A 72089-nucleotide genomic window follows, 5' to 3' on the forward strand; every position below is an offset into this window, starting at 1 on the left:
AGAATCTTTGAACCTTCAGCAGCTCTCGAGGTACGAGTCTTGGTGGCTAGATCGGCACGGTGTGTCATTGTATTTTGCTGGTCTTCTGTTCGAATCTCGAGATCGACAAATAATTTATAATTTTTCTTTTTTTTAAATAAATTTTATCTTTATTTCTCCATTATTCATAGAGTTACTATGAATCATTCCAAATCATATATTTCAAAACAATATTATAAATTTAAAATATTTCTATACTTTATCGGAATTTTAAGAATCAAGTTCCCGCACATCCGCAGAATCTATTAATATTCTTAGCATTGTGCTTTTAAAACCAGATTTACACAATACTTAAAACTTATTGCCGAGGCGTAATAAGAGTATTTGACCATTCAGAAACTCTCGAGGTACGAGTCTTGGTGGCTAGATCGGCAGGGTGTGTCATTGTATTTTGCTGGTATTCTGTTCGAATCTCGAGATCGACAAATAATTTATAATTTTTCTTTTTTTTAAATAAATTTTATCTTTATTTCTCCATTATTCATAGAGTTACTATGAATCATTCCAAATCATATATATCAAAACAATATTATAAATTTAATATATTTCTATATTTTATCGGAATTTTAAGAGTCAAGTTCCCGCACATGCGCAGAATCTATTAATTATCTTAGCATTGTGCTTTTAAAACCAGATTTACACAATACTTAATACTTATTGCCGAGTCGTAATGAGAATCTTTGACCCTTCAGAAGCTCTCGAGGTACGAGTCTTGGTGGCTAGATCGGCACGGTGTGTCATTGTGTTTTGCTGTTCTTCTGTTCGAATCTCGAGATTGACAAATAATTTATAATTTTTCTTTTTTTTTAAATAAATTTTATCTTTATTTCTCCATTATTCATAGGGTTACTATGAATCATTCCAAATCATATATTTCAAAACAATATTATAAATTTAAAATATTTCTATATTTTATCGGAATTTTAAGAGTCAAGTTCCTGCACATGCGCAAAATCTATTAATATTCTTAGCAGTGTGCTTTTAAAACCAGATTTACACAATACTTAAAACTTATTGTCGAGTCGTAATGAGAATCTTTGACCCTTCAGAAGCTCTCGAGGTACGAGTCTTGGTGGCTAGATCGGCAGGGTGTGTCATTGTATTTTGCTGGTCTTCTGTTCGAATCTCGAGATCGACAAATAATTTATAATTTTTCTTTTTTTTTTAAATAAATTTTATCTTTATTTCTCCCTTATTCATAGAGTTACTATGAATCATTCCGAATCATATATTTCAAAACAATATTATAAATTTAAAATATTTCTATATTTTATCGGAATTTTAAGAGTCAAGTTCCCGCACATGCGCAGAATCTATTAATATTCTTAGCATTGTGCTTTTAAAACCAGATTTACACAATACTTAATACTTATTGCCGAGTCGTAATGAGAATCTTTGACCCTTCAGAAGCTCTCGAGGTACGAGTCTTGGTGGCTAGATCGGCACGGTGTGTCATTGTGTTTTGCTGTTCTTCTGTTCGAATCTCGAGATTGACAAATAATTTATAATTTTTCTTTTTTTTAAATAAATTTTATCTTTATTTCTCCATTATTCATAGAGTTACTATGAATCATTCCAAATCATATATTTCAAAACAATATTATAAATTTAAAATATTTCTATATTTTATCGGAATTTTAAGAGTCAAGTTCCCGCACATGCGCAAAATCTATTAATATTCTTAGCAGTGTGCTTTTAAAACCAGATTTACACAATACTTAAAACTTATTGTCGAGTCGTAATAAGAGTCTTTGAACCTTCAGCAGCTCTCGAGGTACGAGTCTTGGTGGCTAGATCGGCACGGTGTGTCATTGTATTTTGCTGGTCTTCTGTTCGAATCTCGAGATCGACAAATAATTTAATATTTTTCTTTTTTTTAAATAAATTTTATCTATATTTCTCCATTATTCATAGCGTTACTATGAATCATTCCAAATCATATATTTCAAAACAATATTATAAATTTAAAATATTTCTATATTTTATACTAATTTTAAGAATCAAGTTCCCGCACATGCGCAGAATCTATTAATCTTCTTAGCATTGTGCTTTGAAAACCAGATTTACACAATACTTAAAACTTATTGCCGAGTCGTAATAAGAGTCTTTGACCATTCATCAGCTCTCGAGGTACGAGTCTTGGTGGCTAGATCGGCAGGGTGTGTCATTGTATTTTGCTGTTCTTCTGTTCGAATCTCGAGATCGACAAATAATTTATAATTTTTCTTTTTTTTAAATAAATTTTGTCTTTATTTCTCCATTATTCATAGATTTACCATGAATCATTCCAAATCATATATTTCAAAACAATATTATAAATTTAAAATATTTCTATACTTTATCGGAATTTTAAGAGTCAAGTTCCCGCACATGCGCAGAATCTATTAATATTCTTAGCATTGTGCTTTTAAAACCAGATTTACACAATACTTAAAACTTATTGCCGAGTCGTAATGAGAATCTTTGACCCTTCAGAAGCCCTCGAGGTACGAGTCTTGGTGGCTAGATCGGCAGGGTGTGTCATTGTATTTTGCTGGTCTTCTGTTCGAATCTCGAGATCGACAAATAATTTATAATTTTTCTTTTTTTTAAATAAATTTTATCTATATTTCTCCATTATTCATAGCGTTACTATGAATCATTCCAAATCATATATTTCAAAACAATATTATAAATTTAAAATATTTCTATATTTTATCGGAATTTTAAGAATCAAGTTCCCGCACATGCGCAGAATCTATTAATATTCTTAGCATTGTGCTTTTAAAACCAGATTTACACAATACTTAAAACTTATTGCCGAGGCGTAATAAGAGTCTTTGACCATTCAGAAACTCTCGAGGTACGAGTCTTGGTGGCTAGATCGGCAGGGTGTGTCATTGTATTTTGCTGGTATTCTGTTCGAATCTCGAGATCGACAAATAATTTATAATTTTTCTTTTTTTTAAATAAATTTTATCTATATTTCTCCATTATTCATAGCGTTACTATGAATCATTCCAAATCATATATTTCAAAACAATATTATAAATTTAAAATATTTCTATATTTTATAGGAATTTTAAGAATCAAGTTCCCGCACATGCGCAGAATCTATTAATCTTCTTAGCATTGTGCTTTGAAAACCAGATTTACACAATATTTAAAACTTATTGCCGAGTCGTAATAAGAGTCTTTGACCATTCAGAAACTGTCGAGGTACAAGTCTTGTTGGCTAGATCGGCAGGGTGTGTCATTGTATTTTGCTGGTATTCTGTTCGAATCTCGAGATCGACAAATAATTTATAATTTTTCTTTTTTTTAAATAAATTTTATCTTTATTTCTCCATTATTCATAGAGTTACTATTAATCATTCCAAATCTTATATTTCAAAACAATATTATAAATTTAAAATATTTCTATATTTTATCGGAATTTTAAGAGTCAAGTTCCCGCACATACGCAGAATCTATTAATATTCTTAACATTGTGCTTTTAAAACCAGATTTACACAATACTTAAAACTTATTGCCGAGTCGTAATGAGAATCTTTGACCCTTCATCAGCTCTCGAGGTACGAGTCTTGGTGGCTAGATCGGCAGGGTGTGTCATTGTATTTTGCTGTTCTTCTGTTCGAATCTCGAGATCGACAAATAATTTATAATTTTTCTTTTTTTTAAATAAATTTTGTCTTTATTTCTCCATTATTCATAGATTTACCATGAATCATTCCAAATCATATATTTCAAAACAATATTATAAATTTAAAATATTTCTATACTTTATCGGAATTTTAAGAGTCAAGTTCCCGCACATGCGCAGAATCTATTAATATTCTTAGCATTGTGCTTTTAAAACCAGATTTACACAATACTTAAAACTTATTGCCGAGTCGTAATGAGAATCTTTGACCCTTCAGAAGCCCTCGAGGTACGAGTCTTGGTGGCTAGATCGGCAGGGTGTGTCATTGTATTTTGCTGGTCTTCTGTTCGAATCTCGAGATCGACAAATAATTTATAATTTTTCTTTTTTTTAAATAAATTTTATCTTTATTTCTCCATTATTCATAGAGTTACTATGAATCATTCCAAATCATATATTTCAAAACAATATTATAAATTTAATATATTTCTTTATTTTATCGGAATTTTAAGAGTCAAGTTCCCGCACATGCGCAGAATCTATTAATTATCTTAGCATTGTGCTTTTAAAACCAGATTTACACAATACTTAAAACTTATTGCCGAGTCGTAATGAGAATCTTTGACCCTTCAGAAGCTCTCAAGGTACGAGTCTATGTGGCTAGATCGGCAGGGTGTGTCATTGTATTTTGCTGGTCTTCTGTTCGAATCTCGAGATCGACAAATAATTTATAATTTTTCTTTTTTTAAATTAATTTTATCTTTATTTCTCCATTATTCATAGAGTTACTATGAATCATTCCAAATCATATATTTCAAAACAATATCATAAATTTAAAATATTTCTATATTTTATCGGAATTTTAAGAGTCAAGTTCCCGCACATGCGCAGAATCTATTAATTATCTTAGCATTGTGCTTTTAAAACCAGATTTACACAATACTTAAAACTTATTGCCGAGTCGTAATGAGAATCTTTGACCCTTCAGAAGCTCTCGAGGTACGAGTCTTGGTGGCTAGATCGGCAGGGTGTATCATTGTATTTTGCTGGTCTTCTGTTCGAATCTCGAGATCGACAAATTATTTATAATTTTTCTTTTTTTTAAATAAATTTTATCTTTATTTCTCCATTATTCATAGAGTTACTATGAATCATTCCAAATCATATATTTCAAAATAATATCATAAATTTAAAATATTTCTATATTTTATCTTAATTTTAAGAGTCAAGTTCCCGCACATGCGCAGAATCTATTAATTATCTTAGCATTGTGCTTTTAAAACCAGATTTACACAATACTTAAAACTTATTGCCGAGTCGTAATGAGAATCTTTGACCCTTCAGAAGCTCTCAAGGTACGAGTCTATGTGGCTAGATCGGCAGGGTGTGTCATTGTATTTTGCTGGTCTTCTGTTCGAATCTCGAGATCGACAAATTATTTATAATTTTTCTTTTTTTTAAATAAATTTTATCTTTATTTCTCCATTATTCATAGAGTTACTATGAATCATTCCAAATCATATATTTCAAAATAATATCATAAATTTAAAATATTTCTATATTTTATCTTAATTTTAAGAGTCAAGTTCCCGCACATGCGCAGAATCTATTAATTATCTTAGCATTGTGCTTTTAAAACCAGATTTACACAATACTTAAAACTTATTGCCGAGTCGTAATGAGAATCTTTGACCCTTCAGAAGCTCTCAAGGTACGAGTCTATGTGGCTAGATCGGCAGGGTGTGTCATTGTATTTTGCTGGTCTTCTGTTCGAATCTCGAGATCGACAAATAATTTATAATTTTTCTTTTTTTAAATTAATTTTATCTTTATTTCTCCATTATTCATAGAGTTACTATGAATCATTCCAAATCATATATTTCAAAACAATATCATAAATTTAAAATATTTCTATATTTTATCGGAATTTTAAGAATCAAGTTCCCGCACATGCGCCGAATCTATTAATCTTCTTAGCATTGTGCTTTTAAAACCAGGTTTGGTTTGATTTTTTTTTGGCACAAAAGCCATTTTTGACCATGCTGCGCCAAGCAAATGGTAAGATGATAGGACAGACAGTAAAAGCACACATGTTAAAATATAAATCGAAAGGTATCCAAATACACATGCAGAAAATTAATGTGCAAGAATGGTAATAGTTCTATATGGAACACTGTTTCGATAAAAACGCTACAATTTATCGATGAAAAAAAAAATCAAGCGTTAGCATTAGTTAAAAAGCACTAGATACAAATATAAAAACCGATAGTTTTTAAAAATTTAAAAATGTTTGGGTGGAATTTCTCTCCCACCAGGTCCTGCAAAGTCAATGACGAAGACTTAAAAAAGTGTAGACGGAAGGAATTAAAACATGGGCATTCAATTAAAATGTGATTTATTGTAAAATCTACACCACACGTGAGACACTTTGGAGCCGTCTCGCCAAAAATGAGGTGCCTGTGTGTGTAACGAATATGTCCTATACGGAGGCGAGTCAATTTGACATCAGCCTCTCGTATAGTGTTAACTGGCCACAAATTAATTTTCGGTTAGATGAAATGTAATTTATTATGGATCTGCAGATCCCATGACTTTTGCCAGGTAGATAAAATGCTGCAGTTAAGAGACAGTTTAACGTCGCAAAACGGAAGTCCTTTGATCATAAATGTCGAAGCAGATTTTGCAGCTGAATCTGCTTTCTCATTCCCTAAAATGCCCACGTGACTAGGAACCCAACAAAATAAGATGCTTAGACCAGCTTGTTCTAATACACGCAACATAAACAAAATTCGAATAGCAATTGGATTCATTCTGTTGTGATAATTAGAAAGTGCTTTCAGAGCACTCATGCTATCAGAATAAATAATGATATTATGCTGAGTAGCAGCCGAAATTTTCTGAAGAGCACAGAAAATTGCCATTAACTCAGCAGTATAAACGGAACAACAATTATGAAGACGGTGACTCAATGTCTCAGATGGAAACACAATGCCACATCCAACATGTCCATCTGTTTTCGAGCCGTCCGTGAAAATAGGTACAAAAGATGAATACTGATGGCGGTGATATAAAAACAGCTGCTGAAAAACAACATGTGCAGTTAAAGATTTATCGAATCCTGTAAAGGGGTTCAAAAAGGAAAAACGCGGGATATCCCAGGGAGGGAAGCAAAAGGAATCAACTGCTTTAATATGAACGTCTTTGAGATCCGAGTCATGCAGCAGCAATTTGACTCTATCATAAAAGGGAAGTATGTGCGAAGGACGGGCATTATACAATCGACGCAGACCTACTGGTAGTGCCATATTGCTTAAGGGGTGTTTTGAAACAGATTTAGTTCTGAAATAAAACTGAGCAGATAATTTCTGCCTCCTTAAGCAAAGGGGTAGCTGATGACATATGACATAGAGGCTTTCAACCGGAGAGGTACGAAATGCACCAGAACAGATACGCAAAGCTGAATGGTGGACTGGATCTAGACGCCTCAGAACAGATGAACGGGCGGAACCATATACCATGCACCCGTAATCTATTCGGGAGAGGACTATTGCCTCATAAATACGGAGAAGGGAGGTTCGATCGGCACCCCAAGATGTTCTGGAGAGTACTTTCAAAATGTTTAACGCCTTCTCACACTTTCTTCGCAGGTGTAAGATATGCGATAGAAAGGTGAGCTTTCGATCGAAAATTACTCCCAAGAATCGTACTTCATTCACTACAGGAATCGGTGAATCATTTATTTGAATATTGGGATCCTGATGAATGCCTCTTTTCCTACAGAAGTGTACACAGCTACTCTTCTCTGGGGAGATGGTGTGACCATTGTTATTGCACCATGCTACCAATTTATTTACTGCGTGTTGTAATTGTCTCTCTAATAAATCCATATTACTGCCTTGGCATGAGATCTGCAGATCATCAACATATAGTGTTCCCTGAACAGATGAAGGCAACTTATTTAAAATTTGGCTTAGATGAACAATAAAAAGCGTGACACTGAGGACACTTCCTTGCGGAACACCCTCAGCTTGAATAAAATAATTAGAATAAACATTACCAATTCGAACACGAAAGGTACGTTGTGTCAAAAAATTTTGTAAAAATATGGGTAAATTTCCTCTAAATCCAAAGTTAAAAATGGTAGAAAGTATACCATAGCGCCATGCTCGGTCATACGCTTTTTCTATATCAAAGAATATAGAGACAAGGTGGTTTCTCCTGACATATGCATTGCGAATTTCGGTTTCCAGTAATACGAGGTTGTCAAGAGTTGAGCGACCTCTACGGAAACCACTCTGCAATGGGGAGATGCAACCATGTTTCTCTAATTCGAAAATTAGTCGAGCATTGACCATGCGCTCGAAGGTCTTACAAAGGCAATTTGTAAGAGCAATCGGCCTGTAGTTCAGAGGGACAGATGGTTCTTTGCCAGGTTTTAAGATAGGAATCACAATAGCTTCTCGCCATTGTGAAGGGTATTTCTGCTCAGTCCATATTCTGTTAAAAAGCATTAACAGATTGGAAAGGGAAATGGTATTCAAATGGCGAAGCATGTTATATGTGATTCCATCTGGCCCAGGACTGGTATCATGGACTTGAGACAGCGCCGTTTCCAATTCAAACATCCTGAATTCACAATTATATGGAATGACATCTCGGGTTTTAAAGCTCAAAGGCAACCGTTCCGCGCGATTCTTAATTGCCAGAAACTCAGGGCTGTAAGAATCAGTTGCGGAAACTTGTGCAAACGATTGGCCAAGAATGTTAGCAATGTCTAATGGGTCCGAATACATCATATTACCAGTTTTTAAAACTGGAATAAAAGTTTCATTATAGATCCCATTAGCAGCCTTTACCTTTTTCCATAAAAGTTTACTGGTAGTAGAGGACGTGATGGATGAAACAAATTTAGTCCATGATTCTCTCTGACTGCGGCGGCGAATGCGACGTGCAAGCGCTTTGGCTTTCTTAAAAGCGACCAAGTTCTCAGTCGTCGGGTACCTTCTAAATAGATTCCATGATTTTTTCTGTTTCTTATGGCTGTCGCGACAGGCTTTATTCCACCACGGTCTACGAAATTTTCTTAAACGTGGGGATGTTTTCGGAATGGTGGTGTTTGCGGCATTTATTATCGTATCAATCACATTTTGTATTGCTTTTGAAATATCTGTATCACTGACCATAGCCTCATTGATAACCGCTAGTTGTGAAAATGTATTCCAGTCTGCCCGCTGGAATAGAAAACGCGGGGGACAAATAGTCGCACTACCGCTATCAGTGTGGGAGAGTATTAGGGGAAAGTGATCGCTATTGTGCAGATCCTCTCCAACTGTCAAATTCAACATCGGTAGCAGTTCAGGAGAGCATATGGCCAGGTTAAGACAGTGGAAGCTACGTGTGGGGGCATGGAAGTACGTTTGCTCGTCATTATTGAGCAGACAGAGACAGTTGTTAGCAATAAACTGTTCAATCTGCTGCCCACGAGAGTTTGTACTAACCGAGCCCCACAAAGTACTATGTCCGTTGAAATCGCCGATTATAATAAAAGGCGAAGGAAGTTGATCCACTAATGTGTCAAGGTCTTGTTGACGTATTATATCATGTGGCGGAAGATAAATACAGCAGACTGTGACCAAAGATCGTATATGGACCTGCACAGCCACAGCCTGAAGAGATGTATGCAACATAAGAGGAGTGCTCGGATAAAGGTTTGAAGTAAAGATGCAGACACCTCCAGAACCATGAGATTCAGTGCCTGCATCTTTCCGAACACAGTTATATCCGCGTAATTTTAGTGGAACGTTGGGTGTCAAGAAGGTCTCCTGAACACCGAAACAGACAGGATGAAAATTGTTAATAATGGACTTGATATCCTGCAATTTGGACCGGATGCCGCGACAATTCCAAGAAACGAAGGTACCCATTAAGATATATGTTTGGCTGGAGAAAGAACAGAGGCATTAGTCTGAGTGTCCGGATCATCGCAACTCATATCAAGCTCATCTTCATCCTCAGAGGGATGTAATTTTATATCAGGGCTATGCAACTTATCCCCAAAGATCGTTGTTAAATCCTTGTGGACATTACCCTGCATCGCCATTCCCAAAGCGACGGAATTTTTGGAGGTTGATTTTTTTAATTTCAGAGGTAAATCTTTTTGCGAAAGACCGCGTTTTGCAAGTTTTAATGTTAGTGAGCTTTGTTTTTTGCGTTTAGACTTTGTTTTTACAACCTTAGGAGTGTCAGAAGTATCATTAATTGATTTTTCAGAATCGGAATCTGTAAGTTTTTCAGGTGGTTTGTATTTTTTAGAGTTTTTCACACAATTTGCACAGGAGCAGTTTGAACAATAGGTGCTTTGAAGTACAGAAGCATAACTCTTACCAGGAGTAGGCGTTTGCGCTTGAACCTTACGCCAGGCTTCGGGATACGTAATATCTTCTTTGAACTTAACAGTAGTGATTTGTTTCTCTAGTATCCAGCGCGGGCATGATCGAGAATAAGAAGGGTGATTGCCACTGCAGTTCACACACTTTTCCTGTGCGGAACATTGCTGGCTGTCATGCCCTTTACCTGCACAACGGGCACATGTTAATGACCCGCGGCAATTCATTTTAGAATGTCCAAAGCGCTGGCAATGGAAACATCTCAGAGGGTTTGGTATATATGGACGGACTGGTAGTCTGATGTAGCCGGCATAAGCAAATTCTGACAGTTTAGGTGTATTGAACGTTAAAATGTGATGTTTTGCCTCCAGAAGTTCTCCATCACGCCGAAGAGTGATGCGGCGAACATTCGTGACACCCTGCGGTTTCATTTCTGCAATAATTACCTCCAAGGAAACATTTAGCAATTCCCCACAGGTAATCACACCTTTAGAGGTGTTCAAAGATTGATGTGGATTAACAGTAACCGGTATTGTAGCTAAATTTTTAATTTTTTGTATCTGCTGGGCTTGCTTCCGAGAATTAACCTCAACAAGCAAGTCCCCAGAGCGCATTTTTTTTATTGATGTTACACCGCCAACTGTTCCAGTTACAGCCTTCTGAACAAGAAATGGTGATACATTATCGAATGATTCGTTAGCATTAGAGATCCGCTTTACAACAAAAAAACTATCAAAATGGTAAGAATTTGAAGAAACTGGTGCTTTATGACGCCCACTGAAGGGACCCTTTTTGGGAGGAGCCATGCGATATGGTGAATGATTCGGGCCCGACGGCACCGCCCACCACGGAGCCCAACAAGGAAAGGCAGCCACCGGCTCTGGCCATTCCCAGCCTCGGCACTTACCTTGGTGCTAGCCGGAACCTATACGCTCGGAGTTACCCCCGGGGACAGTGACCACCCTTAACGCCAAGCCCAAGCAGTAACCCCTTTGCTTGATCCCTAGCAGACTAGCCACTCAGGTGACTAGGTACCAGCCGATTGATACACCGGGGACCACAGTGCACCACCCGTCTTTCAAATGGGTCGCCACGCACGGCCAACACGTGGGACATTGGCTGTCCATGAGAAGCAAGAAGCAAACAGTGCGGCGACAGCTTCTCATGGAGAGCTCCCTCGCTTGCCGTCGAGGGAAGGAAAGACATAGCAGACAGCAGAAGGCGAAGAGGAGTATAAACATAAAGGGAGTATAGATCCCTGGGTACCTCGGGATTGGGACACCCGTACTCACCTATAGTAGGTGAGCCCCTGAGGGGGCTTTTAAAACCAGATTTACACAATACTTAAAACTTATCGCCGAGTCATAATAAGAGTCTTTGACCATTCAGAAACTCTCGAGGTACGAGTCTTGGTGGCTAGATCGACAGGGTGTGTCATTGTATTTTGCTGGTATTCTGTTCGAATCTCGAGATCGACAAATAATTTATAATTTTTCTTTTTTTTAAATAAATTTTATCTTTATTTCTCAATTATTCATAAAGTTACTATGAATCATTCCAAATCATATATTTCAAAAGAATATTATAAATTTAATATATTTCTATATTTTATCGGAATTTTACGAGTCAAGTTCCCGCACATGCGCAGAATCTATTAATTATCTTAGCATTGCGCTTTTAAAACCAGATTTACACAATACTTAAAACTTATTGCCGAGTCGTAATGAGAATCTTTGACCCTTCAGAAGCTCTCGAGGTACGAGTCTTGGTGGCTAGATCGGCAGAGTGTGTCATTGTATTTTGCTGGTCTTCTGTTCGAATCTCGAGATCGGCAAATAATTTATAATTTTTCTTTTTTAAAAAATAAATTTTATCTTTATTTCTCCATTATTCATAGAGTTACTATGAATCATTCCAAATCATATATTTCAAAACAATATTATAAATTTAAAATATTTCTATATTTTATAGGAATTTTAAGAGTGAAGTTGACGCACATGCGTAGAATCTATTAATATTCTTAGCATTGTGCTTTTAAAACCAGATTTACACAATACTTAATACTTATTGCCGAGTCGTAATGAGAATCTTTGACCCTTCAGAAGCTCTCGAGGTACGAGTGTTGGTGGCTAGATCGGCACGGTGTGTCATTGTATTTTGCTGTTCTTCTGTTCGAATCTCGATATCGACAAATAATTTATAATTTGTCTTTTTTTTAAATAAATTTTATCTTTATTTCTCCATTATTCATAGAGTTACTATGAATCATTCCAAATCATATATTTCAAAACAATATTATAAATTTAATATATTTCTATATTTTATCGGAATTTTAAGAGTCAAGTTCCCGCACATTCGCAGAATCTATTAATTATCTCAGCATTGTGCTTTTAAAACCAGATTTACACAATACTTAAAACTTATTGCCGAGTCGTAATGAGAATCTTTGACCCTTCAGAAGCTCTCGAGGTACGAGTCTTGGTTGTTAGATCGGCAGGGTGTGTCATTGTATTTTGCTGGTCTTCTGTTCGAGTCTCGAGATCGACAAATAATTTATTTATTATTTTTTTTTTTAAGTAAATTTTATCTTTATTTCTCCATTATTCATAGAGTTACTATGAATCATTCCAAATCATATATTTCAAAACAATATTATAAATTTAAAATATTTCTATATTTTATCGGAATTTTAAGAATCAAGTTCCCGCACATGCGTAGAATCTATTAATATTCTTAGCATTGTGCTTTTAAAACCAGATTTACACAATACTTAATACTTATTGCCGAGTCGTAATGAGAATCTTTGACCCTTCAGAAGCTCTCGAGGTACGAGTCTTGGTGGCTAGATCGGCACGGTGTGTCATTGTATTTTGCTGTTCTTCTGTTCGAATCTCGAGATCGACAAATAATTTATAATTTTTCTTTTTTTAAAATAAATTTTATCTTTATTTCTCCATTATACATAGAGTTACTATGAATCATTCCAAATCATATATTTCAAAACAATATTATAAATTTAAAATATTTCTATATTTTATCGGAATTTTAAGAGTCAAGTTCCCGCACATGCGCAGAATCTATTAATATTCTTAGCAGTGTGCTTTTAAAAACAGATTTACACAATACTTAAAACTTATTGCCGAGTCGTAATGAGAATCTTTGACCCTTCAGCAGCTCTCGAGGTACGAGTCTTGGTGGCTAGATCGGCAGGGTGTGTCATTTAATTTGCTGGTCTTTTGTTCGAATCTCGAGATCGACAAATAATTTATAATTTTTCTTTTTTTTAAATAAATTTTATCTATATTTCTCCATTATTCATAGCGTTACTATGAATCATTCCAAATCATATATTTCAAAACAATATTATAAATTTAAAATATTTCTATATTTTATCGGAATTTTAAGAATCAAGTTCCCGCACATGCGCAGAATCTATTAATCTTCTTAGCATTGTGCTTTTAAAACCAGATTTACACAATACTTAAAACTTATTGCCGAGTCGTAATAAGAGTCTTTGACCGTTCAGAAACTCTCGAGGTCTGAGTCTTGGTGGCTAGATCGGCAGGGTGTGTCATTGTATTTTGCTGGTATTCTGTTCGAATCTCGAGATCGACAAATAATTTATAATTTTTCTTTTTTTTTAAATAAATTTTATCTTTATTTCTCCATTATTCATAGAGTTACTATGAATCATTCCAAATCATATATTTCAAAACAATATTATAAATTTAAAATATTTCTATATTTTATCGGAATTTTAAGAATCAAGTTCCCGCACATGCGCAGAATCTATTAATATTCTTAGCATTGTGCTTTTAAAACCAGATTTACACAATACTTAAAACTTATTGCCGAGTCGTAATAAGAGTCTTTGACCGTTCAGAAACTCTCGAGGTATGAGTCTTGGTGGCTAGATCGGCAGGGTGTGTCATTGTATTTTGCTGGTATTCTGTTCGAATCTCGAGATCGACAAATAATTTATAATTTTTCTTTTTTTTAAATAAATTTTATCTTTATTTCTCCATTATTCATAGAGTTACTATGAATTATTCCAAATCATATATTTCAAAACAATATTATAAATTTAAAATATTTCTATATTTTATCGGAATTTTAAGAATCAAGTTCCCGCACATGCGCAGAATCTATTAATGTTCTTAGCATTGTGCTTTTAAAACCAGATTTACACAATACTTAAAACTTATTGCCGAGGCGTAATAAGAGTCTTTGACCATTCAGAAACTCTCGAGGTACGAGTCTTGGTGGCTAGATCGGCAGGGTGTGTCATTGTATTTTGCTGGTATTCTGTTCGAATCTCGAGATCGACAAATTATTTATAATTTTTCTTTTTTTTAAATAAATTTTATCTTTATTTCTCCATTATTCATAGAGTTACTATGAATCATTCCAAATCATATATATCAAAACAATATTATAAATTTAATATATTTCTATATTTTATAGGAATTTTAAGAGTCAAGTTCCCGCACATGCGCAGAATCTATTAATCTTCTTAGCATTGTGCTTTTAAAACCAGATTTACACAATACTTAAAACTTATTGCCGAGTCGTAAAAAGAGTCTTTGACCATTCAGAAACTCTCGAGGTACGAGTCTTGGTGGCTAGATCGGCAGGGTGTGTCATTGTATTTTGCTGGTCTTCTGTTCGAATCTCGAGATCGACAAATAATTTATAATTTTTCTTTTTTTTTAAATAAATTTTATCTTTATTTCTCCATTATTCATAGAGTTACTATGAATCATTCCGAATCATATATTTCAAAACAATATTACAAATTTAAAATATTTCTATATTTTATCGGAATTTTAAGAGTCAAGTTCCCGCACATGCGCAGAATCTATTAATATTCTTAGCATTGTGCTTTTAAAACCAGATTTACACAATACTTAATACTTATTGCCGAGTCGTAATGAGAATGTTTGACCCTTCAGAAGCTCTCGAGGTACGAGTCTTGGTGGCTAGATAGGCACGGTGTGTCATTGTGTTTTGCTGTTCTTCTGTTCGAATCTCGAGATTGACAAATAATTTATAATTTTTCTTTTTTTTAAATAAATTTTATCTTTATTTCTCCATTATTCATAGAGTTACTATGAATCATTCCAAATCATATATTTCAAAACAATATTATAAATTTAAAATATTTCTATATTTTATCGGAATTTTAAGAGTCAAGTTCCCGCACATGCGCAAAATCTATTAATATTCTTAGCAGTGTGCTTTTAAAACCAGATTTACACAATACTTAAAACTTATTGTCGAGTCGTAATGAGAATCTTTGAACCTTCAGCAGCTCTCGAGGTACGAGTCTTGGTGGCTAGATCGGCACGGTGTGTCATTGTATTTTGCTGGTCTTCTGTTCGAATCTCGAGATCGACAAATAATTTATAATTTTTCTTTTTTTTAAATAAATTTTATCTTTATTTCTCCATTATTCATAGAGTTACTATAAATCATTCCAAATCATATATTTCAAAACAATATTATAAATTTAAAATATTTCTATACTTTATCGGAATTTTAAGAATCAAGTTCCCGCACATGCGCAGAATCTATTAATATTCTTAGCATTGTGCTTTTAAAACCAGATTTACACAATACTTAAAACTTATTGCCGAGGCGTAATAAGAGTATTTGACCATTCAGAAACTCTCGAGGTACGAGTCTTGGTGGCTAGATCGGCAGGGTGTGTCATTGTATTTTGCTGGTATTCTGTTCGAATCTCGAGATCGACAAATAATTTATAATTTTTCTTTTTTTTAAATAAATTTTATCTTTATTTCTCCATTATTCATAGAGTTACTATGAATCATTCCAAATCATATATATCAAAACAATATTATAAATTTAATATATTTCTATATTTTATCGGAATTTTAAGAGTCAAGTTCCCGCACATGCGCAGAATCTATTAATTATCTTAGCATTGTGCTTTTAAAACCAGATTTACACAATACTTAATACTTATTGCCGAGTCGTAATGAGAATCTTTGACCCTTCAGAAGCTCTCGAGGTACGAGTCTTGGTGGCTAGATCGGCACGGTGTGTCATTGTGTTTTGCTGTTCTTCTGTTCGAATCTCGAGATTGACAAATAATTTATAATTTTTCTTTTTTTTTAAATAAATTTTATCTTTATTTCTCCATTATTCATAGGGTTACTATGAATCATTCCAAATCATATATTTCAAAACAATATTATAAATTTAAAATATTTCTATATTTTATCGGAATTTTAAGAGTCAAGTTCCTGCACATGCGCAAAATCTATTAATATTCTTAGCAGTGTGCTTTTAAAACCAGATTTACACAATACTTAAAACTTATTGTCGAGTCGTAATGAGAATCTTTGACCCTTCAGCAGCTCTCGAGGTACGAGTCTTGGTGGCTAGATCGGTAGGGTGTGTCATTGTATTTTGCTGGTCTTCTGTTCGAATCTCGAGATCGACAAATAATTTATAATTTTTCTTTTTTTTAAATAAATTTTATCTATATTTCTCCATTATTCATAGAGTTACTATGAATCATTCCAAATCATATATTTCAAAACAATATTATAAATTTAAAATATTTCTATATTTTATCGGAATTTTAAGAATCAAGTTCCCGCACATGCGCAGAATCTATTAATCTTCTTAGCATTGTGCTTTTAAAACCAGATTTACACAATACTTAAAACTTATTGCCGAGTCGTAATAAGAGTCTTTGACCATTCAGAAACTCTCGAGGTACGAGTCTTGGTGGCTAGATCGGCAGGGTGTGTCATTGTATTTTGCTGGTATTCTGTTCGAATCTCGAGATCGACAAATAATTTATAATTTTTCTTTTTTTTAAATAAATTTTATCTTTATTTCTCCATTATTCATAGAGTTACTATGAATCATTCCAAATCATATATTTCAAAACAATATTATAAATTTAATATATTTCTATATTTTATCGGAATTTTAAGAGTCAAGTTCCCGCACATGCGCAGAATCTATTAATTATCTTAGCATTGTGCTTTTAAAACCAGATTTACACAATACTTAAAACTTATTGCCGAGTCGTAATGAGAATCTTTGACCCTTCAGAAGCTCTCGAGGTACGAGTCTTGGTGGCTAGATCGGCAGGGTGTGTCATTGTATTTTGCTGGTCTTCTGTTCGAATCTCGAGATCGACAAATAATTTATAATTTTTCTTTTTTTTTAAATAAATTTTATCTTTATTTCTCCCTTATTCATAGAGTTACTATGAATCATTCCGAATCATATATTTCAAAACAATATTATAAATTTAAAATATTTCTATATTTTATCGGAATTTTAAGAGTCAAGTTCCCGCACATGCGCAGAATCTATTAATATTCTTAGCATTGTGCTTTTAAAACCAGATTTACACAATACTTAATACTTATTGCCGAGTCGTAATGAGAATCTTTGACCCTTCAGAAGCTCTCGAGGTACGAGTCTTGGTGGCTAGATCGGCACGGTGTGTCATTGTGTTTTGCTGTTCTTCTGTTCGAATCTCGAGATTGACAAATAATTTATAATTTTTCTTTTTTTTAAATAAATTTTATCTTTATTTCTCCATTATTCATAGAGTTACTATGAATCATTCCAAATCATATATTTCAAAACAATATTATAAATTTAAAATATTTCTATATTTTATCGGAATTTTAAGAGTCAAGTTCCCGCACATGCGCAAAATCTATTAATATTCTTAGCAGTGTGCTTTTAAAACCAGATTTACACAATACTTAAAACTTATTGTCGAGTCGTAATAAGAGTCTTTGAACCTTCAGCAGCTCTCGAGGTACGAGTCTTGGTGGCTAGATCGGCACGGTGTGTCATTGTATTTTGCTGGTCTTCTGTTCGAATCTCGAGATCGACAAATAATTTAATATTTTTCTTTTTTTTAAATAAATTTTATCTATATTTCTCCATTATTCATAGCGTTACTATGAATCATTCCAAATCATATATTTCAAAACAATATTATAAATTTAAAATATTTCTATATTTTATACTAATTTTAAGAATCAAGTTCCCGCACATGCGCAGAATCTATTAATCTTCTTAGCATTGTGCTTTGAAAACCAGATTTACACAATACTTAAAACTTATTGCCGAGTCGTAATAAGAGTCTTTGACCATTCATCAGCTCTCGAGGTACGAGTCTTGGTGGCTAGATCGGCAGGGTGTGTCATTGTATTTTGCTGTTCTTCTGTTCGAATCTCGAGATCGACAAATAATTTATAATTTTTCTTTTTTTTAAATAAATTTTGTCTTTATTTCTCCATTATTCATAGATTTACCATGAATCATTCCAAATCATATATTTCAAAACAATATTATAAATTTAAAATATTTCTATACTTTATCGGAATTTTAAGAGTCAAGTTCCCGCACATGCGCAGAATCTATTAATATTCTTAGCATTGTGCTTTTAAAACCAGATTTACACAATACTTAAAACTTATTGCCGAGTCGTAATGAGAATCTTTGACCCTTCAGAAGCCCTCGAGGTACGAGTCTTGGTGGCTAGATCGGCAGGGTGTGTCATTGTATTTTGCTGGTCTTCTGTTCGAATCTCGAGATCGACAAATAATTTATAATTTTTCTTTTTTTTAAATAAATTTTATCTATATTTCTCCATTATTCATAGCGTTACTATGAATCATTCCAAATCATATATTTCAAAACAATATTATAAATTTAAAATATTTCTATATTTTATCGGAATTTTAAGAATCAAGTTCCCGCACATGCGCAGAATCTATTAATATTCTTAGCATTGTGCTTTTAAAACCAGATTTACACAATACTTAAAACTTATTGCCGAGGCGTAATAAGAGTCTTTGACCATTCAGAAACTCTCGAGGTACGAGTCTTGGTGGCTAGATCGGCAGGGTGTGTCATTGTATTTTGCTGGTATTCTGTTCGAATCTCGAGATCGACAAATAATTTATAATTTTTCTTTTTTTTAAATAAATTTTATCTATATTTCTCCATTATTCATAGCGTTACTATGAATCATTCCAAATCATATATTTCAAAACAATATTATAAATTTAAAATATTTCTATATTTTATAGGAATTTTAAGAATCAAGTTCCCGCACATGCGCAGAATCTATTAATCTTCTTAGCATTGTGCTTTGAAAACCAGATTTACACAATATTTAAAACTTATTGCCGAGTCGTAATAAGAGTCTTTGACCATTCAGAAACTGTCGAGGTACAAGTCTTGTTGGCTAGATCGGCAGGGTGTGTCATTGTATTTTGCTGGTATTCTGTTCGAATCTCGAGATCGACAAATAATTTATAATTTTTCTTTTTTTTAAATAAATTTTATCTTTATTTCTCCATTATTCATAGAGTTACTATTAATCATTCCAAATCTTATATTTCAAAACAATATTATAAATTTAAAATATTTCTATATTTTATCGGAATTTTAAGAGTCAAGTTCCCGCACATACGCAGAATCTATTAATATTCTTAACATTGTGCTTTTAAAACCAGATTTACACAATACTTAAAACTTATTGCCGAGTCGTAATGAGAATCTTTGACCCTTCATCAGCTCTCGAGGTACGAGTCTTGGTGGCTAGATCGGCAGGGTGTGTCATTGTATTTTGCTGTTCTTCTGTTCGAATCTCGAGATCGACAAATAATTTATAATTTTTCTTTTTTTTAAATAAATTTTGTCTTTATTTCTCCATTATTCATAGATTTACCATGAATCATTCCAAATCATATATTTCAAAACAATATTATAAATTTAAAATATTTCTATACTTTATCGGAATTTTAAGAGTCAAGTTCCCGCACATGCGCAGAATCTATTAATATTCTTAGCATTGTGCTTTTAAAACCAGATTTACACAATACTTAAAACTTATTGCCGAGTCGTAATGAGAATCTTTGACCCTTCAGAAGCCCTCGAGGTACGAGTCTTGGTGGCTAGATCGGCAGGGTGTGTCATTGTATTTTGCTGGTCTTCTGTTCGAATCTCGAGATCGACAAATAATTTATAATTTTTCTTTTTTTTAAATAAATTTTATCTTTATTTCTCCATTATTCATAGAGTTACTATGAATCATTCCAAATCATATATTTCAAAACAATATTATAAATTTAATATATTTCTTTATTTTATCGGAATTTTAAGAGTCAAGTTCCCGCACATGCGCAGAATCTATTAATTATCTTAGCATTGTGCTTTTAAAACCAGATTTACACAATACTTAAAACTTATTGCCGAGTCGTAATGAGAATCTTTGACCCTTCAGAAGCTCTCAAGGTACGAGTCTATGTGGCTAGATCGGCAGGGTGTGTCATTGTATTTTGCTGGTCTTCTGTTCGAATCTCGAGATCGACAAATAATTTATAATTTTTCTTTTTTTAAATTAATTTTATCTTTATTTCTCCATTATTCATAGAGTTACTATGAATCATTCCAAATCATATATTTCAAAACAATATTATAAATTTAATATATTTCTATATTTTATCGGAATTTTAAGAGTCAAGTTCCCGCACATGCGCAGAATCTATTAATTATCTTAGCATTGTGCTTTTAAAACCAGATTTACACAATACTTAAAACTTATTGCCGAGTCGTAATGAGAATCTTTGACCCTTCAGAAGCTCTCGAGGTACGAGTCTTGGTGGCTAGATCGGCAGGGTGTGTCATTGTATTTTGCTGGTCTTCTGTTCGAATCTCGAGATCGACAAATAATTTATAATTTTTCTTTTTTTTTAAATAAATTTTATCTTTATTTCTCCATTATTCATAGATTTACCATGAATCATTCCAAATCATATATTTCAAAACAATATTATAAATTTAAAATATTTCTATACTTTATCGGAATTTTAAGAGTCAAATTCCCGCACATGCGCAGAATCTATTAATATTCTTAGCATTGTGCTTGTAAAACCAGATTTACACAATACTTAAAACTTATTGCCGAGTCGTAATGAGAATCTTTGACCATTCAGAAACTCTCGAGGTACGAGTCTTGGTGGCTAGATCGGCAGGGTGTGTCATTGTATTTTGCTGGTATTCTGTTCGAATCTCGAGATCGACAAATAATTTATAATTTTTCTTTTTTTTAAATTAATTTTATCTTTATTTCTCCATTATTCATAGAGTTACTATGAATCATTCCAAATCATACATTTCAAAACAATATCATAAATTTAAAATATTTCTATATTTTATCGGAATTTTAAGAATCAAGTTCCCGCACATGCGCCGAATCTATTAATCTTCTTAGCATTGTGCTTTTAAAACCAGGTTTGGTTTGATTTTTTTTTGGCACAAAAGCCATTTTTGACCATGCTGCGCCAAGCAAATGGTAAGATGATAGGACAGACAGTAAAAGCACACATGTTAAAATATAAATCGAAAGGTATCCAAATACACATGCAGAAAATTAATGTGCAAGAATGGTAATAGTTCTATATGGAACACTGTTTCGATAAAAACGCTACAATTTATCGATGAAAAAAAAAAATCAAGCGTTAGCATTAGTTAAAAAGCACTAGATACAAATATAAAAACCGATAGTTTTTAAAAATTTAAAAATGTTTGGGTGGAATTTCTCTCCCACCAGGTCCTGCAAAGTCAATGACGAAGACTTAAAAAAGTGTAGACGGAAGGAATTAAAACATGGGCATTCAATTAAAATGTGATTTATTGTAAAATCTACACAACACGTGAGACACTTTGGAGCCGTCTCGCCAAAAATGAGGTGCCTGTGTGTGTAACGAGTATGTCCTATACGGAGGCGAGTCAATTTGACATCAGCCTCTCGTATAGTGTTAACTGGCCACAAATTAATTTTCGGTTAGATGAAATGTAATTTATTATGGATCTGCAGATCCCATGACTTTTGCCAGGTAGATAAAATGCTGCAGTTAAGAGACAGTTTAACGTCGCAAAACGGAAGTCCTTTGATCATAAATGTCGAAGCAGATTTTGCAGCTGAATCTGCTTTCTCATTCCCTAAAATGCCCACGTGACTAGGAACCCAACAAAATAAGATGCTTAGACCAGCTTGTTCTAATACACGCAACATAAACAAAATTCGAATAGCAATTGGATTCATTCTGTTGTGATAATTAGAAAGTGCTTTCAGAGCACTCATGCTATCAGAATAAATAATGATATTATGCTGAGTAGCAGCCGAAATTTTCTGAAGAGCACAGAAAATTGCCATTAACTCAGCAGTATAAACGGAACAACAATTATGAAGACGGTGACTCAATGTCTCAGATGGAAACACAATGCCACATCCAACATGTCCATCTGTTTTCGAGCCGTCCGTGAAAATAGGTACAAAAGATGAATACTGATGGCGGTGATATAAAAACAGCTGCTGAAAAACAACATGTGCAGTTAAAGATTTATCGAATCCTGTAAAGGGGTTCAAAAAGGAAAAACGCGGGATATCCCAGGGAGGGAAGCAAAAGGAATCAACTGCTTTAATATGAACGTCTTTGAGATCCGAGTCATGCAGCAGCAATTTGACTCTATCATAAAAGGGAAGTATGTGCGAAGGACGGGCATTATACAATCGACGCAGACCTACTGGTAGTGCCATATTGCTTAAGGGGTGTTTTGAAACAGATTTAGTTCTGAAATAAAACTGAGCAGATAATTTCTGCCTCCTTAAGCAAAGGGGTAGCTGATGACATATGACATAGAGGCTTTCAACCGGAGAGGTACGAAATGCACCAGAACAGATACGCAAAGCTGAATGGTGGACTGGATCTAGACGCCTCAGAACAGATGAACGGGCGGAACCATATACCATGCACCCGTAATCTATTCGGGAGAGGACTATTGCCTCATAAATACGGAGAAGGGAGGTTCGATCGGCACCCCAAGATGTTCTGGAGAGTACTTTCAAAATGTTTAACGCCTTCTCACACTTTCTTCGCAGGTGTAAGATATGCGATAGAAAGGTGAGCTTTCGATCGAAAATTACTCCCAAGAATCGTACTTCATTCACTACAGGAATCGGTGAATCATTTATTTGAATATTGGGATCCTGATGAATGCCTCTTTTCCTACAGAAGTGTACACAGCTACTCTTCTCTGGGGAGATGGTGTGACCATTGTTATTGCACCATGCTACCAATTTATTTACTGCGTGTTGTAATTGTCTCTCTAATAAATCCATATTACTGCCTTGGCATGAGATCTGCAGATCATCAACATATAGTGTTCCCTGAACAGATGAAGGCAACTTATTTAAAATTTGGCTTAGATGAACAATAAAAAGCGTGACACTGAGGACACTTCCTTGCGGAACACCCTCAGCTTGAATAAAATAATTAGAATAAACATTACCAATTCGAACACGAAAGGTACGTTGTGTCAAAAAATTTTGTAAAAATATGGGTAAATTTCCTCTAAATCCAAAGTTAAAAATGGTAGAAAGTATACCATAGCGCCATGCTCGGTCATACGCTTTTTCTATATCAAAGAATATAGAGACAAGGTGGTTTCTCCTGACATATGCATTGCGAATTTCGGTTTCCAGTAATACGAGGTTGTCAAGAGTTGAGCGACCTCTACGGAAACCACTCTGCAATGGGGAGATGCAACCATGTTTCTCTAATTCGAAAATTAGTCGAGCATTGACCATGCGCTCGAAGGTCTTACAAAGGCAATTTGTAAGAGCAATCGGCCTGTAGTTCAGAGGGACAGATGGTTCTTTGCCAGGTTTTAAGATAGGAATCACAATAGCTTCTCGCCATTGTGAAGGGTATTTCTGCTCAGTCCATATTCTGTTAAAAAGCATTAACAGATTGGAAAGGGAAATGGTATTCAAATGGCGAAGCATGTTATATGTGATTCCATCTGGCCCAGGACTGGTATCATGGACTTGAGACAGCGCCGTTTCCAATTCAAACATCCTGAATTCACAATTATATGGAATGACATCTCGGGTTTTAAAGCTCAAAGGCAACCGTTCCGCGCGATTCTTAATTGCCAGAAACTCAGGGCTGTAAGAATCAGTTGCGGAAACTTGTGCAAACGATTGGCCAAGAATGTTAGCAACGTCTAATGGGTCCGAATACATCATATTACCAGTTTTTAAAACTGGAATAGAAGTTTCATTATAGATCCCATTAGCAGCCTTTACCTTTTTCCATAAAAGTTTACTGGTAGTAGAGGACGTGATGGATGAAACAAATTTAGTCCATGATTCTCTCTGACTGCGGCGGCGAATGCGACGTGCAAGCGCTTTGGCTTTCTTAAAAGCGACCAAGTTCTCAGTCGTCGGGTACCTTCTAAATAGATTCCATGATTTTTTCTGTTTCTTATGGCTGTCGCGACAGGCTTTATTCCACCACGGTCTACGAAATTTTCTTAAACGTGGGGATGTTTTCGGAATGGTGGTGTTTGCGGCATTTATTATCGTATCAATCACATTTTGTATTGCTTTTGAAATATCTGTATCACTGACCATAGCCTCATTGATAACCGCTAGTTGTGAAAATGTATTCCAGTCTGCCCGCTGGAATAGAAAACGCGGGGGACAAATAGTCGCACTACCGCTATCAGTGTGGGAGAGTATTAGGGGAAAGTGATCGCTATTGTGCAGATCCTCTCCAACTGTCAAATTCAACATCGGTAGCAGTTCAGGAGAGCATATGGCCAGGTTAAGACAGTGGAAGCTACGTGTGGGGGCATGGAAGTACGTTTGCTCGTCATTATTGAGCAGACAGAGACAGTTGTTAGCAATAAACTGTTCAATCTGCTGCCCACGAGAGTTTGTACTAACCGAGCCCCACAAAGTACTATGTCCGTTGAAATCGCCGATTATAATAAAAGGCGAAGGAAGTTGATCCACTAATGTGTCAAGGTCTTGTTGACGTATTATATCATGTGGCGGAAGATAAATACAGCAGACTGTGACCAAAGATCGTATATGGACCTGCACAGCCACAGCCTGAAGAGATGTATGCAACATAAGAGGAGTGCTCGGATAAAGGTTTGAAGTAAAGATGCAGACACCTCCAGAACCATGAGATTCAGTGCCTGCATCTTTCCGAACACAGTTATATCCGCGTAATTTTAGTGGAACGTTGGGTGTCAAGAAGGTCTCCTGAACACCGAAACAGACAGGATGAAAATTGTTAATAATGGACTTGATATCCTGCAATTTGGACCGGATGCCGCGACAATTCCAAGAAACGAAGGTACCCATTAAGATATATGTTTGGCTGGAGAAAGAACAGAGGCATTAGTCTGAGTGTCCGGATCATCGCAACTCATATCAAGCTCATCTTCATCCTCAGAGGGATGTAATTTTATATCAGGGCTATGCAACTTATCCCCAAAGATCGTTGTTAAATCCTTGTGGACATTACCCTGCATCGCCATTCCCAAAGCGACGGAATTTTTGGAGGTTGATTTTTTTAATTTCAGAGGTAAATCTTTTTGCGAAAGACCGCGTTTTGCAAGTTTTAATGTTAGTGAGCTTTGTTTTTTGCGTTTAGACTTTGTTTTTACAACCTTAGGAGTGTCAGAAGTATCATTAATTGATTTTTCAGAATCGGAATCTGTAAGTTTTTCAGGTGGTTTGTATTTTTTAGAGTTTTTCACACAATTTGCACAGGAGCAGTTTGAACAATAGGTGCTTTGAAGTACAGAAGCATAACTCTTACCAGGAGTAGGCGTTTGCGCTTGAACCTTACGCCAGGCTTCGGGATACGTAATATCTTCTTTGAACTTAACAGTAGTGATTTGTTTCTCTAGTATCCAGCGCGGGCATGATCGAGAATAAGAAGGGTGATTGCCACTGCAGTTCACACACTTTTCCTGTGCGGAACATTGCTGGCTGTCATGCCCTTTACCTGCACAACGGGCACATGTTAATGACCCGCGGCAATTCATTTTAGAATGTCCAAAGCGCTGGCAATGGAAACATCTCAGAGGGTTTGGTATATATGGACGGACTGGTAGTCTGATGTAGCCGGCATAAGCAAATTCTGACAGTTTAGGTGTATTGAACGTTAAAATGTGATGTTTTGCCTCCAGAAGTTCTCCATCACGCCGAAGAGTGATGCGGCGAACATTCGTGACACCCTGCGGTTTCATTTCTGCAATAATTACCTCCAAGGAAACATTTAGCAATTCCCCACAGGTAATCACACCTTTAGAGGTGTTCAAAGATTGATGTGGATTAACAGTAACCGGTATTGTAGCTAAATTTTTAATTTTTTGTATCTGCTGGGCTTGCTTCCGAGAATTAACCTCAACAAGCAAGTCCCCAGAGCGCATTTTTTTTATTGATGTTACACCGCCAACTGTTCCAGTTACAGCCTTCTGAACAAGAAATGGTGATACATTATCGAATGATTCGTTAGCATTAGAGATCCGCTTTACAACAAAAAAACTATCAAAATGGTAAGAATTTGAAGAAACTGGTGCTTTATGACGCCCACTGAAGGGACCCTTTTTGGGAGGAGCCATGCGATATGGTGAATGATTCGGGCCCGACGGCACCGCCCACCACGGAGCCCAACAAGGAAAGGCAGCCACCGGCTCTGGCCATTCCCAGCCTCGGCACTTACCTTGGTGCTAGCCGGAACCTATACGCTCGGAGTTACCCCCGGGGACAGTGACCACCCTTAACGCCAAGCCCAAGCAGTAACCCCTTTGCTTGATCCCTAGCAGACTAGCCACTCAGGTGACTAGGTACCAGCCGATTGATACACCGGGGACCACAGTGCACCACCCGTCTTTCAAATGGGTCGCCACGCACGGCCAACACGTGGGACATTGGCTGTCCATGAGAAGCAAGAAGCAAACAGTGCGGCGACAGCTTCTCATGGAGAGCTCCCTCGCTTGCCGTCGAGGGAAGGAAAGACATAGCAGACAGCAGAAGGCGAAGAGGAGTATAAACATAAAGGGAGTATAGATCCCTGGGTACCTCGGGATTGGGACACCCGTACTCACCTATAGTAGGTGAGCCCCTGAGGGGGCTTTTAAAACCAGATTTACACAATACTTAAAACTTATCGCCGAGTCATAATAAGAGTCTTTGACCATTCAGAAATTCTCGAGGTACGAGTCTTGGTGGCTAGATCGGCAGGGTGTGTCATTGTATTTTGCTGGTATTCTGTTCGAATCTCGAGATCGACAAATAATTTATAATTTTTCTTTTTTTAAATAAATTTTATCTTTATTTCTCCATTATTCATAGAGTTACTATGAATCATTCCAAATCATATATTTCAAAACAATATTATAAATTTAATATATTTCTATATTTTATCGGAATTTTAAGAGTCAAGTTCCCGCACATGCGCAGAATCTATTAATTATCTTAGCATTGTGCTTTTAAAACCAGATTTACACAATACTTAAAACTTATTGCCGAGTCGTAATGAGAATCTTTGACCCTTCAGAAGCTCTCGAGGTACGAGTCTTGGTGGCTAGATCGGCAGGGTGTGTCATTGTATTTTGCTGGTCTTCTGTTCGAATCTCGAGATCGACAAATAATTTATAATTTTTCTTTTTTTTAAATAAATTTTATCTTTATTTCTCCATTATTCATAGAGTTACTATGAATCATTCCAAATCATATATTTCAAAATAATATCATAAATTTAAAATATTTCTATATTTTATCTTAATTTTAAGAGTCAAGTTCCCGCACATGCGCAGAATCTATTAATTATCTTAGCATTGTGCTTTTAAAACCAGATTTACACAATACTTAAAACTTATTGCCGAGTCGTAATGAGAATCTTTGACCCTTCAGAAGCTCTCAAGGTACGAGTCTTGGTGGCTAGATCGGCAGGGTGTGTCATTGTATTTTGCTGGTCTTCTGTTCGAATCTCGAGATCGACAAATAATTTATAATTTTTCTTTTTTTTAAATAAATTTTATCTATATTTCTCCATTATTCATAGCGTTACTATGAATCATTCCAAATCATATATTTCAAAACAATATTATAAATTTAAAATATTTCTATATTTTATAGGAATTTTAAGAATCAAGTTCCCGCACATGCGCAGAATCTATTAATCTTCTTAGCATTGTGCTTTGAAAACCAGATTTACACAATACTTAAAACTTATTGCCGAGTCGTAATAAGAGTCTTTGACCATTCAGAAACTGTCGAGGTACAAGTCTTGTTGGCTAGATCGGCAGGGTGTGTCATTGTATTTTGCTGGTATTCTGTTCGAATCTCGAGATCGACAAATAATTTATAATTTTTCTTTTTTTTAAATAAATTTTATCTTTATTTCTCCATTATTCATAGAGTTACTATTAATCATTCCAAATCTTATATTTCAAAACAATATTATAAATTTAAAATATTTCTATATTTTATCGGAATTTTAAGAGTCAAGTTCCCGCACATACGCAGAATCTATTAATATTCTTAACATTGTGCTTTTAAAACCAGATTTACACAATACTTAAAACTTATTGCCGAGTCGTAATGAGAATCTTTGACCCTTCATCAGCTCTCGAGGTACGAGTCTTGGTGGCTAGATCGGCAGGGTGTGTCATTGTATTTTGCTGTTCTTCTGTTCGAATCTCGAGATCGACAAATAATTTATAATTTTTCTTTTTTTTAAATAAATTTTGTCTTTATTTCTCCATTATTCATAGATTTACCATGAATCATTCCAAATCATATATTTCAAAACAATATTATAAATTTAAAATATTTCTATACTTTATCGGAATTTTAAGAGTCAAGTTCCCGCACATGCGCAGAATCTATTAATATTCTTAGCATTGTGCTTTTAAAACCAGATTTACACAATACTTAAAACTTATTGCCGAGTCGTAATGAGAATCTTTGACCCTTCAGAAGCCCTCGAGGTACGAGTCTTGGTGGCTAGATCGGCAGGGTGTGTCATTGTATTTTGCTGGTCTTCTGTTCGAATCTCGAGATCGACAAATAATTTATAATTTTTCTTTTTTTTAAATAAATTTTATCTTTATTTCTCCATTATTCATAGAGTTACTATGAATCATTCCAAATCATATATTTCAAAACAATATTATAAATTTAATATATTTCTTTATTTTATCGGAATTTTAAGAGTCAAGTTCCCGCACATGCGCAGAATCTATTAATTATCTTAGCATTGTGCTTTTAAAACCAGATTTACACAATACTTAAAACTTATTGCCGAGTCGTAATGAGAATCTTTGACCCTTCAGAAGCTCTCGAGGTACGAGTCTTGGTGGCTAGATCGGCAGGGTGTATCATTGTATTTTGCTGGTCTTCTGTTCGAATCTCGAGATCGACAAATTATTTATAATTTTTCTTTTTTTTAAATAAATTTTATCTTTATTTCTCCATTATTCATAGAGTTACTATGAATCATTCCAAATCATATATTTCAAAATAATATCATAAATTTAAAATATTTCTATATTTTATCTTAATTTTAAGAGTCAAGTTCCCGCACATGCGCAGAATCTATTAATTATCTTAGCATTGTGCTTTTAAAACCAGATTTACACAATACTTAAAACTTATTGCCGAGTCGTAATGAGAATCTTTGACCCTTCAGAAGCTCTCAAGGTACGAGTCTTGGTGGCTAGATCGGCAGGGTGTGTCATTGTATTTTGCTGGTCTTCTGTTCGAATCTCGAGATCGACAAATAATTTATAATTTTTCTTTTTTTTAAATAAATTTTATCTTTATTTCTCCATTATTCATAGAGTTACTATGAATCATTCCAAATCATATATTTCAAAATAATATCATAAATTTAAAATATTTCTATATTTTATCGGAATTTTAAGAGTCAAGTTCCCGCACATGCGCAGAATCTATTAATTATCTTAGCATTGTGCTTTTAAAATCAGATTTACAAAATACTTAAAACTTATTGCCGAGTCGTAATGAGAATCTTTGACCCTTCAGAAGCTCTCGAGGAACGAGTCTTGGTGGCTAGATCGGCAGGGTGTGTCATTGTATTTTGCTGGTCTTCTGTTCGAATCTCGATATCGACCAATAATTTATAATTTTTCTTTTTTTTAAATAAATTTTATCTTTATTTCTCCATTATTCATAGAGTTACTATGAATAATTCCAAATAATATATTTCAAAACTATATTATAAATTTAAAATATTTCTATATTTTATCGGAATTTTAAGAATCAAGTTCCCGCACATGCGCAGAATCTATTAATCTTCTTAGCATTGTGCTTTTAAAACCAGGTTTGGTTTGATTTTTTTTTGGCGCAAAAGCCATTTTTGACCATGCTGCGCCAAGCAAATGGTAAGATGATAGGACAGACAGTAAAAGCACACATGTTAAAATATAAATCGAAAGGTATCCAAATACACATGCAGAAAATTAATGTGCAAGAATGGTTATAGTTCTATATGGAACACTGTTTCGATAAAAACGCTACAATTTATCGATGTAAAAAAAAAAAAAATCAAGCGTTAGCATTAGTTAAAAAGCACTAGATACAAATATAAAAACCGATAGTTTTTAAAAATTTAAAAATGTTTGGGTGGAATTTCTCTCCCACCAGGTCCTGCAAAGTCAATGACGAAGACTTAAAAAAGTGTAGACGGAAGGAATTAAAACATGGGCATTCAATTAAAATGTGATTTATTGTAAAATCTACACAACACGTGAGACACTTTGGAGCCGTCTCGCCAAAAATGAGGTGCCTGTGTGTGTAACGAGTATGTCCTATACGGAGGCGAGTCAATTTGACATCAGCCTCTCGTATAGTGTTAACTGGCCACAAATTAATTTTCGGTTAGATGAAATGTAATTTATTATGGATCTGCAGATCCCATGACTTTTGCCAGGTAGATAAAATGCTGCAGTTAAGAGACAGTTTAACGTCGCAAAACGGAAGTCCTTTGATCATAAATGTCGAAGCAGATTTTGCAGCTGAATCTGCTTTCTCATTCCCTAAAATGCCCACGTGACTAGGAACCCAACAAAATAAGATGCTTAGACCAGCTTGTTCTAATACACGCAACATAAACAAAATTCGAATAGCAATTGGATTCATTCTGTTGTGATAATTAGAAAGTGCTTTCAGAGCACTCATGCTATCAGAATAAATAATGATATTATGCTGAGTAGCAGCCGAAATTTTCTGAAGAGCACAGAAAATTGCCATTAACTCAGCAGTATAAACGGAACAACAATTATGAAGACGGTGACTCAATGTCTCAGATGGAAACACAATGCCACATCCAACATGTCCATCTGTTTTCGAGCCGTCCGTGAAAATAGGTACAAAAGATGAATACTGATGGCGGTGATATAAAAACAGCTGCTGAAAAACAACATGTGCAGTTAAAGATTTATCGAATCCTGTAAAGGGGTTCAAAAAGGAAAAACGCGGGATATCCCAGGGAGGGAAGCAAAAGGAATCAACTGCTTTAATATGAACGTCTTTGAGATCCGAGTCATGCAGCAGCAATTTGACTCTATCATAAAAGGGAAGTATGTGCGAAGGACGGGCATTATACAATCGACGCAGACCTACTGGTAGTGCCATATTGCTTAAGGGGTGTTTTGAAACAGATTTAGTTCTGAAATAAAACTGAGCAGATAATTTCTGCCTCCTTAAGCAAAGGGGTAGCTGATGACATATGACATAGAGGCTTTCAACCGGAGAGGTACGAAATGCACCAGAACAGATACGCAAAGCTGAATGGTGGACTGGATCTAGACGCCTCAGAACAGATGAACGGGCGGAACCATATACCATGCACCCGTAATCTATTCGGGAGAGGACTATTGCCTCATAAATACGGAGAAGGGAGGTTCGATCGGCACCCCAAGATGTTCTGGAGAGTACTTTCAAAATGTTTAACGCCTTCTCACACTTTCTTCGCAGGTGTAAGATATGCGATAGAAAGGTGAGCTTTCGATCGAAAATTACTCCCAAGAATCGTACTTCATTCACTACAGGAATCGGTGAATCATTTATTTGAATATTGGGATCCTGATGAATGCCTCTTTTCCTACAGAAGTGTACACAGCTACTCTTCTCTGGGGAGATGGTGTGACCATTGTTATTGCACCATGCTACCAATTTATTTACTGCGTGTTGTAATTGTCTCTCTAATAAATCCATATTACTGCCTTGGCATGAGATCTGCAGATCATCAACATATAGTGTTCCCTGAACAGATGAAGGCAACTTATTTAAAATTTGGCTTAGATGAACAATAAAAAGCGTGACACTGAGGACACTTCCTTGCGGAACACCCTCAGCTTGAATAAAATAATTAGAATAAACATTACCAATTCGAACACGAAAGGTACGTTGTGTCAAAAAATTTTGTAAAAATATGGGTAAATTTCCTCTAAATCCAAAGTTAAAAATGGTAGAAAGTATACCATAGCGCCATGCTCGGTCATACGCTTTTTCTATATCAAAGAATATAGAGACAAGGTGGTTTCTCCTGACATATGCATTGCGAATTTCGGTTTCCAGTAATACGAGGTTGTCAAGAGTTGAGCGACCTCTACGGAAACCACTCTGCAATGGGGAGATGCAACCATGTTTCTCTAATTCGAAAATTAGTCGAGCATTGACCATGCGCTCGAAGGTCTTACAAAGGCAATTTGTAAGAGCAATCGGCCTGTAGTTCAGAGGGACAGATGGTTCTTTGCCAGGTTTTAAGATAGGAATCACAATAGCTTCTCGCCATTGTGAAGGGTATTTCTGCTCAGTCCATATTCTGTTAAAAAGCATTAACAGATTGGAAAGGGAAATGGTATTCAAATGGCGAAGCATGTTATATGTGATTCCATCTGGCCCAGGACTGGTATCATGGACTTGAGACAGCGCCGTTTCCAATTCAAACATCCTGAATTCACAATTATATGGAATGACATCTCGGGTTTTAAAGCTCAAAGGCAACCGTTCCGCGCGATTCTTAATTGCCAGAAACTCAGGGCTGTAAGAATCAGTTGCGGAAACTTGTGCAAACGATTGGCCAAGAATGTTAGCAACGTCTAATGGGTCCGAATACATCATATTACCAGTTTTTAAAACTGGAATAGAAGTTTCATTATAGATCCCATTAGCAGCCTTTAACTTTTTCCATAAAAGTTTACTGGTAGTAGAGGACGTGATGGATGAAACAAATTTAGTCCATGATTCTCTCTGACTGCGGCGGCGAATGCGACGTGCAAGCGCTTTGGCTTTCTTAAAAGCGACCAAGTTCTCAGTCGTCGGGTACCTTCTAAATAGATTCCATGATTTTTTCTGTTTCTTATGGCTGTCGCGACAGGCTTTATTCCACCACGGTCTACGAAATTTTCTTAAACGTGGGGATGTTTTCGGAATGGTGGTGTTTGCGGCATTTATTATCGTATCAATCACATTTTGTATTGCTTTTGAAATATCTGTATCACTGACCATAGCCTCATTGATAACCGCTAGTTGTGAAAATGTATTCCAGTCTGCCCGCTGGAATAGAAAACGCGGGGGACAAATAGTCGCACTACCGCTATCAGTGTGGGAGAGTATTAGGGGAAAGTGATCGCTATTGTGCAGATCCTCTCCAACTGTCAAATTCAACATCGGTAGCAGTTCAGGAGAGCATATGGCCAGGTTAAGACAGTGGAAGCTACGTGTGGGGGCATGGAAGTACGTTTGCTCGTCATTATTGAGCAGACAGAGACAGTTGTTAGCAATAAACTGTTCAATCTGCTGCCCACGAGAGTTTGTACTAACCGAGCCCCACAAAGTACTATGTCCGTTGAAATCGCCGATTATAATAAAAGGCGAAGGAAGTTGATCCACTAATGTGTCAAGGTCTTGTTGACGTATTATATCATGTGGCGGAAGATAAATACAGCAGACTGTGACCAAAGATCGTATATGGACCTGCACAGCCACAGCCTGAAGAGATGTATGCAACATAAGAGGAGTGCTCGGATAAAGGTTTGAAGTAAAGATGCAGACACCTCCAGAACCATGAGATTCAGTGCCTGCATCTTTCCGAACACAGTTATATCCGCGTAATTTTAGTGGAACGTTGGGTGTCAAGAAGGTCTCCTGAACACCGAAACAGACAGGATGAAAATTGTTAATAATGGACTTGATATCCTGCAATTTGGACCGGATGCCGCGACAATTCCAAGAAACGAAGGTACCCATTAAGATATATGTTTGGCTGGAGAAAGAACAGAGGCATTAGTCTGAGTGTCCGGATCATCGCAACTCATATCAAGCTCATCTTCATCCTCAGAGGGATGTAATTTTATATCAGGGCTATGCAACTTATCCCCAAAGATCGTTGTTAAATCCTTGTGGACATTACCCTGCATCGCCATTCCCAAAGCGACGGAATTTTTGGAGGTTGATTTTTTTAATTTCAGAGGTAAATCTTTTTGCGAAAGACCGCGTTTTGCAAGTTTTAATGTTAGTGAGCTTTGTTTTTTGCGTTTAGACTTTGTTTTTACAACCTTAGGAGTGTCAGAAGTATCATTAATTGATTTTTCAGAAGTATCATTAATTGATTTTTCAGAATCGGAATCTGTAAGTTTTTCAGGTGGTTTGTATTTTTTAGAGTTTTTCACACAATTTGCACAGGAGCAGTTTGAACAATAGGTGCTTTGAAGTACAGAAGCATAACTCTTATCAGGAGTAGGCGTTTGCGCTTGAACCTTACGCCAGGCTTCGGGATACGTAATATCTTCTTTGAACTTAACAGTAGTGATTTGTTTCTCTAGTATCCAGCGCGGGCATGATCGAGAATAAGAAGGGTGATTGCCACTGCAGTTCACACACTTTTCCTGTGCGGAACATTGCTGGCTGTCATGCCCTTTACCTGCACAACGGGCACATGTTAATGACCCGCGGCAATTCATTTTAGAATGTCCAAAGCGCTGGCAATGGAAACATCTCAGAGGGTTTGGTATATATGGACGGACTGGTAGTCTGATGTAGCCGGCATAAGCAAATTCTGGCAGTTTAGGTGTATTGAACGTTAAAATGTGATGTTTTGCCTCCAGAAGTTCTCCATCACGCCGAAGAGTGATGCGGCGAACATTCGTGACACCCTGCGGTTTCATTTCTGCAATAATTACCTCCAAGGAAACATTTAGCAATTCCCCACAGGTAATCACACCTTTAGAGGTGTTCAAAGATTGATGTGGATTAACAGTAACCGGTATTGTAGCTAAATTTTTAATTTTTTGTATCTGCTGGGCTTGCTTCCGAGAATTAACCTCAACAAGCAAGTCCCCAGAGCGCATTTTTTTTATTGATGTTACACCGCCAACTGTTCCAGTTACAGCCTTCTGAACAAGAAATGGTGATACATTATCGAATGATTCGTTAGCATTAGAGATCCGCTTTACAACAAAAAAACTATCAAAATGGTAAGAATTTGAAGAAACTGGTGCTTTATGACGCCCACTGAAGGGACCCTTTTTGGGAGGAGCCATGCGATATGGTGAATGATTCGGGCCCGACGGCACCGCCCACCACGGAGCCCAACAAGGAAAGGCAGCCACCGGCTCTGGCCATTCCCAGCCTCGGCACTTACCTTGGTGCTAGCCGGAACCTATACGCTCGGAGTTACCCCCGGGGACAGTGACCACCCTTAACGCCAAGCCCAAGCAGTAACCCCTTTGCTTGATCCCTAGCAGACTAGCCACTCAGGTGACTAGGTACCAGCCGATTGATACACCGGGGACCACAGTGCACCACCCGTCTTTCAAATGGGTCGCCACGCACGGCCAACACGTGGGACATTGGCTGTCCATGAGAAGCAAGAAGCAAACAGAGCGGCGACAGCTTCTCATGGAGAGCTCCCTCGCTTGCCGTCGAGGGAAGGAAAGACATAGCAGACAGCAGAAGGCGAAGAGGAGTATAAACATAAAGGGAGTATAGATCCCTGGGTACCTCGGGATAGGGACACCCGTACTCACCTATAGTAGGTGAGCCCCTGAGGGGGCTTTTAAAACCAGATTTATACAATACTTAAAACTTATCGCCGAGTCATAATAAGAGTCTTTGACCATTCAGAAATTCTCGAGGTACGAGTCTTGGTGGCTAGATCGGCAGGGTGTGTCATTGTATTTTGCTGGTATTCTGTTCGAATCTCGAGATCGACAAATAATTTATAATTTTTCTTTTTTTAAATAAATTTTATCTTTATTTCTCCATTATTCATAGAGTTACTATGAATCATTCCAAATCATATATTTCAAAACAATATTATAAATTTAATATATTTCTATATTTTATCGGAATTTTAAGAGTCAAGTTCCCGCACATGCGCAGAATCTATTAATTATCTTAGCATTGTGCTTTTAAAACCAGATTTACACAATACTTAAAACTTATTGCCGAGTCGTAATGAGAATCTTTGACCCTTCAGAAGCTCTCGAGGTACGAGTCTTGGTGGCTAGATCGGCAGGGTGTGTCATTGTATTTTGCTGGTCTTCTGTTCGAATCTCGAGATCGACAAATAATTTATAATTTTTCTTTTTTTTAAATAAATTTTATCTTTATTTCTCCATTATTCATAGAGTTACTATGAATCATTCCAAATCATATATTTCAAAACAATATTATAAATTTAAAATATTTCTATATTTTATAGGAATTTTAAGAGTTAAGTTCCTGCACATGCGCAGAATCTATTAATATTCTTAGCATTGTGCTTGTAAAACCAGATTTACACAATACTTAAAACTTATTGCCTAGTCGTAATAAGAGTCTTTGACCATTCAGAAACTCTCGAGGTACGATTCTTGGTGGCTAGATCGGCAGGGTGTGTTATTGTATTTTGCTGGTCTTCTGTTCGAATCTCGAGATCGAAAATAATTTATAATTTTTCTTTTTTTTAAATAAATTTTATTTTTATTTCTCCATTATTCATAGAGTTACTATGAATCATTCCAAATCATATATTTCAAAACAATATTATAAATTTAAAATATTTCTATATTTTATCGGAATTTTAAGAGTCAAGTTCCCGCACATGCGCAGAATCTATTAATATTCTTAGCATTGTGCTTTTAAAACCAGATTTACACAATACTTAAAACTTATTGCCGAGTCGCAATGAGAATCTTTGACCCTTCAGCAGCTCTCGAGGTACGAGTCTTGGTGGCTAGATCGGTAGGGTGTGTCATTGTATTTTGCTGGTCTTCTGTTCGAATCTCGAGATCGACAAATAATTTATAATTTTTCTTTTTTTTAAATAAATTTTATCTTTATTTCTCCATTATTCATAGAGTTACTATGAATCATTCCAAATCATATATTTCAAAACAATATTATAAATTTAATATATTTCTATATTTTATCGGAATTTTAAGAGTCAACTTCGCGCACATGCGCAGAATCTATTAATATTCTTAGCATTGTGCTTTTAAAACCAGATTTACACAATACTTAATTTGGTCTAAAAGAACAATGATAAGAATACGAATGAATTCTGCGCATGTGCGTGAATTTCACTCGTAAAATTTTGAATCAATATAGAAATATTTTGAAATTAAATTCTATTTTTGACGTATAGGATTTGGAATTATTCATATTAACTCTAGGAATGAAGGAGAAATCTGGATAAAACAAATTTTAAAAAATGAAGAAAAATATATAAAAATATTTGTCGGCTTGGAGCCTCGAACTGAAGACCTGCAAAATTATATGCCACACTCGGCCGATCTAGCCACCATGCTTCGTAAACCGAGAATTTCTGAAGTGTCTAAGATTCTTTATTTCAGTGTCTAAGATTGTCCAGTAAAATTTTAAATACGGTGTCAATCTGGGCTAAAAGCACAATGCTAAGAATAAGAATGAATTCTGCGCATGTGCGCGAACAGGACTCGAAAAATTTCGAATAAATATAGAAATATTTTGAAATTAAATTGTATTTTTGACGTATATGATTTGGAATAATTCATTTTAACTCTAGTAATGAAAGATGAAACTGACTAAAATAAATTTTAAAAAAAGAAGACGAATAATATATAAAAAAATTTGTCGGCTTATAGCCTCGAACTGAAGAACTGCAAAACTAAGTTCCAAAATCTGCCGTTCCAGCCACCTAGCTTCGTAACGCGAAAGCTTCTGAAGTGTCTAAGATTCTCATTACGACTGTAAAGTAAAATTTTAAATACTGTGTCAATCTGGTCTAAAAGCACAATGCTAAGAATACGAATGAATTCTGCGCATGTGCGTGAACTTGACTCTTAAAATTTCGAATAAATGTAGAAATATTTTGAAATTCAATTCCATTTTCAACGTATATGATTTAAAATAATTTATTTTAATTCTAGTAATGAAAGATGAAACTGATTAACTAAATTTAAATAAAATATATATATAAAAACATTTGACGGCTCCGAGACTCGAACTGAAGACCTGCAAAACTAAGTTCCACACTCTGCCGATCCAGCCACCTAGCTTCGCAATCTGAGAGCTTCTGAAGGGTCTAAGATTCTCATTACAACCATCCAGTAAAATTTTAAATACGGTGTCAATCTGGTCTAAAAGCACAATGCTAAGAATACGAATGAATTCTGCGCATATGCGCGAACATGACTCGTAAAATTTCGAATCAATATAGAAATATTTTGAAATTAAATTCTTTTTTTGACGTATAGTATTTGGAATTATTCATTTTAGCTCTAGGAATGAAGGAGTAATCTGGCTAAAATAAATTTAAAAAAAAGAAGTCGAAAAATATATAAAAATATTCGTCGGCTTCGAGCCTCGAACTGTAGACCTGCAAAGCTAAGTTCCCCACTCTGCTCATCCAGCCACCTAGCTTCATAACCCGAGACCTTCTGAAGTGTCTAAGATTCTAATTACGACTGTCCAGTAAAATTTTAAATACGGTGTCAATCTGGTCTAAAAGCACAATGCTAATAATACGAATGAATTCTGCGCATGTGCGTGAACGTGACTCGTAAAATTTTGAATAAATATAGAAATATTTTGAAATTCAATTCTATTTTCGACGTATATGATTTGTAATAATTCATTTTAAATCTAGTAATGAAAGATGAAACTGACTAAAATAAATTTTAAAAAAAAGAAAAATATATAAAAACATTTGACGGCTCCGAGCCCCGAACTGAACACCTGCAAAACTAAGTTCCCCACTCGTCCGATCCAGCCACCTAGCTTCGTAACCCGAGAGCTTCTGAAGTGTCTAACATTCTCATTACGACTGTCCAGTAAAATTTTAAATACGGTGTCAATCTGGTCCAAAAGCACAATGCTAAGAATACGAATGAATTCTGCACATGTGATTGAACGTGACTCGTAAAATTTCGAATAAACATAGAAATATTTTGAAATTAAATTCTATTTTTGACGTATATGATTTGGAATAATTCATTTTAACTCTAGAATTGAAAGTTGAAACTGACTAAAATAAATTTAAAAAAAAGAAAAATATATAAAAACATTTGACGGCTCCGATCCTCGAACTGAAGACCTGCAAAACTAAGTTCCAAACCCTGCCAATCCAGCCACCAAGCTTCGTAAACCGAGCGCTTCTGAATGGTCTAAGATTCTCATTACAACTGTCCAGTAAAATTTTAAATACGGTGTCAATATGGTCTAAAAGCAGAATGCTAATAATACGAATGAATTTTGCGCATGTGCGCGAACATGACTCGTAAAATTTCGAATAAATATAGAAATATTTTGAAATTAAATTCTATTTTTGACGTATAGGATTTGGAATTATTCATTTTAACTCTAGGAATGAAGGAGTAATCTGGCTAAAATAAATTTTAAAAAAAGAAGAAAAATATATAAAAATATATGTCGGCTTCGAGCCTCGAACTGAAGAACTGCAAAACCAAGTTCCTCACTCTGCCGATCCAGCCACCATTCTTCGTAAACCGAGAGCTTCTGAATGGTCTAAGATTCTCATTACAACTGTCCAGTAAAATTTTAAATACGGTGTTAATCTGGTCTAAAAGAACAATGCTAAGAATATGAATGAATTCTGCGCATGTGCGTGAACTTGACTCGTAAAATTTCGAATCAATATAGAAATATTTTGAAATTAAATTCTATTTTTGACGTATATGATTTGGAATTATTCATTTTAACTCTAGTAATGAAAGATGAAACTGACTAAAATAAATTTAAAAAAAAGAAGACGAAAAATATATAAAAATATTTGTCGGCTTCGAGCCTCGAACTGAGGACCTGCAAAACTATATGGCACACTCGGCCGATCCAGCCAACAAGCTTCGCAACCCGAGAGCTTCTGATTGGTTGGTTTGTTGGTTTGTGAGGTTTATTGGCGCAAAAGCCACATTTGGCCATATGCGCCAATCAAATGGTAAAATTATAAAAGATATACTGAACCAACAAATGAGTGTTTTAAAAAAGTGTGCAAAGATAAAATTGCATAATTTAAAAAGTTATCTTGGTATCTGAACATTTAAAAACATAAAATTGTGAAACAAAGAAGAACGAACAAGAACACAAAAATGTTCAACACAAATAGAATAATAGAAAAATTATATACAAGTAAAAATGCCAATAGCTCGTAAGAATTTAAAAATATTTGGGTGGTATTTTTCACCCACCAAGTCTTGTAATGTTGAAGACGAGTTAAAAAAACGAGCACGATACGAATTAAAAGCAGGACATTCAATTAAGATATGGTGAACAGTAAAATTAACATGGCAGCTGTTGCACATAGGCGCATTTTCCCCGAAAATGAGATGTTTGTGGTTGAAGCGCGTATGCCCTATACGGAGACGAGTCAATTTAACATCTATCTCACGTATAGGATGAACAGGCCAAGAAACAACGTCCGTTTTTATAAAATGTAGTTTATTTTGGATCTGCAGATCCCATGACATTTGCCAGTTTGAACAGATGTGGTGATAGATGGACCTTTTAATGTCGCAGAAGGGAATTCCCATGCGCAGATTTTGCGGCCAAGTCCGCCTTCTCATTCCCCAAGATGCCGACATGACTCGGTACCCGGCAGAAAATAATATTTAATCCATCATTTTTTAAAAGTCGCAAGGTGAATAAAATTTTAATGGCAATCGGATGCATCCGATTGTGGTAATGCGATAGTGTATCCAGAGCACTCATGCTATCGGTGTAAATAATAAATTTACGCTGAGTAGAGGATGAAATTTTCTGAAGAGCGCAGAAAATTGCTACCAACTCGGCAGTAAAAACTGAGCAGCAATTATGCAGACGGTGGCTAAGTGTATCAGATGGAAGTATGATGCCGCAACCACATAACCATCCGATTTTGAGCCATCCGTGAAAATTGGCACAAAGGAGGAATACCGATAGCGATGATATAAAAATAGCTGTTGGAAAACAAAAGGAGCAGTTAATGATTTGTCGAATCCTGTGAAGGTTCGTTGGTTAATTGGTTTGTGCGGTTTATTGGCGCAAGAGCCATATTTGGCCATGCTGCGCCAAGCAAATGGTAAGAAAAAAGGCCAACAATAAAACCAAACACATTAAAAAATATAAAAGCGAAAATGATCAGCATAAAAATGCAGGAAATTACTGTGCAATTATGTTAATGATTTAAATAAAATACTGATGTGATGAAAGTGTTACAATGAAGCAAAGTAAAAGGTGGAACATGAACAAAAGTCAAAATTACTAAATACAAGAATAAAAGCCAATGGTTTTTAGAAACTTGAAAATATTTGGGTGGTGTGTTTCACCCACCAGGTCCTGTAATTTAACAGAAGACGAGTAGAAAATATTACGACGATGAACATTAAAATTGGGACATTCGATTAAGATATGTTTAATACTAAAAGCAATATTACAAGTGGTACACATTGGCACCCTTTCACCGACGATGAGGTGACGATGAGTATAGCGAGTATGTCCTATACGGAGGCGAGTCAATTTAACATCATTCTCTCGTATAGGTGAAACTGGCCACAAACCAATCGTGGGTTTTATTAAATGTAGTTTGTTCTGGATCTGCAGATCCCATGATTTTTGCCAAGTTTTAAAGAGTTGATAAATAAATAACTTTTTGACGTCACAATATGGGAGGGCCAGAGACAGAGATGTTGATGCAGATTTAGCTGCAACATCAGCTTTTTCATTGCCCGAAATACCCACGTGACTCGGAACCCAGCAGAGAAGAATATTAAAGCCCCTGCTTTTCAGTATCCGCAGGTTAAACAAAATTTCAAAAGCGACTGGATGCATATGGTTGCGGAAATGAGAAAGTGTTTCCAAAGCACTCATACTGTCGGTATATATGATAACACTACGCTGAGTAGAGAGTGAAATTTCCTGTAGTGCGTGAGATATTGCAACCAACTCAGCAGTAAAAACAGAACAAACGTTGTTTAGCCGATAGCTGAGTGTATTAGATGGAGTTACAATGGCACAACCAACATATCCATCTGATTTTGAGTCATCTGTAAACACTGGGGTAAAAGAAGAATACTGACAGCGGTGCTGATGAAAAATTTGTTGGAAAATAACAGGATTAGTTGAAAATTTATCAAACCCCAAGAAAGGGTTCAAAAAGGAAAAATTGGGAATATCCCAAGGAGGAAAAGAATAAAAATCAAGAAATTTAATGGCAACGTTATTAAGGTCCGAGTCGTGCAGGGAATTTTTGACTCTCCGACAAAAAGGAAGAATATGATAAGGTCGGGCATCATAAATTCTTTGAAGGTTTTCAGGAAAACCCATGCAATGAATGGGATGGTTTGGGACAGATTGTGCACGGAAATAAAACAAGGTAGATAATTTTTGACGCCGCAAACAAAGTGGCAACTGGTGACAAATTACATATAAACTCTCAACTGGAGAGGTGCGGAAAGCACCAGAGCAGATCCTGAGAGCAGAGTGATGGACAGTATCAAGATGTCTCAAAACAGAAGGGCGGGCAGACCCATAAACCACACAGCCATAATCCATTCGTGAAAGAATGACTGCTTGATATATACGAAGTAGGGAGGTTCGATCGGCTCCCCAGGATGTTTTGGAGAGAACTTTTAAGATATTCAATTTTTTTCGCATCTCTTCCTCAAGTTTAATATATGTGGAAGGAAAGTGAGTTTACGATCGAACGTCACTCCCAAAAATCTTACTTCAGTCACAACTGGAATTGGTGTATCACGTATCTTTACAACAGGATCTAAATGCATATTTCTCTTCTTACAGAAGTGAACACATTGACTCTTCTCAGGAGAAATAGCGTGACCATTTTTATTACACCAAGTAATCACTTTATTGACTGCATTTTGTAATTGTTGTTAAATTAAATTCATGTTACTACCTTCGCATGAGATCTGCAGATCATCAACATAGAGACTGGCTTGAACAAATGAAGGCAAATAATTTAAAATTTGACTAAGATGCACAATAAAAAGTGTGACGCTGAGGACACTTCCTTGTGGAACACCCTCAGCTTGTATAAAATGATTTGAATAAAAACTACCAATACGAACTCGAAATATACGATGAGATAAAAAGTTCTGTAAAAATATAGGCATGTTTCCTCTAAAACCAAATTTAAAAAGTGTAGAAAGTATGCCATAGCGCCACGCACGGTCATATGCTTTCTCAATATCAAAGAAAATGGAGACAAGTTGGTTCCTCCTGACAAATGCGTTCCGAATTTGGGTTTCCAATAAAATGAGATTATCAGAAGTTGATCTGCCTCCACGGAAACCACTCTGAAACTGGGGTATGCATCCTTGTTTCTCCAATTCGAAGATTAGACGAGCATTGACCATGCGTTCAAAGGTCTTGCAAACACAGTTGGTAAGGGCAATAGGTCTATAGTTCAGAGGGTTTAATGGATCTTTTCCAGGTTTTAGAATTGGAATTACAGTAGCTTCGCTCCATTGTTTAGGGTATTTATGTTCAGTCCAAATTCTGTTAAAAAGTAACAACAAATTAGATAAGGAGGTTTCATTTAAATGGCGAAGCATGCTATAAGTTATTCCATCTGGCCCCGGGCTTGTGTCTCCGGCTTGAGACAGAGCCGTTTTCAATTCAAACATCCTGAATTCAGAGTTGTATGTTAAAGTATTTCGGTCATTAAAATGCAAAGTCAGTCGCTCCGCAAGATTCTTAATTTCCAGAAATTCAGAACTATAGGAATCAATTGCGGAAACTTGTGCGAAAGCATGACCAAGAATATTAGCTACTTCTAATGGGGAGGAATGCACTAAGTTTCCTGTTTTTAAAACAGGAATGGAAGTTTCACTATAAATCCCATTTGCAGCTTTTACCTTTTTCCACAACAGTTTGGTGGAAGTTGAGGATGTGATCGAAGACACAAACTTGATCCAAGATTCCCTCTGACTACGTCTGCGAATGCGTCGAGCTAAGGCTTTGGCTTTCTTAAAAGCCACAAGATTTTCTATCGTAGGGTACCTTCTAAAAATATTCCAGCGTTTTTTCTGATTCTTATAACTATCGCGGCAAGCTTCATTCCACCACGGTCTGCGAAATTTTCTCAGACGTGGGGAGGTCTTTGGAATGGTGGCATTTACGGCACTTATTATGCTGTCAACGACTTGCTGCACAGCGTCCGTGATATCGTTAGTATTGACCATGATCTCAGTGATTTCTGCCAAATGAGAGAAAGCATCCCAGTCTGCTCGCTGGAATAGAAAACGCGGAGGACAAGGAGTCGCACCGTCGCTATCAGCATGCGAGACCATAATGGGGAAGTGATCACTATTGTAAAGGTCTTTGCTTACAGCAAAATTCAGCAATGGCATGAGCTCAGGAGAACATATGGCCAAATCAACACTATGGAAGCTGCGTGTGGGTTCATGAAAGTAAGTCTTCTCGTCATTATTAAGGAGACAGAGACAGTTATTAGAAATAAATTGCTCGATCTGTCGCCCACGAGAATTAGTACTTTCTGAACCCCACCAAACACTATGCCCGTTGAAATCGCCTAGTATAATAAGTGGTCTAGGAAGCTGGTCCACTAAATTGTCAAGATGTTGTTGATTAATGACATCATGAGGCGGTAAATATATACTACAGACTGTGACTAATGTTCGTGTGTGAACTTGCACTGCCACAGCCTGTAGAGGTGTATGCAAAGTAAGAGGTGTGCTTGGATATAGATTTGAGGTTAAGAGACAGACACCACCAGAACTCCGAGATCCTGTGTCTGTATCTTTCCTGGTACAATTATAACCGCGCAATTTTATTGGAATACTGGGTGTTAAGAAGGTTTCTTGAATACCTAAACAAATTGGATGAAATTTGTTTAAAATTGTCTTGATGTCTGAAAGTTTGGAACGTATGCCGCGACAATTCCATGAAAAGAAGGTACCCATTACGAGCGAGGTTTGGAAAAGGAGAGAGAATGGCCATTTATTGGAGTTGCCTGATCTTCGCAACTCATATCAAGTGCATCTTCATCCTCCGATGGATGGAGCTTAAAATCGGGAATGGTTGGTTTGCCCCCAAAAATGGACGTTAAGTCCTTATGGGCTATACCATCTTTCGCCAACCCCAAAGCAACTGAATTCCGTGAAGTAGACTTTTGCAGTTTCGAGGAAAGGTCTTTATGTGAAAGACCACGTTTTGCGAGTTTTAATGTCAGTGAGGACTGAGGTTTTTTTTTCCGAATTTTTTTCGATGTTGACAGGTCAGGTTTAGGAGATTCTGGAAGGCTTTTAACAGAATTCTCAGAATCAGATTCAGAAGTTTTTGCAGGAGGTTTTGTCTTTGTAGTCTGCTTCATACAGTTCTCACAGGAACAATTTATGCAAAACGATTTTTGGACAACGGAAGCATAACTTACACCAGGAGTAGGAGTTTGAGTTTGGACCCTACGCCTGGCTTCGGGGTATGATAAATTTTCTTTTATTTTTAATGATGTCACTTGTTTTTCCAAGTTCCAGCGTGGGCAAGATCGAGCATATGAAGGGTGATCACCACCGCAGTTCACGCACTTTTCTTTTGCGGTGCACAGCTGGCTGTCAGGCCCTTTTTCAGCACAACGGGCACAAGTTAGTGTCCCGCGGCAATTTACTTTGGAATGACCATATCGCTGGCACTGATAACATCTTAATGGATTCGGAATGTACGGTCGAACTGGTAACTTTATATGGCCCGCATATATATATTCTGGTATATTAGGACTGTGAAATGTAAGTATATAGTGTTTAGTTGGGAGTATTTGACCTTCTCGCCGAATTGTAATCTGGCGAACTTGCGTCACTCCTTGTGGTTTCAATTCATGGGATATTTCTTCTAAAGACACATTGAATAGTTCTCCGCAGGTAATAACACCTTTGGAGAAATTTAGAGATGTATGTGAATTCACGGAAACCGGAATATCTGCAAGAGCTTTGAGTTTGATAATTTGTTGTGCTTGTTTTTTGGTGTTTATTTCCACTAGCAGATCACCAGATCGCATTTTCCGAATAGATAGGACATCACCAACTGTAGCTGATATTGCTTTCTGCACAAGAAACGGTGAAACAGAAGAAAAGGTCTCTTTATTATCCGATAGGCGCTTGATTACAAAAAACTTATCAAAATAATGAATATTAGTGGTAATATGGTAAACTTTACGCCCACTGAAGGGACCACGTTTGGAGGAGCCCATACGATATCAGAAAAGATTCGGGTCCGACGGCACCGCCCACCACGGAGCCCAACAAGGGAAGGCAGCCACCGGCTCTGGCCATTCCCAGCCTCGGCGCTTACCTTGATGCTAGCCGGAACCTATACGCTCGGAGTTACCCCCGGGGACAGTGACCACCCTTAACGCCAAGCCCAAGGAGTAACCCCTTCGCTTGATCCCTAGCAGACTAGCCACTCAGGTGACTAGCTACCAGCCGATTGATGCATAGGGGACCACAGTGCACCACCCGTCTTTATAGTGGGTTGCCACGCACGGCCAACACGTGGGGTTTTGGCTGTCCATGAGAAGCAAGAAGCAAACAGAGCGGCGACAGCTTCTCATGGAGAGCTCCCTCGCTTGCCGTCGAGGGAAGGAAAAACACAGCAGAAAGCAGAAGGCGTAGGGGAGTTTGAACATGAAGGGAGTAAAGATCCCTGGGTACCTCGGGATTGGGACACCCGTACTCACCTATAGTAGGTGAGCCCCTGAGGGGTCGAATCCTGTGAAAGGATTCAAGTATGAAAATTGTGGGATATCCCAAGGAGGGAAACTAAGAAAGTCAACAGCTTTAACGCGAACAGTATTAAGCTCCAAGTCATGCAGGAGCAATCTGGCTCTCTCACAAAATGGAAGAATGTGAGAGGGGCGGGCATTATATAGTCGACGGAGACCGACTGGCAAGGAATTATCGCTTAGGGGATGTTTGAGAACAGATTTAGTACGGAAATAAAATAAGGCAGACACTTTCTTTCGTCTTAAACAAAGTGGTAGTTGGTGACACATAACATATAAGCTTTCAACTGGAGACGTACGAAACGCACCAGAGCAAATGCGTAATGCAGAATGATGGACAGTATCCAGTCGCCGCAAAACAGATGAGCGGGCGGAACCATACAACATACATCCATAATCTATCCGGGAGAGAATTATTGCCTGATAAATACGGAGAAGGGAGGTTCGATCGGCCCCCCAAGATGTTTTTGAGAGAACTTTCAAAATATTCAATGATTTCTCACACTTCTTCCGCAAATATAATATATGGGGAAGGAAGGTGAGTTTCCGATCGAGAATCACTCCCAAAAACCGTACTTCGTTCACCACAGGAATCGGAATATTTTTAATTCGAATACAAGGATCCTGGTGAATGTTTCTTTTCCGACAGAAGTGAATGCAATTACTCTTCTCTGGGGAAATAGTGTGACCATTATTATCACACCAAGCTACCAATTTATTTACTGCGTTTTGCAGTTGTCGCTCTATTAGCGTCATGTTACTGCCTTGGCATGAGATCTGCAGATCATCAACATAAAGTGTTCCCTGAACAAATGAAGGCAACTTATTTAAAATTTGGCTTAGATGCACAATAAAAAGAGTAACACTGAGGACACTTCCTTGCGGAACTCCCTCAGCTTGAATAAAATGGTTAGAATAAAAGTTACCAACTCGAACACGAAAAGTACGTTGTGTTAAAGAGTTTTCTAAAAATATGGGCAAGTTACCCCTAAAACCTAAATTAAATAGTGTGGAAAGTATACCATAGCGCCAAGCACGATCATACGCTTTCTCTATGTCGAAAAATATAGAAACAATTTGGTTCCTCCTAACAAATGCGTTGCGAATTTGAGTTTCAAGTAATATGAGGTTGTCAAAAGTAGAACGACCTCTACGGAAATCACTTTGCAACGGGGAGATGCAGCCTTGTTTTTCCAATTCGAATATTAGACGAGCATTGACCATGCCCTCGAAGGTCTTACAAAGGCAGTTTGTAAGAGCAATCGGTCTGTAGTTTAGAGGGACAGATGGTTCTTTGCCAGGTTTTAAGACAGGAATCACAATAGCTTCTCGCCATTGTGAAGGGTATTTCTGCTCAGTCCATATTCTGTTAAAAAGGAGTAACAGATTGGAAAGGGAAATGGTATTCAAATGGCGAAGCATGTTATACGTGATTCCATCTGGTCCAGGGCTGGTATCATGGACTTCAGACAGAGCCATCTCCAATTCATGCATCCGGAATTCACAGTTATATGGAATGGTTCTTCGAACTTTGAAGCGCAGAGGCAACTGTTCCGCTCGATTCTTAATTGCCAGAAACTGAGGGCTGTAAGAATCAATCGCGGAAACTTGTGCAAACGCTTGGCCGAGAAGGTTAGCAACATCTAATGGGTTCGAATACATCATATTACCGGTTTTTAAAACCGGGATAGAAGTTTCGTGATAGATCCCATTGGCGGCTTTTACTTTTCTCCATAAAAGTTTACAGGAAGTGGATGATGTGATGGATGAAACAAAGTTTATCCAAGATTCCCTCTGGCTACGACGCCGAATGCGACGGACAAGTGCTTTAGCTCTTTTAAAAGCGATAAAATTCTCAGTCGTAGGGTACTTTCTAAAAAGATTCCAGAATTTTCTTTGTTTCTTATGACTGTCGCGACAGGCTTCATTCCACCACGGTCTACGAAATTTTCTTAGCCGTGGGGTGGTTTTAGGAATGGTGGCGTGAGCGGCATTCATTATCGAATCAATGACATTTTGTACTGCTTTCGAAATGTCTACATTACTAACCATAGCCTCATTGATAACTGCTGTTTGGGAAAATGTATTCCAGTCTGCCCGCTGGAATAGAAAACGCGGAGGACAAAGAGTCGCACCGCCGCTATCAGCATGGGAGATTATTAAGGGAAAGTGATCGCTATTGTGCAGATCATCCCCAACAGCCAAATTCAACAACGGTAGCAATTCAGGAGAGCATATAGCCAGATCAAGACAATGGAAGCTACGTGTGGGCGCATGGAAGTATGTTTTTTCGTCATTATTGAGCAGACAGAGACAGTTGTTAGCAATAAACTGTTCGATCTGCTGCCCACGAGAATTGGTACTTTCCGAGCCCCACAGAGTACTGTGCCCGTTGAAATCGCCAAATAAAATGAAAGGCAAAGGAAGTTGGTCCACTAAATTGTCAATATCTCGTTGACAAATGACAATACTGGGCGGAAGATAAATACTGCAGACTGTGACCAGTGTTCGTGTTTGAACTTGTGCAGCCACAGCCTGAAGAGGAGTATGCAAACTGAGAGGCGTGCTCGGATACAAATTAGATGTGAAGATACAGACACCACCAGAACCATGCGATCCAGTGTCTGCATCTTTCCGAACACAGCTATATCCGCGTAATTTGATTGGAATGTTGGGTGTCAAGAAGGTTTCTTGAACACCGAAACAAATAGGATGAAAAATATTGAAAATGGACTTAATGTCATGAAGTTTGGACCGAAGGCCGCGACGATTCCAAGAAATGAAGGTACCTATTAAGAAAGCGGTTTTGAAGAAGCTTTAGAAGTATTTGTTTGAGTTGCTTCATACTCGCAACTCATCTGCAAGTCATCCTCATCATCAGAAGGGTGTAACTTAATATCAGGGCTATTTGGTATGCCGAATATGGACGTTAAGTCCTTATGGACATTACCTTGCGTCGCAAGCCCGAGAGCGACGGAATTTTTTAATGTTGACTTTTATATTTTTGAGGAACGTCTTGTAATGAAAGGCCGCGTTTTGCAAGTTTCAATGTCAGCGAGTTTTTAGCTTTTTTTCTTTGATTTCTTTTTTAAAACTGGAGGAGTTTCAGGGGTACTACTAATGGAGTTTTCAGTATCTGAAGTGGAAACTTTTTTTGAGTTGCTTGGGTGTCGTGTTGTTTTTAGCACAGCTTGTGCAAGAACAGTTTGCACAAAATGACCTTTGTGCAACGGAAGCATATGTTATGCCAGGAGTAGGAGTTTGAGCTACAATCCTACGCCTAGCTTCAGGATAGGATAAATTTTCTTTGATTTTGAGAGTTATTATTTGTTTTTCAAGCTGCCATCGCGAGCAAGATCGAGAGTAGGACGTGTGATCGCCACCGCAGTTCACGCATTTTTCAGCTGCGGCACACTGCTGGCTATAGTGGCCTTTTTCTGCGCATCGGGCACAAGTGAGTGCACCACGGCAGTTTGTCTTTGAATGGCCAAAGCGCTGGCACTTGAAGCATCTGAGTGGGTTCGGGATATATGGTCTTACGGGTAGTTTGATGTAACCTGCATAGATATATTCTGGTATTTTTGGAGATTTAAATGTTAGGATGTGGTGTTTGGTTTCAATGATTTCTCCATCACGCCTGATGGTAATTCGCCGGACATGTACAACTCCTTGTGATTTTAACTCATTTCTTATATAATCAACAGAGAGATTCCAGATTTCCCCACAAGTGATTACTCCTTTAGAGGTATTTAAGGATGCATGGGGGCTGACGCTGATTGGAATAGTTGCAAGGGCTTTCAATTTTTGTATGTTCTGGGCTTGCTTTCGAGAGTTGACCTCTACTAACCAGTCACCAGAACGCATCTTTTTAATTGATGTTACTTCACCAACTGTTGCGGAGACGGCCTTCTGGACAAGAAATGGTGATACTGTTTCAAAGGTTTCATTTTTATCAGAAACTCGTTTGATTATAAAAAAACTGTCGAATTGGTCTCAAAATTTGAATTGATTGGTACAATGCGACGCCCACTGAAGGGACCACGTTTGGAGGAGCCCATACGATATGATAAGTGATTCGGGTCCGACGGCACCGCCCACCACGGAGCCCAACATGGGAAGGCAATTACCGGCTCTGGTCATTCCCAGCCTCGGAATCCACCCTAGTGCTAATCGGTACCTATACGCTGGGAGTTACCCCCGGGGACAGTGACCACCCTTAACGCCAAGCCCAAGGAGTAACCCCTTCGCTTGATCCCTAGCGAACTAACCACTTAGGTGGTTAGCGACCAGCCGATTGATGCACCTGGGACCACAGTGCACCACCCGTCTTTCAAATGGGTCGCCACGCACGGCAAACACGTGGGGTTTTGGCTGTCCATGAGAAGCAAGAAGCAAACAGAGCGGCGACAGCTTCTCATGGAGAGCTCCCTCGCTTGCCGTCGAGGGAAGGAAAGACACAGCAGAAAGCAGAAGGCGTAGAGGAGAGCGAACTGAAAGGGAGTAAAGATCCCTGGGAACATCGGGATTGGGACACCCGTACTCACCTACAGTAGGTGAGCCCCTAAGGGCCCGAGAGCTTCTGAAGGGTCTAAGATTCTCATTACCACTGTCCAGTAAAATTTTAAATACGGTGTGAATCTGGTCTGAAAGCACAATGCTAAGAATACGAATGAATTCTGCGCATGTGATTGAACGTGACTCGTAAAATTTCGAATAAATATAGAAACATTTTGAAATTAAATTCTATTTTTGACGTATAGGATTTAGAATTATTCATGTTAACTCTAGGAATGAAGGAGAAATATGGCTAAAATAAATTTTTAAAAAAAGAAGAAAAATATATAAAAATATTTGTCTGTTTCCAGCCTCGAACTGAAGACCTGCAAAACTATATGGCACACTCGGCCGATCCAGCCACCAAGCTTAGCAACCTGAGAGCTTCTGAAATTTCTAAGATTCTTATTACGACTGTCCAGTAAAATTTTAAATACGGTGTCAATCTGGTCTAAAAGCACAATGCTAAGAATACGAATAATTCTCCGCATGTGCGTGAACTTGACTCGTAAAATTTCGAATGAATATAGAAACATTTCGAATTTAAATTCTATTTTTGACGTATAGGATTTGGAATTATTCATTTTAACTCTAGGAATGAAGGAGTAATCTGGCTAAAATAAATTTAAAAAAAAAGACGAAAAATATATAAAAATATTTGTCGGCTTCGAGCCTCGAACTGAAGAACTGCAAAACTAAGTTCCACACTCTGCCGATCCAGCCACCTAGCGTCGTAACCCGATAGCTTCTGAAGTTTCTAAGATTCTCATTACGAGTGTCCATTAAAATTTTAAATACGGTGTCAATCTGGTCTAGAAGCACAATGCTAAGAATACGAATGAATTCTGCGCATGTGATTGAACGTGATTCGTAAAATTTCGAATAAACATAGAAATATTTTGAAATTAAATTCTATTTTCGACGTATATGATTTGGAATAATTCATTTTAACTCTAGTAATGAAAGATGAAATTGACTAAAATACATTTTTAAAAAAGGAAAAATATATAAAAACATTTGACGGCTCCGAGCCTCGAACTGAAGACCAGCAAAACTAAGTTCCACACTCTGCCGATTCGGCCACCAAGCTTCGTAACCCGAGAGCTACTGAAGGGTCTAAGATTCTCATTACGACTGTCCCGTAAAATTTTAAATACGGTGTCAATTTGGTCTAAAAGCACAATGCTAAGAATATGAATGAATTCTGCGCATGTGCGTGAACTTGACTCGTAAAATTTCCATGTTTGATATATACGTATAATGTAGAAATTGCTAAAAAGTAATCGCTAAAAGTTAAAATTAAAAGCTTAAATAAATTTAATTCATATTAATTTCTTGTTATAAATATAATTTACCTAGAAGGGTTCCTCAAAATAATTTAGCGCCTGTGGCCTCATGTTGTTAAAATCCGCCACTGGTCATTTGATTTTTTCGTGCCTTTAAAGTAATTGCCATTCATTTACTTTCAAGGCACAATGTTTCATTTTAAAGCCATATTTTGATATCATTTATTCATTTCCATCTGTTTGGTTTCACTTTCTAAGTAAAGAGTTTATACAGCATATGAAAATTTGAAGACAAGATTCACAAAAAAATATAGAACATGAAATATGCATATCATGTAATGGATATTTGAAACATCAAACGGAAGTTTATGATATTTTGAAAATATTTCGGCTAATTTAGATACATCTTTGGGAAATTAAAAGTGCTAAGTCTTAAGCTAAACTAATTAAATTAAAAACTAATAAAAAAGAAAAAACCCTAATCTTCTTTTAATTAAAAAATATTTAATTAAGAAAACTCAATTTAAATTAATTATTAAGGTAAAAATAAAATAAATATAACTATATAAAAATGAAAATGAACAAATAAAATATTTTAAGATGAATAAGCATAACAAAGATAGAATGTGAAGAAACAGCCAAACACAGTAAAATGTCAGAGCTAAGAATTTTTGATGAGCTGTCTGGAATTTTTTTGGTAATTTGAGAGAAACAGCGCTGATTTCAACGGACCCTATTTAATTTGTAGTTCTTGCTAAAGAATCCCTTCTGCCAGGTTTTCAAAATATCATGTACTATAAAAATTTGGTAGAAGTAAAAGTCACCCTATATTCTCTTTAAGTCAATTTATGGAAAAATTTTGTTAAGAACTTCGCTTTTCATAAAATTAGACAGTATATCTTGTCATAAATTCATAACATTTTAAATTATTCTTAATTTTAGCTTTGAATTAAAAAATTTGACACAACACACCACCAATTTTTTTTATTGTAAACCGATCGACTCTACAAGCCCCTCTTTATTCCTTGTTGCCTTTAACCAAATACGATTTAATCATGAATTTAATTTTATTTTCCTTTAGATTTTTCTTTTTACATTCAGTAATTCTAACATCATGAAGATTGATCTTGATTCTCATGTGATTACAATGCCAACCAACTATTATTCAATTATATTAACAGCAAGTTTTTAGCTAAAATGATCGAACATTTATCTGAAATTTTATAGATTATATTTTCAAGTTGATTCTCATTATTAAAATTTTCAAAGTCTCAATCAACTGTTATAACTATCATTAATGCACCGAAATTGTTTTCTTATTCCTTTTCCAGATACACCCAATTCAATATTTAATATTTCCTTAATTTGTTTCGTTTTCAAATTCAAAATTTATGATTTCATTTTTGATCTTAATCGATTTCACCCTGTGAATATTATTTCTGTAAAATGAAGTAACGAACTATAGGGGCATTCCATTCTTGTTTTGCATTTTTAAAAATAGTTTTAAGTTTGTCCCACTTCCATTTGATTTTCTTCTCTTCTAAATGGCAGTCAAATCACTAATTACAGTAAAAATGTTAAGCTAAGTTGGTGTTGTTTATGAAAAGAAGATATTTTTCTTACCACTCCAGAAATTATTCAGTTTAAACTATAATATTAAATGTTATATAATAGCAATAAAAATAACTAAAATAGTTTTAAAGAAATGCCCTGATTTCGCTTAATTTCCTTCCGTCCAATATAACAATTAGGGAATTTCGATTATTATAAACAACATTAATTTCTGTCGATTCCATTTTTTGTGTTGGAAAAAACCAGCTGTATTGGTCTCCACAAAACTTATTCGTACACTTTCTAATAAAATTTTTATGACAAAGAACGCCTTGCATGGTATTGGCATACAATGGTTAAAATATTAACCTTTAGCGTAGATTTAGCATTCTGACTGAATCTATCGTGAAATACTTGAATAGTTTTTGGCGATTAATCCCTGGAGTGCGTTAAAAATCAAATTTGTGCTTTATATGCGTTTTTTCTCAATCGATTGAAACAAAAAATTTTCTCATAAATACTGTTCGTTTCAGTATTCTGCGGCGACCACTTTTCGGCCGTTCTATCTCACTGAAGGTGACACACGGAAGGATGTGCGCCATTTGCGGAATTTACTTTATTTTTAAATGTAAACATCTCCGCCTTTCCTCTCACCCCTGTTTTATCAAATGAAACCCATCCTAACGCATGCGCAAAAGTTCGAAGGGTTTTAGTATCCGTTGGCAAGCAATACAATTGTAGTCATAAAATCCCATACCAAATTTGATATATTTAAGTCATTGCTTTTTTTTAAATTATCTCGTTTACATATTTCTCACGTTAAAGACCTCAGACACTCAACCTGTTGCTGGATATGACTAAAAATTTGACAGGTGCCTACACTATATATGCTAAATCTGTGTACCAAATTGTAACTATTTAGCGCTCTTAGTTTTATAATTAACGTGTTAACATATTCAAAAAACCAGACAGACGGCTTCCTCTGAACAGATTTTACTTTGAATTGGATAAAAATCTGCAAATTTGGTCTAAAGTCTCTATACCAAATTGCAGCTATCTAGCTCAAAGGTTTTTTGAGTTATCTGTGTCACACAGAAATAGGCAGACATTTTCTTCAATTGCGTTCTCAGGGAAGTCTAAAACTCAGAAATTCTCAAAATCTTAAGTTCGATTTTTTTTTTTGACGATTACTCTATTTTCTCTAAATCACGCATATGAGAAAGTAAAAACTATGAAGAGATGCTGCATTCCAAAAATTGATTCAGGGTAATTGAGGGGAAAAAATGATTGAGGACTTGGGAAACTGTATATAAGAGAGCCCAGTTACCCCTGAATTTCTTAAGTTACACGTTGTTCACGGGCAGGGCCGGCCTTCTCTTTGAAGAGGTCTGGGTACAAGAAGCCAATTGGGGCCCTATATTTTTTACAAAGTCCAAAAATATACAAGTACGAACACAAATTACTACTGCATGTTTATTCAATGCGTGATGCTATTGACTATTTCAGCAAAATTACAATTCTTTTCAATTTCTTTTTCGCTGCAAGTGCATTTAAGCGTTATGCACACTTGCTTGACCGAAGAGAATTCTTTATTAATTTTAATTTGCTGAAAGAGCTCTCAGCATTTATTTTAGTAACTGGTAATGTAAAGAAAAGTTTTAATACACTTAAAAATAAATCATCATAATTATGAATTAATATATGCTGCAATATGCGTAGAACATTATTTACATTCCTTTCATTCAAATTCAAATTCCGTAGCAAAGCAATTATTTGATAGGATTTTCATCTACATCGTTATTATAAAACGTTACAAAGTTTTGGGAACATTTTTCAAATTCATGTCTTCCTAAAGTTTTTATAACAGTGACTCATTTGAAATACTTTTAAATTTATCTTTTATCTGTACAATAACAGTATCAGTTACAGGGTTAAGAAATAACATCTAAATTCCTCAACCGGCTTTTTTATAATTTCATCTTCCGCTGTTTAGAGATATAATTTTTCTTTTTTTCGAATTCTTTTTCATGAAAATGTTCTGAAAAATTCAAATTACATGCAATCGCCTTTGCTTCGTCTAAAAATGTGTTAAATTTTGTTATTAAATTTTGTATATTAGTTTTAATTTTATTGACTAAATTAAAAGCGCAGTCGAGAAGAATAGTTTTTATTTGAAGTAGTTTATTGATAGGGCTAATTTTGGACAATATTATAAATCATATTATTAAACATTCTATAGACTTTTAGCTTTGAATACCGCGGTATTTTATTATTTGCATCAATAAATTCTTCTAACGCATTACAAATTTGTTCGAACTGTATATACACTGCTTTAACCGTATCTATTTTGGCTTCCTAATGAGTGTCGCATAATGGTTTAAGAGTAATGTTAAAAAGATTTTGTAGAATTTCCCATCTTTTTGTAGATGCAGAAAATAAGTAATATAAACGTTACAATATACAAAAAAAAAATTACTGCTGGAAGTGGCATCATAAATTAATAACTTAAAAGAATGTGGTAGGTTATTCACATAAATTCTTCTACTTTTTTGTGCTACTTCCTTTCCACTATATTTCTTACTAAATTATGGTTAGTTCTCGCCCTCTACAGGACAAAATTATAAATTGAAAATAATTTTCTTAATTTTTTTCAGTAGAGGGCGCTTTTCGCAAGCTTTTTTAAAAATTAATATACGAAATAACATAAAGAATGAAATCAAAAACGCATTTATGGTTAGATATACGCATTATTCTCTACAGGAAAAAAATTCTAAAAATTATTTCATTTCGTTTCTGAAGAGGGTTTTTTTCAAAAGCTTTTTTAAACTAATAAACGAAATAACATTAAGAATAAAATTAATAACGCATTTATGGTTGGGTGTAGCCATGTACAGGACAAAATTAGAAATTTCAAACAAATTACTTCGTTTCAGTTGAGGGCGCTTTTGGCAAGCTGTTTTTAAATTAATAAACGGAATATAAAATAAATAAATAAATAAAATCAATAATGCATTTATGATGAGTTGTCGCTATCTACAGGACAAAATTATAAATTTAAAATAATTATTCTATTTCATTTCAGTAGATTTAAATTCAAATAAGTTACAGCTTCGGGAGCGGTATTGGCATCAACAAATTCTTTTAGGATATTACAAATTTGTTCAAACTGTATATACACTTTTATAGCGAATCTGTTTTGGCTTCCCAACGAGTGTGACATAGTGGTTTAAGAGTAATGTTTCTGTAGAATTTCCCCGCTCTTTGTAGTAGCAGAAAATAAGTAATATAAACTTTGAAATATTCAAAAAAAAATTGCAATATGATTTTCTGGAAATTGCATCACAAATTATTAAATTAAAAGAATGTAATTGGGAAGCACATAAATTGCACGAGGGTTCAGATCAATTATTCTAGATTGTACACCTTATATTTTCCTTTCATGTTGTTACCGTTGTCGTATGCCTGGTCTCTACAATTCATGATAGCTAAATCAAGTTTACTTCATCTTTTCAATAGAATTTTTTATAGTCCTTCTCCAGTCACATCAGTTATTTCTATAAACGCTCTGTAAATGACTCATTTATAGTTAATTTTTTTCTTCAAAATTTGTATAAATAATAATGACCGAAATTTGCTCCTTATATAGGAAATATCAAGAGTACATTTAAATACTATAGTACGTGGATGCGTTTATACCGTCTTTAATTTTATTAATTCATTTCCTAACGCAGAAATAATTTGTTTTTGTGAGCTATGTATTAAATGATGCACAATTTTATTTTTTTTTCATTTTTTATTCTGTTTATTTGATCCATTGACAGAGAATAGTATTTACTTAATAATTCGATTAAATAAATAAAAATTTCCATTATTAGGGGTACATATTATTTCTTGAGTTCCTCGAAGTGGAAAAGTATTGCATGCTATAATTAGAATCAATTGCATTTTTTTATAGTAACTTGATTCCTTTTATCAATAGTCGAACATAAATTTAGTCGTTTTAGTAATTCTTTCCAAACAATAAACGAATTTAAGGGCCAATAGGACGCTCATGATCTTGAATTACATTTGACAGCTATCTATAGTTATTATAATCCCTAATAAATCGTGCAGATTGTTCATTTCCACATCTTTTCGAAAACAGTATACAATAAAAACAACATACAGAGTCTTGCGTTTTTTAATGAAGTTTCACCATCTGGCATTTTTTTTTAATAATACGTAGTGGGAAATGATCTATCTTCAGGATTCTTCGCAAAACATCTTCCGGTTTTAACACAACATTCTAAAATTATTCGTTTTAATTGTACTTGACCATAAATATGGATTACTTGCATTCATTTGATGAAATATGTCATCGTCATTTTCATCGTTATTTTCTGATTCGATCATATTCGTATAAATGCACATTTTTTTTTTTTTTGACGCATTTTAGTTTTTGCATTTTCTTTACAAGATTGTGTTTGTGCGGATCTTTTCTCTCCAGTTGAATCGTAATTTCTGAAGTCGAAGCAATTTCAATGCCAGAAAAACTTTATAGTCAAGAAAACATATCTACTTGTTTAGCGGGCTTACCCCCCCCCCCTTCTTTTCTTCTAATTTTCTTTTTTGACAGCCAGAAGAATATGTTCTTATCATGGATATGATAAGATCTAACAGTATTAAATATTTTATAGTATGAATTTTCAAACACTATATGCAGTCTTACTTAATAGGTGAGGTAAATTATTGCCTTAGGTTTGTAATATGTTGTATACTTGCATTAGACAATAATATGTTCGTGTATTTCCAAACCCAACGATTTTTAAAGTTAAATTTCTTCTTCTCTCCTTTCCATTCCGCAATTATAGTTCAGAATATTATTTTAGTTCTTGATCATTTTGGAGCCTCTCAATCTCGGGGCTACGGTGCATAGCATCCGCCGCTTAGTGAGTAGATCCATTTTTATCACCACTTCGTCAATTTCCCTTGTTTCAGTTTTATGAAACTGCAAATTCTTCTATTTTTAATTAGAATTCACCATCCATATCTTTCTAATCTCATCTTTGTCCTTCAAAAGTTCAAATATCTGACGTTTCCAACTTAAAAATGTTCCGAATAACTTTTAAATGTTTTTTGTGAAATTAAAATAGTTGTGCACTCTTCGGACTATCCGCTATCTGTAGTAGATAACACGCAATGAGTTATTTTAAACAATTAAGGGCCATGGAGACTCATAATAATGTCTGCTATTAGGGAGTGTTCTATAAAACACTGTAAAATTTTATACCCGTTGTTTAATCTGTTTAAATAAAAAAGCAAGTAAAAATGTAAAAGAAATGAATAAATTGCATAATTAATATTTTGCTAAATATTGCTCTTCATTAGCTAAAAGGCATCAAGTCAAAAGAAAAGTTCGTTTATCGTGCTGTTTTAAAGTAATATCTCTGGTAAAAGGATGTGCTTTCATGCCAACCGATCAAATACTCGCTTTTAATTTCAACTTCAGTAATGTATCATGATTGCCACATTTGGCGAGAAATTACCGAAAAAATTCGATATTATTGACCGCAACTCCTCCAACCCATCTCTGTGAACAGAAAAAAACATATAAACCCATCATCAGTATAAAATATATATTGAACATATAATGATTGATTTGCACAATTTTTTCTATTAGAGATGTTTTAAAACAAGAATACAGTGTCTTATTCTTTAAATTTTAAGTTTTCAAGTTATAGACAATTTATAAAAAAAAAATTGCAACTCGGATTTGTAATTGTTTTATATAATTAAAAAAAGATCACCCGAAACATAATTCATTAAGAATATAAGAAATAAAAATCTTTTGTTTTTAACCACATAAAATGGAGTCCAGAAATGGAGATCTGTAAGAATTTTCCAACGGATTCTTATAATCAAAATTAAATTCTTATTATTTCTTATAATTAAACATTTAAAAAAAGTAATTCGTTTGTTGGTTTTAATCTTTATTTAATTCATTTTTAACTCTACAGCTGCTTATCCCGCGAATTTCGCACCAAGACTAACTATTACGGTTAAAAAAGAATTGGGAAGAAAAAGTTAACCTATCCACAATAAGAAATGTGCTCCTTAAGGCTCAATGGAAGAAAACTTAGACAAAAACCTTTGATAAATGAGCGGAATCGGATGTAAGAATCGAATTCGCAAAAACAAGAACTTAATTACGCAAGGAGAGAGGACACAAGGATTTTTTTTTATTTGAAAAATGACGTATTTACTGATGAGAGCAAATTAAACATTTTTCGGTATTTTCCCTTCAATTTTAAGAAAATCGAACAAAGAATTGCCCACACAAAATTTGAAAGAAACTATGATGCATAGCGGCGGATCAATAAGAGTCTGAGGGTCGCTTCAGCCCAGAACCCTGCACTTTATTGATCAGAGACCTCGACCTTTTAAAGAAAAATTTGCCACAATGTATGCAGAAACTCTCTTTGTAACAACTGGCAATTTTATCAGGATAATGATCCAAAACATAAAGCTCATTGGGTGTGTTCCAGGTTCTTATATAATTATCATCATGTCATGGACACTCCCTCCCCCCAAAGCCAAGATATAAATCCCATTGAAAATTCATGTGAATACCTTAAGAAAAAAGATCGAGAACACTTCGTTTCCAGTAAGGATGAATTGGAAAGAGTATGATAGAAAACAAGGGCTCTCATACAAAATATTAATTAATTTAAAATTTAACTAGTTTTCAAAATCTTATCTGTCAGAGTGTGGATTGTGCATAATTTTTTTAAAATGAATTAATTTATAATAATTATTATTTTTTATAATTGTAATAAATACACTATTGAAAATTCATTTAGCTATGTAAAAATTTTGATAGTGTTAGTATCTTTTCTGTGGTGTCCGAGTTGGGCCTGGAGTGACTGTATCTGTTTTCTATTCTAAAATATTTCTTGGCAATAGCGATGATTTTGAGATATAGTTGTACAGATTTACTAACTGGCGATTTTTCATAAAAAACACTTTTTATTTACGCTAAGAAATGTTACTTAATTCAACATCGACATTGTTTTAGAGAAAATCGTCGAACAGGACAATATCAAAACACATCAATTAAGGAACAATAGAAGAATGTTTTTGGACGAATCAGAATTTTTCCAGGTTTATAGGTAGTGCCTTCCTTAATCTCAAATTCCTAAATGTTATAGTTATTTTTTACGGGTTCTTTTTTTTTTCTCTTCCTTGAATGGTTTGAGGATGATTCAGGCAGTCTCGTTGAATCACAATCTCCGTACTATCAAGGTTTCAACATAATATAAGTAGAGACCTGTAGGTAATCTAATTAAAAAAGAAGTAGAGAAACCAGAATTGGAAAGAATTAAGGCAGTGTTCATTCCTGACTGGAGTGTTTTCAATTCATATATTTATTTCTATGGGACATCGCTTCACACAATATTATTGAGAATTTTGTTGCGATTCTGTATTCTACCATGCAGACACTTTTTTTAATTACTTTTTTTTAAAATCTATGACTGAAGTAGGTAGAGCTGGAATTGGGAAAAATGAATGTGATGTTTGCCTACTAGTAATAAAAGCAGCTTTTTGAATGCAGCTTCTAGTTTAGATTTGCTGGCGGTAATAATAAGCTATAACTTTATTTTTAATTCATGCAGAGCAAATGTTAAAACAGTTTTAGAAAGCTTACATAACAGGCTACAAAATTAAATCGTGAAACATTTCGATTATTTCTTTGGAAAAAACAACATCATCTGTAGGATAACTTAAAGAAAAATAGTACACACAGAACAACGTTTTAGTCCTATGTTTGTCCTGACACTTCCAGACATTACGTTACGAAAAACGATAATTAATATTTATAAAGTTCTTTATCGTTTTACAATCGAAGGTTAAAGTTACCTTGAATTTGATACCTTTGAACTGATATTTATTAAATGTTAAAATTGGCCAAGTGCAATAATAGATAAAAAGATTTAATTCCGTGCATTAATGAGCGTTAGAGAGAATATTTTTGAATTCTTCTCTGAAATATTGTGTTTTAAAAAAACTCATCAGTAAATAGAGATAACAAAATGTCCTTCATTACAATCGAAAGTATTATTAAAGTCTATATTCAAAAATACCACTGAAGAATTCTCTTTGCATTAAATAGAATTTTCAACGCATTCAGAAATTTGCATTGCAGTTATAATTATTCCATTCCGTCAGCAAACTAAATGAATTCTTCTCTAAAAACCAGGACGTCCATCTTTGTATTCTTGAGAAAAACGATTTTTAAATTCTACCGCAAAAATCAAAACATATATTTGTGCGTGACCAATCAAGTTTAATACTTATTTCTGAAGGCTTTTGCACGGGAGTAATTTTTAGACAATGTTTGTATGCAAACTGTTTTACGAAAGTTTCTTGGCGAATGTGCTAATATTTGTCGTTTTGTTTCCCATTTTTAATGCTGAAATGGAGTTTGCTCTCAATTCTTAAAAATATTTACGCTGGTGTATTTCTATTAAACCATAAAAACTAAAATTTATGTTGTTCTGTATTTCTGAAATTATCAATGGAATAGAAGAATTTCACTTGCGCGTTTAAGTAGCTGACATGTGGCATTAAGAAAAGAATTTATTTTTTTCGCAAACTTGATAAATGCATGAAAACCATTATTGAAACTGATATGAAATTAATTTTTACACCTACTGTTAACATTTATCGGTTTGCAATACATAGATTTTTTCCCCTCGATGAAATTTCAATTTTGCATATAGTAAAGTAAACGGCAGTATTTTCTAAGAATTCTTTCTTCTTCCACATAGTATCCCAGCTATCTGATCACATATAATTATTCTAGCCAGAGTCTTTTCTCCCAGGAATACAGGTTTTTGCCAAGATGTTCTAAAAATATGAAAATAAATGTTTCAATCAAGTTATTTAGTTTTTAGTGTCCAAAGGCTGAAGTGCTGACAAAAAAAATGTCTAAATTTTGACATTTCTCTGGACTATAAACGGAAGTTACTTCATTTCTGCGATCTACAAATTTCAGATCTAAATGTGTGAATGGAATTTTTTTGAAGTTGCGATTTTAAAACACCAAAAGTGAAGGACTTCCACTTGAAAAGATGTAGTTCTGCTTTGTAGAGGGAGAAAAATATTATTTTCGTGAGGAACGACAAACAATTTTTTGAAAAAAAAAATCATTGATGTTTTGCTAATTAGGTTTCATGATGTTATCAAAGATGTTTTCACTTTTTAAATATGTCTACAAGAAAGTGCTTACAATATTTTTATATTACAATCTTATTCTTTTCAATACTATTAAGAATCGGACAGAAGAAATAAAGAAAACCCCTGGGAATTATTTCGCCAGAATTTACTCGTTCACTCCAAGAAATGTATTAGCGTATTATAAACCGTAATGCCATTCGTGAACAATAGTTGCGAGAGAGCTCATTAGCTTGCGATATTGGCGATTAGTCAATGGGATATGGTTAAAACGTAAGTACGGGAAAAGCGCCGCCTGTCACAGCAGAAAGGCTGCGCGCAAGGATCCTGTTCTGGACCAGTTTTTTGGAATCTTGTCGCAAACGAAATTCTTTCTGAAAAATGGCCACCTAACATTCACCTCCAGGCATTTGCAGACGACAAATGCTCCAGGCATTTTGTAGTAGCCGAATCAACAAGAGCAAAATTGAAATCAGTCGCCCAGGATGCTCTCTCAATCTTCAAGCGCTGGACCGACAAGCATCACCTTCAAATCTCCGTAGAAAAAGCATGTAATATCTTGATAAGCAAATTAGTCAATGGCCCAACAATTAAATAGAATAACGTAACAATAAAAAGGCAACAATCTTTAAAATATCTCGGTGTTACTATCGACAATAAGCTAAACTGGATTCCTCACCTCCTTAACACCAAAACGAAGGCGATTCTCTTATACCAAAATCTCAGCAGAATTGCTGGTTCCACATGGGGTCTGAAAAAAGAATTCAGGCGTCATCTCTACTTCACCGTTGCCGAGAGAATAATCCTACATGGAGCATCAGCTTGGGCCTATCCTCTCTCATCCCGACAACAAAGAATCCTAATCTCAATACAGAGAAAATTTCTTCTGAGTATTTCTGGAGCATTCCGAACAACATCCACGGCAGCACTGCAAGTTATAGAAGGAATTCTTCCACTTCACATCAAAGCGCAAGCAGAAGCAACCTATGTAAGAGAAAGTCGTCTTCAATTACCTAGCCATTTTCAGAATATAACATTCCATCCTGAGAACTTCGAGATGAAATGCTCTCACACAAAAATCTTCCCCTCAAACTTTCTTCTTGAGGACATAATTTCCCTCAAACAAGAATTCCAACCTACAAACAAGACGGATATTTTTACAGATGGGTCCAAAATCGAGGGGAAAACCGGATTTGCCTACTGCGTATTCCAAAACGAACAAATTACTCATCAGTGGCTCGGCAAACTGAACGAAAATAATTCTGTCTTTCAGGCAGAGCTGTTGGCCATTAAGGAAGCATGTAAATGGGCTAGCAAATACGATCATAACGCTAAAATATGGAGTGATAGCGAGTCCAGCTTAAAAGCGATCAGTTCATTCTCCACCTCAAGCCCAATTGTTCAGGAAATTCAAGCCATTCTGCTCCCCCAACCTTCTATTAAGTTAGGATGGGTTAAAGCACATGTAGGCCACAACGGATACGAGGTTGCAGATTCCCTAGCCAAACAGGCCATTTCTGCAGGTACGCCCGTTCAATACCCAGCTCCTAGAAGCCATCTGAAAAGTATTGTAAATGAATTGAGCCTACAGCGATGGCAAGAAGAATGGGATAATGGCTCAACTGGCAGACACATCCATCAAATCATCTCAAAAGTGTCCTTTGACCCATCATCTTGGAATAGGCTTGACATTATCTTTGCAACTGGCCATGGCCCTTTCCCTTCATATTTCAAGAGATTCCATATTAAAGGATCTGATCAATGTGGCTGCGGCGAAGTAGGCGATCCCCATCATTATGCCACTAGTTGCCCTCTCACCACATCTTTTCATCTCAAAAAACCCATCCACGACCTAGAAAATATCTGGTGGACCAACGTTATGAGAAACAAGATGTCCAAGGTTAAAATTAGAAATCTTGTGCGGTTCCTACAAGAGAACGAGGAATTGATTTCTCCAGACCCAAGCCCAGTATAAATTTTCGTTTCATTTCTCAACCAAGCTCTTCTCCAGAATATATTACCTTCAATAGATTTCATCTACTCATACTCCCCACCGAACACCTCCCTCATCATTATAATATTGTATATAGTTACTTTTTATGTGTATTGATGACATTTTATGTCTTTTTCTGTATATTGATTTTTTTTTGTCTTTTTATGTGTATTTCTTTTATCTTAATAAATACTCCCACGTATATCCTTTCAACCGACAGGGAATCCTAGAGATTCCACGTTCGGGGATATTCTGTGGCGAAAGAAAGGAAGTACGGGAAAAGCGAATGTGAATTGTGGCTTTCTTCTTTTCAACCGATTGAAACCAACATTTGACAGAGAACTATTATTATGGTTACAAAATTTCATATATTTAAGGAAGTAATTGCATTTTTGAGTTATTGCGTTTATATGATTGTGAAAGTATAGATAGTCAACGCGTTCACGATTTATTTCCAAATTTAACGCGAATAACTTTTATGCTAATTCTATATACCAAATTTCATTTATCTAGCTCTCTTGTAGTTAATTTATATTTGAATAGTTTCGGCAGATTAGAGGGGAATATATTTCGTTTCAAATTTGATAGAAGTCTATAAATTTCGAATTAAATCTATTTCCCAAATTTCAACTTTCGAGCTCTGTGTTTTTGAGTTACTCTGTTCTTGTACGAGCATCACTCTATAAATGCGTTTTTCGGACTCTGTTAGGTATGAAATGTAGAGTTTCGCAAAATTTCAATTTCGATTTTTTTTTTTTTTTTTTTTTTTTTTTTCTTTTATGATTTCAATGTGATTTTTGTATATTAGATTGTATAAACGGGAACAACTTCAAGAAACAAAGAAAATCAAAAATAACATTTATATTTCCACGTGTAAGAAAGAAAAATGAAGAAATGCTATCTTTAAAGCAGCGTCATTGAATTCATTCTCACTGAAAAGCAATGTATTTTATCTACCATAAATTGATTAATTAGAATACAAATTATAAAAAATCAAAATTTCTTAATTTTTAAAGTATACGATTTCGAAATTTTGATGAATCTTCATATTTTAGAACTCCAGTAATTCCTTTTTCAAAGAAAAATTGAAATTATATCAGTTTGTTCATGCAAATATGAAAATGAATCAAATAAAATATTGCGAACTCAAAATTGTGAATTTTTATCAGATTTTGAAAGAATTCCATCATGTTTGTCTACGTCGCAGTTTAGGATCCGCAAAGAGGCTAAATACAATTCATTCAAGAATGTCAAAAGATTATTTGAAAGTGGAATAAAATAACTTTTCTGTTCTGAATTCTTTAGATATAATTATGCAAAACATTTTAATCTAACGTCTATCCTAAACCTACTTTAATGTGAATGACGGCATTGTCATATCTCGCAAATAAGAACTAATGGGCAAATAGGCATGTCATTTGTTTTATATTATGAAACACGCATAAAATCAGTTGAAAAATATACGGCTTTCGAATTTGTGTTGTCTCTGTATTCATTGCTTCTTTGGTCGATATTTTATTATTTCATGATTTTGATATTTAAATAAAATATACATTTTAAATGCCAAAAATATTTTACTCTATTTAGACCTTCCCTTCCCTTCCCTAACAATAGTCATTCAGGTCAGCACTTTCAGGCACTTTATATTTTAGGATTACACCATTGATAAATACAAAGTCTTGATATTAGCATACATAAGCTGCAAAAAAAAAAAAAAAAAATCCTCTCTTAATACAACTTTTTTATACAATCCATGGCTCAACAAGTTATATCAAAGTTTTTAGAATCTCTACAGTGATATTTTTAATTTTTTTTAATACAAGAAAAATACCGTGATTGTCAAAAATTTCTCTTTCGAGGTTTTCTCTAAGCTTTTGGACGCCCTCTCCGAAAAGTAAATGTCTGTGGACATTTGGATTTATGTTCCATTCTGGTTGAAATAAATCAAGTATGTCCACTTGCCCACCAGAGAGGACGAAAAGTAGAAAACACTTTGGACTAAATAAACAGTTTTATAGCCAGAATTTTTTAATTGAGAGAAAGTTTGTAACTACACTAAAATACATGCTAAGCAGGAGAAAGTCCTGGTACAAGTTTCAGATCATATTTAGAGGACAAAATAATAATAATAATAATAATAATACTGAGAAGGTTGCTTTGCAATTCTCAAATGCTCTCCGATGGAAGTTATTCAGCAGTGAGGAAAAAAACACCTCATTTTCCGATACTGCTTTTTAATGTTCCTCGACAAATTGCTATCAGAAAAAGTAATTTTCTTTCCTAAATTTAACACTGAACTATTAAAAATTGTAGAAGACATTTAGGATAAAACTTATTCAAGTAGATAGAAAAGTAAGTTTTTCCAACAAATTTTTTTCTGAAAATATAATCTGAAATTTATTTAATATTGACTCCTATATAACACATATTTCCACAGGCATCAAAATAATTTAGCTCCTGTGTCTTTATTTTGTCAAAAATAGCCACTGAGTCTTCCTTGATAACTCAAAAGCATTCGACCGATTTTGAAATGATTCAAATGAAAATGTTAGATTGTATTGCAAAACTAATATTCTGTCTACCTAATAGAAAACTCACTTTAAAATCCAGCAAACATCAAGAATTGTCCAGGAACTTTTTTAACTAGATCTTACGAGGTTCAGTGTCTTCAGAAATGATGTCCCGAAACTGCTCTGCGCTGATAATAGCTCTAATGAACTATATATACCCAATTTTTCTTCGACAAAAAATGGCCATTACGGAAATACTAAAGCAAAGTTCTTATTCTTGATTGAAAAAATCACCTTCGTTCTTTAAAACTCTTCAAAACCAGTATACCAACAACACAATGAAATCGCATATATTGACTTAACACTGATTAAATTCATTAAATAATAATGATTAAATTCATTCAAATAATTAAATATATATTCACAAGTGCGAAATCTAAACTTCATCCCAGCACAAACTCAAATCCTCATCTATCAAGAAAGAATAAATTGGTTGCTTATAGAACTATTTTTGGCCTTTCATCTCATATCTTAAAAAACTGCTGCAAAAACTAATGATTAATTAGAAAAACTTCAGAATAAATTAGTAACATGCCGTCGTTTATATGAATCATGGACACCCAGAAAAACCTACAGGTTATCAATAGTTAACGATTTCCAAAAACTCTGAAGAAGAATTTGAAAAATAATATAACTGCGAAAATACTGGTGCTAAAAATGGGTATCCGAATTATACAACACAAAAAATAATAGTCCCAGCATATTACTCTGGAAATTTTCCTCTGTAAACTCACGGTTCACGAACATGACTGAAAGCGAAATTGCTGATACATTTAGTAAGCACTCAACTTTCGCAAACATTTTTTTTAAAATTTAACTCCAAGTTGTAGTTATATTCTCTCTTTGTGCATTCATTTATGTTTTCACATTTCCTGAGTACTTGAATTGTTGTACCACTTTCTCCAAACAGGTTAATGTTAACAGCTCCCGAGATAAAGAACCATCGAAGTCGAGCAATGTACAAATTTTCTTGCTAGAGTGAAGTGAACGAGTACAAACGCATTGTGGAAAGTAACCCACATCGATTATAAAATTATTAATTGAAAACATCAAAATCAGAAACATACCGATTTATAAAAGAAATCGAACTAAGTTATTTTCAAAAAATCCAGAATCTCCTATTTAACATTTAGCAGTATTATGTATCAATGTATTTAAAACTATCTTAAAAAAAGACGCTCAGATTATATGATAACTTTAATATACACATTAAACAAGAAAAGCAAACCATGTTATTTTACAAGGCATTTAAATGAAAACTTTATATACATCAATGAAAATACGAGACATTGAATAAGCGACATAGAAAAAAAACAGCATTATGCTAACACATAAATCGTCAAACATTTCAAAGCTTTGAAAACGTTTAGAAATAAAAGCCGATATTACAAAAATTAGAAATTCGTCTCCAAAACATGATCTATAATATGACAAAATATAGTAAATTTTATATCTTTCAATACTGATTTTATAAACTTTACATATTTTAATACATTTCTTCACATGTCGAGCAATAGGTAATAAACTAGATTTTACGCATTTAATCAGTGATTTTTTAAAAAAATAATTTTAAATGCATCTCAATAGAAATGCGATACATAATCGAAAATTGTTATACCAAATCGTCATAATTCTTGAACATAAATGAAGAAACGTAGGTGAAAAAATAAGCGGACACTAAAAAATATATACACAATACCTTCAGGATCATTATATACATCACATATATACAATATATACTTCAAGATTATATACATCACATATATACAATACATTTATCTTTGGGCAGATTGTTTCTTATACACTTTATACACCAGTCCGTGTAGAGATGCGAGAAAGAGTTCAGTCCACATTTTGCTAGGCAAGACAGTGTAGTCCACATTTTGTCAGGCACCAGACAAAGTGAGTTCATTCGACAATTTGTCAGGCAACAGACAGACTGAGTTCATTCGACAATTTGTCAGGCAACAGACAGACTGAGTTCATTCGACAATTTGTCAGGCAACAGACAGACTGAGTTCAGTCGACAATTTGTCAGGCAACAGACAGACTGAGTTCAGTCGACAATTTGTCAGGCAACAAACAGACTGAGTTCAGTCGACAATTTGTCAGGCAACAAACAGACTGAGTTCAGTCGACAATTTGTCAGGCAACAAACAGAAATTTCAGACGACATTTTGTCAGGCAACAAACAGAAATTTCAGACGACATTTTGTCAGGCAACAAACAGAAATTTCAGACGACATTTTGTCAGGCAACAAACAGAGATTTCAGTCCGCATTTTGTCAGGCAACAGAGAGACAGTTCAGTCCGCATTTTGTCAGGCAACAGAGAGACAGTTCAGTCCGCATTTTGTCAGGCAACAGAGAGACAGTTCAGTCCGCATTTTGTCAGGCAACAGAGAGACAGTTCAGTCCGCATTTTGTCAGGCAACAGAGAGACAGTTCAGTCCGCATTTTGTCAGGCAACAGAGAGACAGTTCAGTCCGCATTTTGTCAGGCAACAGAGAGACAGTTCAGTCCGCATTTTGTCAGGCAACAGAGAGACAGTTCAGTCCGCATTTTGTCAGGCAACAGAGAGACAGTTCAGTAAGCATTTTGTCAGGCAACAGAGAGACAGTTCAGTCCGCTATTTGTCAGGCAACAGAGAGACAGTTCAGTCCGCATTTTGTCAGGCAACAGAGAGACAGTTCAGTCCGCATTTTGTCAGGCAACAGAGAGACAGTTCAGTCCGCATTTTGTCAGGAACAGAGAGACAGTTCAGTCCGGCTTGTCAGGCAACAGAGAGACAGTTCAGTCCGCATTTTGTCAGGCAACAGAGAGACAGTTCAGTCCGCATTTTGTCAGGCAACAGAGAGACAGTTCAGTCCGCATTTTGTCAAGCAACAGAGAGACAGTTCAGTCCGCATTTTGTCAGGCAACAGAGAGACAGTTCAGTCCGCATTTTATCAGGCAACCGAGAGACAGTTCATTCCACATTTTGGCAGGCAAGACAGAGTTCAGTCCACATTTTGTCAGGCAAGACAGTTGGAAATATTTTGTCAGGCAACAGACAGAGATTTCAGTCAATTTTTTTTTTTTGTTTTCTTCAGAATACGTGCAGTTCAAAGAGAAGAAAATAGTACAATATGGTATACGCGTGAGGACACTGATCTGGCTAAGCAAAATTGCCACTTTCTGTGCAGCACTCGCTGAAAGAAAGACTTTTTTTTGGAGGGGTGAGTTCTTCAGCAGCCGTGCAGTTTAAATAGAAGAAAATAGTCCAATATGGTAGACGCTTGCAGGCAAAATTGGTAATTTCGGTGCTGCACTCACTGAAAGAAGGATTTTTTTAAAGTTTTTAATTAATTTGGCAGGCAAGACGGTGCACATTTTGGCAGGCAAGACGGTGCACATTTTGGCAGGCAACAGACAGAGAGTTCAGTCCACATTTTGGCAGGTAAGACAGTCCACATTTTGTCAAGCAGGAGAGAGAGAGAGTTCAATCCACATTTTGCCAGGCAACAGACAGAGTGACTTCAGTCCACATTTTGCCAGGCAACAGACAGTGACTTCAGTCCACATTTTGCCAGGCAACAGACAGAGTGACTTCAGTCTACATTTTGCCAGGCAACAGACAGAGTGACTTCAGTCCACATTTTGCCAGGCAACAGACAGAGTGACTTCAGTCCACATTTTGGCAGGCAAGACAGTGCACATTTTGGCAGGCGAGACAGTGCACATTTTGGCAGGCGAGACAGTGCACATTTTGGCAG

At 35.6% G+C, this 72089-nt stretch overlaps 7 protein-coding genes across 7 annotated transcripts; all 7 read right to left on the reverse strand.

Annotated features, from left to right (window-relative positions):
* Positions 1–6210: 6210 nt before the first annotated feature.
* On the reverse strand, positions 6211–7179 carry LOC129961933 (uncharacterized). The gene has a single exon (XM_056075579.1). The coding sequence runs from the start codon at positions 7177–7179 to the stop codon at positions 6211–6213; it is 969 nt and encodes a 322-aa protein (XP_055931554.1).
* Positions 7180–9584: 2405 nt separating this feature from the next.
* On the reverse strand, positions 9585–10661 carry LOC129961942 (uncharacterized). Its single transcript, XM_056075591.1, has one exon. The coding sequence runs from the start codon at positions 10659–10661 to the stop codon at positions 9585–9587; it is 1077 nt and encodes a 358-aa protein (XP_055931566.1).
* An 11243-nt stretch (positions 10662–21904) lies between these two features.
* LOC129961950 (uncharacterized) lies at positions 21905–22873 on the reverse strand. The gene has a single exon (XM_056075601.1). It carries the CDS (start codon positions 22871–22873, stop codon positions 21905–21907), a length of 969 nt encoding a protein of 322 aa, XP_055931576.1.
* Positions 22874–25278: 2405 nt separating this feature from the next.
* LOC129961959 (uncharacterized) lies at positions 25279–26355 on the reverse strand. The gene has a single exon (XM_056075612.1). The coding sequence runs from the start codon at positions 26353–26355 to the stop codon at positions 25279–25281; it is 1077 nt and encodes a 358-aa protein (XP_055931587.1).
* Positions 26356–30832: 4477 nt separating this feature from the next.
* On the reverse strand, positions 30833–31801 carry LOC129961966 (uncharacterized). The gene has a single exon (XM_056075619.1). The coding sequence runs from the start codon at positions 31799–31801 to the stop codon at positions 30833–30835; it is 969 nt and encodes a 322-aa protein (XP_055931594.1).
* Positions 31802–45356: 13555 nt separating this feature from the next.
* Positions 45357–46445, reverse strand: LOC129961975 (uncharacterized). The gene has a single exon (XM_056075631.1). It carries the CDS (start codon positions 46443–46445, stop codon positions 45357–45359), a length of 1089 nt encoding a protein of 362 aa, XP_055931606.1.
* Positions 46446–50297: 3852 nt separating this feature from the next.
* On the reverse strand, positions 50298–51032 carry LOC129961984 (uncharacterized). Its single transcript, XM_056075640.1, has one exon. It carries the CDS (start codon positions 51030–51032, stop codon positions 50298–50300), a length of 735 nt encoding a protein of 244 aa, XP_055931615.1.
* Positions 51033–72089: the final 21057 nt, after the last annotated feature.

This window comes from Argiope bruennichi, chromosome 1 (genome assembly GCF_947563725.1).
Source record: "Argiope bruennichi chromosome 1, qqArgBrue1.1, whole genome shotgun sequence".
Lineage (NCBI taxonomy): Eukaryota > Metazoa > Arthropoda > Arachnida > Araneae > Araneidae > Argiope > Argiope bruennichi.

What these genes read in the sequence shown, in the direction of transcription:
- LOC129961966 (XM_056075619.1), bottom strand. Translation starts at nt 31,801, where the DNA reads ATGGTATATGGTTCCGCCCGTTCATCTGTTCTGAGGCGTCTAGATCCA.
- LOC129961975 (XM_056075631.1), bottom strand. Translation starts at nt 46,445, where the DNA reads ATGCGATCTGGTGATCTGCTAGTGGAAATAAACACCAAAAAACAAGCA.
- LOC129961933 (XM_056075579.1), bottom strand. Translation starts at nt 7,179, where the DNA reads ATGGTATATGGTTCCGCCCGTTCATCTGTTCTGAGGCGTCTAGATCCA.
- LOC129961959 (XM_056075612.1), bottom strand. Translation starts at nt 26,355, where the DNA reads ATGCGCTCTGGGGACTTGCTTGTTGAGGTTAATTCTCGGAAGCAAGCC.
- LOC129961942 (XM_056075591.1), bottom strand. Translation starts at nt 10,661, where the DNA reads ATGCGCTCTGGGGACTTGCTTGTTGAGGTTAATTCTCGGAAGCAAGCC.
- LOC129961950 (XM_056075601.1), bottom strand. Translation starts at nt 22,873, where the DNA reads ATGGTATATGGTTCCGCCCGTTCATCTGTTCTGAGGCGTCTAGATCCA.
- LOC129961984 (XM_056075640.1), bottom strand. Translation starts at nt 51,032, where the DNA reads ATGCGTTCTGGTGACTGGTTAGTAGAGGTCAACTCTCGAAAGCAAGCC.